Source organism: Amblyomma americanum, chromosome 3 (genome assembly GCF_052857255.1).
Source record: "Amblyomma americanum isolate KBUSLIRL-KWMA chromosome 3, ASM5285725v1, whole genome shotgun sequence".
NCBI lineage: Eukaryota > Metazoa > Arthropoda > Arachnida > Ixodida > Ixodidae > Amblyomma > Amblyomma americanum.
The window spans coordinates 102513844-102585932 of NC_135499.1; the positions used below are offsets into that span (position 1 = coordinate 102513844).

At 46.3% G+C, this 72089-nt stretch overlaps 1 protein-coding gene, 1 long non-coding RNA gene and 1 pseudogene across 3 annotated transcripts; 1 reads left to right on the plus strand and 2 right to left on the minus strand.

Annotated features, from left to right (window-relative positions):
- Window positions 1–15640: 15640 nt before the first annotated feature.
- LOC144124756 (uncharacterized) lies at window positions 15641–36092 on the minus strand. Of its 2 annotated transcripts, none has more exons than XR_013313275.1 (4): window positions 35869–36092; window positions 32831–32993; window positions 18438–18584; window positions 15641–17672 (listed from the first exon to the last, which is right to left on the minus strand). It is a non-coding gene; the product is annotated as an uncharacterized LOC144124756 (long non-coding RNA). The 2 variants fall into 2 exon arrangements; XR_013313276.1 differs by lacking the exon at window positions 35869–36092 and adding an exon at window positions 34420–34688.
- On the plus strand, window positions 35180–42169 carry LOC144124755 (uncharacterized). Its single transcript, XM_077657619.1, has 4 exons — window positions 35180–35265; window positions 36102–36172; window positions 39092–39243; window positions 41749–42169. The coding sequence occupies exons 2-4, from the start codon at window positions 36124–36126 to the stop codon at window positions 42091–42093; spliced, it is 546 nt and encodes a 181-aa protein (XP_077513745.1). The 5' UTR covers window positions 35180–35265; window positions 36102–36123; the 3' UTR covers window positions 42094–42169.
- A 19008-nt stretch (window positions 42170–61177) lies between these two features.
- On the minus strand, window positions 61178–61783 carry LOC144123942 (uncharacterized; annotated as a pseudogene).
- Between the last annotated feature and the right edge of the window lie 10306 nt (window positions 61784–72089).

Genomic DNA, 72089 nt, shown 5'->3' on the forward strand with positions numbered 1-72089 from the left:
AGGAAATTAATTATAAAGCAGCAGAAAAAAGAACAATACCAAATTTGGGATTTCAACACGCGACCTCCGAATTTTGCGTCTGGTACAGCACCGGACGTGCAATTCGGAGGTCGTGGGCACTGATCTTGAGATACACACGCGACGCGGAAAAAAGTGCACGCGCAGAGAAAAAAAAACGTGATCCGACCCTGTCGAATTTTTTTCACTTCTCCTGTACATTTTTTGCGAATGATACTCGAAATGAATTAGAGTTATGTTCACAAACATATCGTTGCAACAACTGCACTGCGCTGACCAACATAGTGCATGCCAGAACAATGTGCGATGCAAAAAAGATGCCATGTATCTATTTAAGGAGCCTTCTTTTGGCGTTCCTTTTACGGTAAAGGCTTAGGAAATTCTTCTCCCTAGAACCCTTTTGTTCCACTAAAATTATGTTTCCCGGGGCTCTCCTAAAAAATGCAACCGTTTCTTTATTGGCATTTGTTGGAGTTTCTATGACTGCTGGTGGATACACTGATACACTGTATAACTTCAGCTTGCTGAGGCTTTTGTAGGCACCGGTAAAGAGAACAGCATTCATGGGAACTTTGGCCGAACCGTGAAGGCAGGGAAAGGTTTGGTTTATGGGGGTTTCACGTCATAAAGAGACTCAGGCTATCAGGGGCATCGTAAGGGAAAGATCTCCGGAAATTTCGACCACCTGAGTTTTTGTAACGTCTACTGGCATCGCACAATACAAGAGAAGGAAGGGATTAAGAACTGGGCGAAAGGGCCAAGGAGTTAAAAAAAACAGAGAACGTTTACTGTTCTTTTCACTGGGACTTCTGAAACTACGCAGCCGCTCGTATGCGCAGGTAGGTTTTTTGCTAAGGTTCTCCGTTAGCTGTACCAGAATCCCAAATACACTATGGGCATTGTTAATTTCTTCCTGGCCAATATATGATCCACACAATGACTATGCTGTTCGATTTTCCTTAAATTTGCTAACACTTTTTATTAAATTCTATTCCTGGTGCCATACGCGTTGGCATGATTATCGTCAGAAGGTTTTTGCAGTCTGTTCCATGCACTTGAACCATTTGGAGACTAAATTTTTCGAATAACGCCTTTCATGTGTAATACTTGCAGCAATGCACACTATCGATTGCCAAATTTTGCATTTTTTGAAATCTTCAAATATTGAAATGCAATCTTCCATGATTATTATAGTCGGGAAACTAAACAGATGAGAAAAAGACGAAAGAAATCACTTGAAATTCAAGCCTGATATTTTTGCAAACCTCAAAGTTAGCATGGATAATGTCAAATAGAAAAGGATCTCAGAGTCGAAGCGCGGTATCGGAATTACATCTGCACCAGCCTATTCAATTGCAATTCAAATGATTTTACATACATTGAAATTGTAGACAAGCGGATTCTTTACAAGTGTATTTTTTGTGAACCCAAGTACTTCATATATCGTGAGATCTCGGTTTAACAATGAACATATTCGGAGATCTCTCCTTGCCAGACTTTTTTTTTTGCTGGTAAGATGTCTTCTGCCATCAAAAATGTTCCCCATCGGTTTTCTGCTGAAGTCTTCATTGCGCGATACGAGCGATGGAGAAATTTTAAAAGAAATATTTGGCTATGCATCGCACGACTGGACCAATCGCATCAATAATTCTATAAAAGTACCTTACCATAGTTCACAGTTGCCTCAAAATATAAGAAACCAATGTCAAATAATCCTACCCTCGAGAACAGGGTGTGAGAAATAAAGAAATAACACAGAAAAGCAAAACGTACTGAAATTTTTTCTTGTAAAAAAGAAAACAAATCTTTCAAGATTGTTTTGAATGCAACAAGACGCAAATGATTTCTTTCGCAATGCAGGATACCATACTTTATTCACTGGCAAAAAATTTTATTTTGCCGTAACAGGCGCGAGCATTTAGAAGTAGATATCGGCAACTTGTCACAAAGTTTTTGGCGTTATGATTCTAAAGTAGTTTATGATGAAGTAAACAAAAATAAAACGTAAGGAGAAATAAATCGTGGCTACATAATGGCTATTTTTCTGCAGAAGGAAAGTCATACGATGTAAAGGTCGGTTGTTAGGAATATGCCTTGTCTTTTGTACGTGCCGGATGGCAGATAACCAAGAATGATAAATTTTACCCAAAAGCATGAATACTCTAGGTAAAAGCGCGGTATAAACGAACGCAAAACAGAAAATAAGTTTTGCATATTGTGGAGTAAACGGCAGGGCTTTCTTAAATGTTCTTGTATAAAATGACGTAACTTCTCTAGAAGCGCCATGTGAACTGAACTTGAGCTAAAGAGCAATTTGATTTTCTAGAAAAACACTTCGCTGTTGGACAGACTTACAAACAACATCAAATGAAAGGAAGGAACGAAAGGGAAGATTTTTTTCGAAAAAAAAGCGATCTGCCTACGTTTTGAGGAGGAAGTGAAGATAATGGTAGCTCTTCACTATTTCATGAAAAAAAGGAGGACTATTCAACCTGTTGTGAAAGAAATAACTGTCAAAATATATGCGACTCATAAATGACCTGATCCGTTCCTCAGCAAGGAAAGGTTTGTGAAAAACAGAAGTGCGATTTTCCGCGTGGAAATACCCAGTAGGCGTCTCCTACGCCAGATAACGTGCAATCGCCTTACTCGCGACTTTTAAACATCTCCCAATAGATAGCAAAGCAAAGAATATCTACAGCAGGAACTATTTTCCTTAAAATAGACAATTCATTGTTCACGTGCACTGTCTTATCAGTGTCTGTTAATCATAAAAAAGAGGTAAATGCATTAAGCCAAGAAACATATTGCGCCTGCAACTACGCCTTTGTTTCAAGAAGCCCATTGTTCTGCCATGCGTATCTCCCTGTATGCATTGGCTTTGTAGCAACTCAAATAGACTGTACAAAAAAGAGGTGGCTATCACGCGCAAATACTGAATCCATCTCTCAGAACCAAGATAAAAGACCCAATTCATTGTCCACATGCACTAGCGTATCGATGTCTTATAATCATAACAAAGAACGTCCTGCACCTGGAAATACGTGTCTGTTCCAAGAAGCGCATTGTTCTGCCCATTTAACGAGTGAAATAGGTCGTATAAAAAAAGAGGTCGTGATCGCGGGCAAATACCGAATCCAACTCTCAGAACCAAGGTGCCCATTTAAAACAAAGAGAAAATATGTGGCAAAACAACAGAGAAAATAGTAAAGAAAAACAATAAAGCAATTTGGGAATAAATGTTTACAGATTTCAAGGCAGGGAAACGAAGGATAACGAAGAGAACAATTCTTACAGCTAGAAAAAAAAACTGAGCACGTACTGTACAAGCACTGTTTTTAAGCACTTTACCCTTGAAGTGCACTCCCTTTCATTTTCATCGCTGAAAACACGTAGTACATTTCTGGCACTTCATTGTTAATCGGATTCCGGGAAATCAGAGTATTGTCCTTCAGATGTTCTGCGGTTTAACACTAGGCATTTGAACATCCTCAAGTGCGTCGAACGGTCACCTTATAAATTACTGCATAGTTCGGCGACATCGAACTTCATGCAATTCAGCACGAGGTTCAGCTCAAATTTTTAACCTGATGAAATGTTTCGCACGCAAAAAAGTTCTTGGCAAAACATAAATCCAAGTCGCTCCGTCGCGGTGTATTTGTAACCGGACTCTCAGGGGTTCACGAAGGACGGGTAGATTCAATTTGTTCAAATAAGAAGGAACTTTTCAAAGTTTTCACCATTACATACACTGCGGAGTGCGTTTTCTGCAGAGACAAAAAAAGTGATAATTTAATTATTACTTTGTTAACAATACTCATTTCTCGAGCGTTTCCAATTGGTAAAATTTTAAGAACTCATCTAGCCTTACCCTGAAATAAATTTTAAACACATGCGGTACCATTGCTGATTACTTAACGGCACTATACGGCGAAATCTAACCCATCTTATCCCTTTTCTCAAGCCTGCGGAAGAGGAGCGAGACCCCCAAGACGTCGTATGCAGGAAATATCTCCCTGGGACTTCAATTTTTAAAGAAGGTTCACAAACAATCTGCGTTGACGCCTCCCACCGTCACACCAGGTGTGGACGTTGTGTCATTCCTTCCAATAGTTTGCTTTTCTTTCCATGGAGGTGTTGTAGGCAGTAGTCACATGCAGTGCCTAGGCCGTCTGCTTGGCTTGGGTTGGCTGGGCTGCGCTGCTGCGCGCTCGCGCGAGGCTCGCAACGACTGGCACGCGTCTCGCCCTCGTGCCGGTATTTGCCGGGCTGGAATAAACCTGTCTTGGTGGCGTCTCGACATGGGAGTACCCAAAAACTCCATTCCTCATTTCAGTGAACACTATGCGACAAGAGCGACATGCACGAAAATATTTCATATCTGATGCGTATAGTTCGTACGCTTACCTAATTGATATCAAAGCCTCAAATTTAGACAGGCAATCTCCAAGGGTTCTCTGAAGGAATATTACTGAATGCCCAAGAGCTAATTATATTTTCTGATTCTCAATAAAATCGATGGTTTAGCAGCAGGTAACATCCTATAAATTTGACAAGATACTACTAGCTAGATAACATCACTAGTACAAAACCGGGGAAATGTTCTCATACCAAATAAAGATATAGCAAGGTTATTTGAAAATAACGATCTCAATATTAAATGCAATTGGAGTTTCTGTTGTCTGTTTATATTGCAACGACGACGAAGAATTTGTCAGTGGCGCGGTGCGCAGTGCTCGCGCTAGGCCAGCGTATCATTTGGTGACAGAGAGAAAAACTTTATTTCTGCAAGTGAGATTTGGACCCTGCTGGGTCCCTGGGCCGCTGTGCGGTCCCGCTCTGCATCATTTTGGTGATGTTGGGGCATGACGTGGGCAGCTCGAGTCCCCGCAGCAAGCTTCGATGTCGGGTCTGCAGACGTCAGCAGGACCTCCCTGTCCTCCTAGCTTGAGATGGCATGCTGTCCCTGCGGGGGAGGGTCAGCAGGGCAGCCGAAAGGGTGTGGGAGAGTTTGGCGTGAGGGTTCCCGCATAGGGAGCATGCAGGGGACGTGTCATACTAGACGTATAACAGCTGAGGCGATGACAGAGAGCGGGTCTGGAGGCGTCTGAAGAGGATCTGTTGGGAGTGCGTAAGACAGGGGTGGGGAGGGGTTAATTCTAACGGCCAAACGGGGTATTTACGTAAGCTTTGCAAAGGTGTGTGGCCGCTCTTTTGAGAATCCTGTATCGAGAGGGTCCTGAGCCCGGGAAATCAAGCCTCGGGCCAATTTATGGTCAGCCTCGTTTCAAGGGTTCCCAGAGTGAACAGGAACCCATGGAGTTCTAACCTGCGCGGTGAATTTTTCGTAGGGGTGTTCAACAATTGCCAGGCAGGGTTGTGAATCTTGCCCCTGGAAAAGTTGGGCAGAGCCGTTTTGGAGCCGCCAAAGATGTATTGGGCGTCTGAATGTGCAAGGGCCAGGGCGATTGCAGTCTCCTCTGTCTCCTCGGGCGTAGAGCCCGAGGAAAGATGATGAGTTAGGGGGTGGGGTAGGGTTTGATTGTAGGCAACTGCTACCGCTTCATGCACTGTACATGCGGAGTCTACCCAAACGGCATCTTGGGCTTGCCCGTAATACTTATGGACGGCATTACCGAGAGCTACGCGGCGAGGGCTATGATATTGGGGATGGACGTTTCGAGGAAGGGATTTTACGAGAGGCGTATGGATGTGTCGATGGATGGCTATAAGGATTGACTGATTAGCGGGTATGTTGATGCGAAGGAAAGAAAGTATAGGCGACCAGTGGCGCTCGCGGCAAGTCTAAGGTACTGTGTCTGAAGGTGCGCGTCAGCTTTTTTTTTAATGGTGTTATGCATGCCTAGTCCAAGGAGTCTAGCTGTGCTAGTGCTATGCGATAGGTTAAGGGCTGCCTTAGTCGCGAGGGGGATCATTAGGAAGAGCATGTATTTAAAGGGGGAATACTCGAGCCCGATAGATGATGCGTGAGAGTAGATGGTGTGTGCTGCTAACTGAAGAGTTTCCCCAATTTTCCCGTCAGAGCCATGAGTGGTCCATGTGGTAATATCATCAGCGTACAGGGTATGCTTTAAGTCCGGGATTACAGCCAGTTTGTGAGATATGAGGATGAGAGCAATGTTAAAGGGTTCCGAGCTTTCCGAGTGTATTAGGGGCTGTGGTAATCTGATCTATGTGCAAGGAAGCAGTTCGGCCCGAGAGAGAGGCGCAAGCATAGGTGTAGATTTTCGGGCCTACCTGTAGAGCCTGCAGTTTCCGTAAGATAGCATCGTGTATAATTCTGTGAAATACCTTGGTGAGATCAACTGACTGGATAGCTTTACTCTGGTGGCGGATAGTATCTGAAGCACGTCATGCGTAATTTGAAGTAGGGCACCCTGCGCAGACAGATGCGCACGAAAGCCGATCATACTGCGGGAAAAAAGGTGATTGTCTTCCATGTACGTTGTTAGCCGAGGAAGAATTATGTGCTCAAAGACCTTGCCTAGACAGGATGTAAGAGAAATGCGGCGGGTCTTTTCTAGGGTGATACGCTTGTGGGGTTTTGGAATAAAGATGATTTTTTCGTGCTTCCACGAGGCAGAGAGAGGACCTGCCTCCGAACATTCGTTAAAGTGGTTGAGTAAGTCAGATATGGAAGCACGGTTAAGATTACGGATAGCGGCATTGATAATTTGATCGTCTCCGGGAGCGGTATTCCGTAATTTCAATAGGGCAACGCGAAATATTGATTCTCAAATAAGGGCGTCAAGATCGGTCTGGGGTGGGCCTGCTTAATCGGGGTACTTGCAAGGGAGACCGTGGGTGGTATAGGTGCATTTCACCTGCGCGAAGAAAGCGTCGGTGTCCTGGCGATGGTTGTAAGCGAGGCGGCGAATGCTAAGGCGCGTCTGGAATTTGAATTGCGTGACATGTAGGATGTGCCATAGCAGGTGCGAAGCTGGGATTGTGTAGAGATTGCCGCGGAAGCCTTCAAAGAGCTGAGCGCGGTTAGCTTTGCAAAAAGCGGCACTACAGTGAATGTGCTCAGTGGAGGGCAGGACGGGGCCCGCCCATCTCGGCAGTGCCTCAGTCCGCCCGACCTGAGCCAGCCTCATCGCAAACCACAGTCACGTCAACCCCCCCCCCCCCCCCAACCGCAAGACACGGCGACATGACGACGCTGCCGTGACCCGGACCCATGATTCGACGGACCCGAGACGCTGCCCAAACGAGTGGACGCCGCCACTCACGCTCCCTTGCCTACGCCGTTCGATGCGCCCAAGGGCCAAGGCCGTCGCCTCTTGCAACCTGTGGCCCGGATGCTTCATGAACCGGGAATCATTCGCAAATCTTCATCGTGGCGGCCAGCACCTCATCACTTTCTCCTCATGGTTAAACCATCTCCTGAAGCTCATAACCTTTTCATGCTTCTCTTCATGAACAATCGGGACGGTCGCTCATGACCCCGGGTAGTGTTTCGAGACGACGAAGTTGACAGTGAAACGGTACGGAGCGCTCGATTTACGCTAGCGGCTTTTGAATCATCTCTTTTCTATCGTTCATCACGCCTCAGTCTTCGTCTGGCAGGCACCTAACATTATTTATTATTGCAAAAATAAAATGACATAGAAATCTGCACCAATGTACTGCCTAATTACAACATTAAGGAAATCCTTACGGCCCAACATATATTATTTTGCGCTGCTCAAAATTCACAAAACATCCAATGCAATACAGGGCCTGTCCTGAAAGTAGGAAGACAAACCATGGCGTTGCACGAACGTGCCCGTGGTTAGCACCCCGGTTTCTGGGATGGTTGGAGGAACCTTAAGCTTTACAGTGCGGCGACCGATTTTGGTCAACGTGAAGCCAGTGGACGTGCCTGACAGTGCAGACCTGCTTCATAACTTTATTGAGGAAAAAATAAAACGAACGTATGAACAGCGCAACGTGGCTAAGTTTTGTGTCAAAGTGGCAAAGTCTCCTATCGGGACATTCAACATACTAGACAGCATAAAGAAATGATGCAAGATGCAGTTTTCCAGTTGTAAAATGACACAAAGCCTTTACAGCCCGCCGAGAATACGTTCACGACGAGGATTCGTCTCGGCTCCCGTCGACAATAGTCACGGACACTAATGTTAATTATGCGCATGCTTTAGTGAACGCTGATCGGCCTTTAAGAGTCCGTTTGATATCAGTAGAATTAGGAATTCTTGAACCGGAAGTTCACGGAACTCTCACTGAACATTTGCAAATGCCTAAGGCAGAGGCCTCAAACTAACATTGCTATGCGGGGCTCATTGAGAAAATTTCATCTCCCGCTGGCCAGATGCCGCAAATTAACAAAAAGAGGTGGAGGGCTAAATCACAATGACAATTTTTTTGGGTGTGGTAAAGAGCATCAATGTTGCAGTGCAAATTAAATAAAATAAACTACGAAGATAACATGTCTTGTCAAAAGGAGGATTTAGAATTTAATTTCACAAATTACCCGCGGTTTCAAAGGATGCTACTGGCTCGAGGTTTGAGAATGCTTAGCAGCGACAAAGGGTGCAATATCCGGGGTTAGGTTTTGTGCAGAGAGGATTGGCACAGTAGCTCTGATGTGGTCGTCTGTCTTCTTTGAACGCAGAGCAGATTTGTTCATTGTCAATGTAGAGAAGGGGTGCTCGCACAAATATGTGCTTGAGGACATGGCGATTATTCTTGTAGCTTGGTGGCGCAACGTTCGAAAAATTGGCTTAACTAAAGAAGTGTTAAATTGCGTATCACCTGCGTCTTCAAATTTCTGCCGTAATATGGTGTTTGCTTTAAGTTCAGTAGGCTCGATTTGCAACTCCGCCTCAACATCGTCCACTTGCACAGCCAAGGGTAAAGGGAAAATTTCAGGCTGTTTGGAGAGGCTGCGGATGTGTTGAAACAGAATGTTTAATTCTTTCATCAGACTGTAGAGCAAGACATCAAAAGTTACTATTTGACCTGGAATGCTTGAACGTCCTTGGTCATTTTCGTTATGCTTTTCTGTTTTTCCCAGAATGTTACGTTCAGCATGTTCAGGTGATCATTTATGCCCATAAGAAGTGCAAGAGAATAAAGCCACTGCTTGTTCGAGTGCCAAGCTATTGACTTATTTTTCTCCTTCAAGAAGCAGCAGATATCCTCTGTCAGGTCCACATATCTCTTGAGCACTTTTCCGCGGTCAACTAGCGCACTTCCGTGTGGTACGGAATCTCCTTTTGATTGCATTATTCCTCATGTAACTCACAATTCAACAGACGGCGGTTGAGCGCTCTTCAAAGAATGATATTCATTCGGACAAACACAATCACCATAACAAATTTCATATTTAGTGTCTTGCTGCATTGTGGCAGCAGGACACTAAAATACTTCACTGGGCGTTGTCTTTATAGGGTTACTGAAACACTTTTTACAAAAGTCGGGCTCGCGACGGCACCTTACATTTTTTGATGCTGCACACCCGAATATAGAACTGAAATTGGGCAAAAACAAGCGCTAATGGACGTTTTTAGCAGAAATATGCAGCCGGCACTTCGGGGCACATCGTGGGTCGCACCGCCGCCTGTCATTGGTCAAGATGGCGTGACGACATTTCGAGGACCGGCGAAGCTGCCGATAAGGCTCCAGTGCTGCGTAGGTTGCGTTGCGTGCTGATTGCAGCTCTTCGCGGTGTTGTAAAAGTGATTATGGGACACTTTTGACACTCACGTGAACATCGGGGCTTCACTTTTGGTTGCGCACACAAAAGACGAAGTATCTCCGTTGCGGGAACGAAGACCAGCCGGGAACGTCTACCGGCGTTGAAAACTTGCTCTGGTACGTAGTACGTCATTTTTCGAAGTTGGATGTCGTTATTGGCAGAAACTAGACGACTGTCCGATAACTTTCCCGCGATACGCCACTTTTCACAGTTCCTTTCATACTTCTATAGTCGGGTACAACTTTAGAAGACAGGAGAGGCCCCGCCCAGATGACCGAAGCGCAGCAGCCAATTGCCTCCGCGACTAAAGAAATAGTCCCGCTCAAAAAATTGTTAATGCTTCTAAAACGCGTATTTCTCGGTATAAATAAGATTTGCGTGTCTTGGTGAGTGGTTTGGTTAAACTATCATGATGGAGATGCTACAGCACATGCCGGATCGCGAGAGAAAAATAACTCCGTGCCTTCTACAACACTGCGTCGTCTGCTACGGAGCAAGTTCGACGGCACCGAGCGACACTAGACTGACGCCCTGCTAGGCACTAGGCTATTTTATCATACTGCTGGCAACTATCGATCGTTTGCGCGCTGAGCTGTTTCCTGGGATCGTGTTTCCAGACGAAGCGCAGCGCAACGTCAGCGATGTTCGCTGTAGTCTTTTTCGTCTGCTCACGGCTCAGAACAAACGCACGCGGCACGAATGGTGCATCGTAAGCTCGCAATAAAATTTTCGGCATGACAGATGCCCACAAACAATTCGAATTCACTCTGATGAAGGGAGACACACCCAGGCGAAGCGACTCGGTCCAGTTCGAAACGAGGGCGGCCATGTTAGGCATGTTCTCCTTCGGCGGGGCCACCAGCCATCCGGCTTATGACGTCACCTCAAGTGCGCGCCTATTGGCGGAGGCTCGTGTGCATCCGCCTTTGAGGGGCAAATGTTGCTGCCTTCTAAAGTTGTACCCGACTATAGGATGATTCGCAAGAATGTGACGGTGCGCCTAGTCCAAAGAAATGACTTAGCCCGAATGTGTTTGCTTTCGCTTGTCCTACTGTGTGTTCTCGATCGTGTCAAGGTATGGTGCGAGAAAAGACCCGCGACCCCATATTTCTCGCCTGGGAACAGCACCAAGTACAAAGCGTTCCATGAAGTATAAAGTTCAACCTTTGTCCGTAAAGTTTCGAGACTGATTTTTTTTTCTAGAATTGATTCGCCAAAAGAAATGTTGGTGCGTACGTGTAGCGCCATCTTTTCGGGCTAACCTAAGCTATATATGTTAATTTCTGTGGCAGCCGCTATATGGCACCACATGTAGAAAAATACGTTGTCACTTGTCGTCCGCGCATTCTACTGTGAATGAATGTGGAGAAATGGACGTCCACCTCGAACAGCGTGCAAACATAAATTTCTCTGTTAAGCTTGGCAAGACAGCCACACAGACGTATGAGCTCCTTTGTGACGCTTACGGCAACGAGACATCGTGGGGACGAGTTTTCGAGTGGCACGAGAGGTTTGTTTCCGCGAGAACGTCGGTGGAAGACGACACAAGGAAGGGGTGCCCTTCTACCTCACGGAATGAAAACAACGTAGCTCGGATCAGGCAATCGTACTACAATTCCGCACCATTACAGTCCGCATGCTATCAGATGCTCCTGACATTAGTAAAACGACATGCCACCAATTTTTTCTCGAGAACGTAGGGAAACGAAAGCTGAATAGCAGACTTGTGCCTTACTCTCTCGCACAGGACCAGAAGGACACGTGGGCATTAGTGATCGCTTAGTAGCTCCCCGAGGCACAGAAGGATGCTGCATTCGTCGACAACATCATTGCTGAAGAAGAAACATGGTGTTTTCAATTTGATTCTCAAACAAAGAGGCAGAGCGCTGAATTGTGGTCCACAAGCTCTCCTCTGTCGAGAAAGATGTGGCGACAGAATAAAACATAGACGATGCTGATAAATTTTTTTCGATGCCAGAGGTGTCATACACCACCAGTTCGTCCCAAAATTTAACTGAGTAATACTTGTTGGGGGACTAGTTGGTGCAAGTTTACAGAAAAGGTTTGTAGCGCCGAAAAGGAAAACACATCGCAAGCGAGACAGGACAGGCACAAAGGAGGCGGTGGTCATGCAGAAGGAACACAAAGAAAGGGGCCCACTGTAGAAGAAAGGTAACTGATTAATACTTGTTTGGGGGCTAGTTGGTGCATGTTTCCAGAGAAGGGTTGTAGCGCCGAAAAGGACAACACATAGCAAGTGAGACGGGACAGGCGCAAAAGAGGCGGTGGTCTTTCAGAAGGAACACAAATGAAAGGGCCCACTGTAGAAGAAAGGTAACTGAGTGATACTTGTTTGGGAACTAGTTGGTGCATGTTTCCTGAAAAGGGTTGTGGCGCCAAGGATAACACATAGCAAGCAAGACGGAACAGGTGCAAAGGAGGTGGTGGTCTTGCTGAAGGAACACTAAGAAAAGTTCCCACTTGAGAAGAAAGGTAACTGAGAAATATTGGTTGGTGGGCTAGTTGGTGCATGTTGCCAGAAAAGGGTTGCAGCGCTGAAAAGGACAACACATTGCAAGCGAGGCGAGACAAGAGCAAACAGGGGGTGGTCTTCCAGATGGAACATAAAGAACGGGGCCCAGTGTAGAAGATAGGTAACTGAGTAATACTTGTTGGGGGGCTAGTTGAGCATGTTTCCAGAAAAAGGTTGCGGCTCTGAAAACGACCACATACAGCACGCGAGACGGTACAATAGCGAAGGAGGCGATATTCTTGCTGGAAGAACATAAAAGAAAGGGGCCCACTGTAGAAGACAGGAAACTGAGTAATACTTGTTGGGGGGCTATTTTGGTGCATGTTTCCAGAAAAGGGTTGCAGAGCTAGAAAGGACTACACATAGCAAGCGAGATGGGACAAGAGCAAAGGCTGCCGTGGTCTTGCATAAGGAACACAAAGAGAGGGGCCCACTGTAGAAGAAAGGTAACTGAGTAATTCTTGTTGGGGGGCAAGTTGAGCATGTTTCCAGAAAAGGGTAGCGGCGCTGAAAAGGACAACACATAGCAAGCGAGACAGGACAAGAGCAAAGGAGGCGATGGCCTTGCTAAAAGAACACAAAGAATTTTGCCCAGTATAGAAGAAACGTAACTGAGTATTACTTTTTGGGGGGCTGCCTGGTGCATGTTTCCAGCAAAAAGGGTTGTGTATAGGTGTTGTCCTTTTCGGCGCTACAACTCTTCTGGAAATGCACCAACTAGCCCCCAACAAGTATTACTCAGTTACCTTTCTTCTACAGTGGGCCTCTTTCTGTTCCTTCTGCAAGACCACCGCCTCCTTTGCTCTTGTCCTGTCTCGCTTGCAATGGGTTGTCCTTTTCAGTGCCGCAACCCTTTTTTGGAAACATGCTCAACAAGCCCCCCAAACAAGTATTACTCAGTTACCTTTATTCTACAGTGGGCCCCTTTCTTTCTGTTCCTTCTGCAAGACCACCGCCTCCTTTGCGTCTGTCCCTGCTCGCTTGCTATGTGTAGTCCTTTCCAGCTCTGCAACCCTTTTCTGGAGACATCTCAAAATGGCAGACGGCGAATCAGGAGTTTTTATTCGCGTGCTCTAAGACATGCGGGAGGCACTGCGACGCCGTCGACCTGACTTATGGGCATCTGGACAATGGAACTTCTCCACGATGACGCAAGTCCACACATTGATCTCAGCGGGACAAAATTTCTCACTAAGCACAGCATTACTCTGCTTCCCCATCCGTCGTTCTCGCCTGAGCTCTCCCCATGCGATGTTTTCCTGTTTCCTCGTGTGAAGAGAGCCCTAAAATGACGGGGCGTGGAGGCCATTCAGAACGCCACGACAAAGGAGCTGACAGCTCTGCGAAATGAAGCTTTTTCCACGTGTTTCGAAGACCTCAAGAAGCGTCGGGAGCTGTTTATAGACTGCAATTGAGACTATCCCGAAGGGGTGCTGCACAAACGATTTCTATGTTCAACGCATTTTTTTAGTAGACTCAGTCTCGGAGCTTTACGGACAAAGGTTATATTATGCTGCTGCACAAAGAATTGCTTGTGCGTGATGCAAGTGCGTTCGTGTGCTGCGATGTGGTTCGCACTGTTGCGTTAGTTACGCTGGAGAGCTAATGTTATACCCGAAGCTTGATGCAACGGAAAGGCGAGTTCGCTAGCTCACATGTACTGCGCCAAGACTCGTAGCCATCGGTAGAGGCCTACCTTTCGAATGGAGCCGCCGACAGTGCTTTAGTTGTGCAGGCGCCGGCGGGCACCATTCCCGAAGGCTTCCCCGAAAAAATTTCCGGTACGTGTCCGATGCCCGTTCGCGATTTATTCGCATGGGGGGTAGCATTGAGTTGTGGATAACCGTATTCTCACTGTGGCTGTAATATTACTCTTTCATCGCAGGTGTTTCTGTGGATGCACAGCATGGAAGAAGAATACTTCTGCTGCAATTATTATTGAGCGCCAGAAATCGCTAGGAGAGACCTGCTAAGTGCGGCTTCTGGGAAATTAATAATAGCCTGTGGTTTAACACAATTCTTGAAGTTCCCATTGCACACTAGAAAAAATATTGGCGATGATTTAGCTCTGGTTAAACCTAAAGTGACACGATAGCTACAGCTCGCTGAGTGGAACTTGTCTAGTTTGAAGTTAATAGTCAGTCTTTCGCCGCTCGGTTTCGCTGGGCGTTCCTTCATCTTCATCCGACTTGACACAGCGCATGCGCATAGCTGTGGCAGCTTGATTTTGCCGGCGGCGCGCCGGCAGCAGCAGCTGCTCCGCACCAAGTGGCTGGTCACGTGACCAACCAGGGGACGAACCACGTGATCAGCCATGGCACCGCGCCGCCGGCAGCTACTCCGCACCAAATGACCAACCACGTGACAGCGTGGCGGAGTAGCCACGGGGTGGTGGCGCAGCCACAGGGTGGCGGCACCGCCACCGCCACGCTCAAGGCTCGAAATGCTACCGCAATGTAGCTATCGCTATAAAACAACGAATGCAGGACACTGATCTGCAGGATCTGCAGGGCACTGATCTAGTTTCTAAATGGTGACAGCAGGAACGGACTATATGACCTACTGTGATTGAATGTGTGCGCCGGTGGTGTGTTCTGGAGTGGACTACGTCATACTGTGAGCGAATGTTTGTATGGATTGTGGCACTACAATGGACTGCGTTCTACAGTGGCTGAATATGTGGATAGATGATGACTTCTGGAGCGGACTGTGAAGTGGACTATGTGGAGCGATGTTGTGCATAGATGGTGACTGCGGGAGAGGAATGTGTGCTTTTATGCTATTATAAGAGAGTGTGCGCATAGCGGGGTAGATGCGACAGGTTTTAGGACATCATTAACATAGAAGAAATGCTACGGTGGGGCAATTGCCGGCAGAATAAGCAAGGCTAATCCCACCTGTAACTCGACTCAACTCAGCAAATCCTCCACTAATGAATGAGAAAATTGAATCAACCTTGGGAGAAATTGTAACACTTTTCATTTATAGGCTATAGCGAAATGCAGCATACCTGCTGTTTGGCGCATCTGAAAACTAATGAGAAAGAGTTCACGCTTTCTACCAAGTTGTCTCCAGGATATAGTCTGGAAAAGCACCTTTTGTGTTTCTACAGAAAGAGTTTTCTACAGAGATGTGTATTGTCTTAAGTGCTTGATGTTTTTGCAAAATGAAGGTAAGAAAATGTGCTGCTTTAAATGAAGACTAATTTCAATTATGAGGTTGTGCTGAGTTCTAGCAGGTTACCTTGTAATCACTGTACAGGAAACTGGCACTAATGTGATTGACATGAAGAAACCACATGGCAAAAAACCAGACATTTATTCCACTTTGTAGTCAGGAATAAATATTTGTGGTCCTTTAAAAATGTTAACTAGATGCATTAATTTGTGAAGAATAGCATAACATCTCTTACAATTTAGTGAGGTCAAACAAGTTAATTGTGTCCTTAACCAACCTGCAAGATATGACAGCAGGGATTACACGGGTTGTAACTTCCGTCAATGACCATTGCCAATGAGCAGTCATGTCCAAGCTGGCCGAGGTTTGCTCTACTATAGGCAGTCGGTGACAGCCTCCTGGCATTCAGCATTTCAGTGACTGCTTGTAATGATCCACTATGCCAGCAGCAACAAAACAAGTAGGCACATATGAACTAATATCAAGTTGCATTTACTACACTGAATAGCTATATTGTAGCATTTATTGTCGCCGGTGCCAGGAAAGTGTGTCCGAGTTAGGAAAACATCATCCCTTTACAGGGAGTTGGTGACGCCACCCTAAAATCCTGGATCACACGAGGCTCTCTAGTATGACATAACAAATAAGGCAGTTAGGCTGAACTAACAGAATTTGAGAGTTGCAGCTGCAGGGACTAAACAAGTCGCAGCTTCTACAGCTGAGTGAGTTCGCAAATTCACTTCAAATTAGATTTGATATCAGTTTAATTTTTTTAAAATCTTGCGGATAAATATAAACATGAAGGCTTCATGCAATAATTATACACTAGCAGCATATGAGTCCATGCACAGTAGACACTTGTTCAGGGGACTGAAATAAGAGAGAACACCTGTTTGGCTTATCGAACGCTTAGAAAGGCAAGCTAAAGCAACAAAACTCTAATCTTGTCTGAATTGCTCCTGAGAATTATACAATAAATTATACACTGGCACAGAAAAAAATAAAAAGCATGCTGGAAGTCTGTTGGCTATGTAAAACCTACTTGTCTCAAGGACAAAAACACCTTCTGAAGATTTGTAATTTCGAACCCGACCGCGACGGCTGCGTTTTTATGGAGGAAAAACGCTAAGGCGCCCGTGTGCTGTGCGATGTCAGTGCACGTTAAAGACCCCCAGGTGGTCGAAATTATTCCGGAGCCCTCCACTACGGCACCTCTTCTTCCTTTCTTCTTTCACTCCCTCCTTTATCTTTTCCCTTACGGCGCGGTTCAGGTGTCCAACGATATATGAGACAGATACTGCGCCATTTCATTTCCCAAAAAACCAATTATTATTATTAATATTATTATTATTATTATTATTAAGATTTGTAATTAGGGTGAAACTTTCCGTTGTAGTCTACCATGGCATCTAGCTGCCTGCCTAGTATGGCCTTGGATTGAGGTAGATGACCTGTTCGCAGTTCATGGGTGGTTAAATGTTTGAAGATAGACATCCAACACTGGATACAATGATGGATACAGTATTGTTCAAGTAAATTTTGTAAGAAATTGAGCTACGTTCACAGTCTGCTGGAAAGTGGCGTAGTCGAAGATAAATACACTGAACTTCATGCTATGAATGTGCCAGTGTCACTTTCTTCACCATCATTGCCCTTCCAATAAATAAGTCCCAAAAATTGAAACTACGTATTTACCGCAGAAATGCAGAGCAGTGAGGTGGCAAGAAATTTTTTGTGCTTACCAAAAAACTATTCCATGAAGCACACTAGGCAAAGTGATTGAAGTCTGCTTTTGTGCTAACCTGCAAACTGTCAAGAAATGCAGAAGCATAAAACTTTTAAGATAATGCAGGTATTCTCGTATAGTTCATGGTGCGTTCACCACAGTTCGTCGCTGGTAATATTTTCTGGAAGACAGTAATGGCTGCTAAATATGTGGCGGTAATGCATTGGTTCTTCTTTCGTAATGGCAGGTTAGAAGTACAGCAGATGCAAACCTTCAAAAAATAAAATCAAGGGAGAGCTTCAGTCCAGCGATCAACGTTCCAACAACAGGACTTGTCTTTGTCAGGACAAGTGCAGTCATCATAGGCAGGGGTTTATAGGCCCTTCACTCTAAGGTGGATGGATTGGGGTTATGGTGGGGTGCGGAGTGAGGAGGGTGGGAAGATGGCGCGCTTGGTCTTCAAATGACTCCTGTCTGGCCATGGAGGCTGTCACCTACAGGTAGGAGAGAAGCAGGTTAATAGCCACACTGACATGAAAAGAATGCAAAAACAGACCCCCCTTTTTAAAAAAAAAATCAACAGAATCAATATGAACAATGACAAAAACAGTAAAGCGGAAAAAAGGTAAAGAAACAAAAAATGACATGCAGAAAAGAATGCAGGCGTTAAAGTGGTTATCAAGCTTGCATTCTTTAACCTTATAATCTACGAAACCCACAGCATATAGTGTACAGTGGTCCACATTCCTTCTAGTGGTTGCATTATTTTGACAATTCTGCCTTCTTATGTTTAGTGATATCTGTTTTTCATATTTTACTGAACCAGACATTTTAGTAACTAGGTCTCCCTAATTAAAATATACGGTGCATGTCATCACATCCATTGCTGTAATTTTTACCTGTCACAACGGCTATCAACGGCTTTGGCTGCTCAACCCACATTCAAATTTGGGACATGCGGTAAACCCCAAAACATCTTGCCAGTAGTTTCTCTGTAGTTCGTGTGAAACTAATCATTTTCTATTGAACCTTTACTTTCTTTTCTCGGCCAGCTTCTCCTATAGGACCTTTGAAAAACTGCTGCTGAGTGGTGGACAAGATTCTGGAGCTGTTTTCCTCTCCTGAGGCTGCATGCTCTCAACCACGGCCACAACTTTGTCGAGGAGCCGTTTGACGTAGCCTGTGTGAGCATTTTATCTTATAGCTTGTGCAATATTCCCTTTCTTTGTGATGAAATAAACTAGGTGATGCAAGCTTACCATAAATGGGTGGTTCCTTTACTGGACAAGCTTTCTTCACCATCTGCTGCCTTTGGGTAACGCACACACCATCGAAGTGTGCCATCCGTTGTGCGTGCCTGACCACGTCAACTGTTCTAGTTGTAGTGAAGTACAGCGAGTTGGGTCCTGAAAACGTTGCACAGAACCGTGTGAATATGTGCAAACGTTCGCCCCCAGGACATGTAACATATGTAAACAGTCCAACTGTAATGATCATGCGACAAAAATCACAGATGAACGTTAAGCACAACGCCATATTAGCAATTAGTGCTTGAAAGTACCATAAGCACGCGTGATGAAAACACTGAAAAAGAAAAGTACTACTTTTGAAGATCTATGAGAACAAAGCATTGAGGCAGTTGCCAGGCGGATTGACAATGAAAATGAAATGCTTGCATGGTGAACACAGCAGAAAATCTAAATGCTCACAAAGTGTCGCCGTGTAAAAAACCCTTCGGATTCAGTCGATTGTGCTTTTAACTTCTGTTGAGAAGACGTGAGAAATGATGCATCTATTGAAAATTTCAGTAAGTGTAACTTAAGATGCGCATCTTTTCACGTAGTTTTGGCAGGTGCCTACATGCCTTTCAGTTTTCTGCAGATGCATGTTTAACATTCGTTTTGTTAAACGTAATTGTTTTGTGATATCGGTCGCTTCTCACTGTAAAAGTAGATAATAGAAGACAACAGCTTACCTGGCCCTCATTCCTGACTATGAATAATATTACGTATTCTCTGCAAAATGCATTAGAAGGCTACGAAAAACCTCTGATTCATAGGTTTGGTGTCTGTTAGGTAGCCATGGCATGCCTTGCAGAATGGCCTTAAACTTTGCAATATCTTGAAGCTTCTGGAAATCTTTGATTCTAATAGGAAGCGGTCATTATCAGCTCTTTAAAAAACTCTAATCGTGCGGCTTTATGTATGCTCCTGCATCAACTTGTTAAAAAAGCATTTCAATGCACCTCCAAATAAACTTGTATTCAGTAATGAGCATGCTATAAGTTTTGATAGTTTTAATAAACATTGGCATTTGGGGTGCACTGTAATAAATGGTATAGAAGATTTAATAGCTGTTATTTACTTAGGCCATGAAGCTTTTCCTGTACATTCTGCTGCACTGCAAAGGTTGCTGAAACTTTTTAATCCAGTCTATTGCCCTCAACAACCATACGTTGTCCAGCATCTCCTTTTTATGGCCTGCCATTTCTTCTTGATTTCTGCTAGGATGTCATTAACTTCTTTTTTCACCGGTCTACTCTGCTCTCTTCATTCATAATGTTACACTTTCTACTTTAGACAGCTTGCAGCATTGTGCTCTATCTAAGTTCTACCTTATTGTTAATTTTCTTTCTGCACCATAAATGAGTACTGCTAATATACAGCTGTTGTGCAATTTTCTCTTGAGGAATACAGGTAAATTACATTCATGATTTGAGCATACCTGAAAAATTCAATTCTCTTTATTCTTTTTCTCCTAATTTATTCACGCTTGTGATCTGGATCTGTCATTTTTTACACTAATTAGATCTCTTCCCTTCCCACTTTTAATGCTTCGCTGTCTATATTAAACCACTGCTCGCTTCAGAGACTGTTGAACGTTGTTTTAGTTCCGTGCATAAAGTTTTTAGACCCACTGTTCTGCTTTGCCTGTCGAGGCCATCGGTCATGCTTTGCAGTTTGTTCAGAGTTCTTCAGTATTTGAAAGTGCTAAAACAACACGAACAAAGAAGGAACAGACATGGACAAGCACTAGTCGATGTCTGTTCCTTCTTTATCCGTGTTGTTTTAGCGCTTTCGAAAAATGACAAACGTGCACCAACAACCCAAGCCGCCACTCTTCTCCAGTTCCGAAATCTTTAGCAAGGCAACGTCATCACCAAACTGCATTAACTCTTATCACCAGTTCTCATTTGAGGTTCGTGAATTCATTCTGTAAACACGAAATGAATAGTACTCTAGAGATTGTGTCTCCCAACCGAACACCCTCTCTTATTGAAGTTTTATTACTTTATATACCGTAGTTAGATGGCCTAATTATTCTTCGGTAGGGCCTTTCACGTATTTGCATTACGGGATGTAATATACCTTCTCTGAGCCACTGCTTGGGTTTGATGTCACCGTGCAAGCACGTGGGGAACGATGCATGGTCATTATGTGGATGTCCCTTTTGTAATTAAGAAATGACAACCATTTCGGCACAATGAGTTGTGCTTTGCCTTCGCTGGATGCTGCCGCCCAGTACAAATGGGAGCTTTTCAGATCATTCCTTTCAACTTTTGAACCACCCGAATACTTCTACCCGCCCACAAGGTGGCCCGTATTCACCTGATTTGACTTGGTGGTTAGGCCCCGGTAACCCTCGTTGGGCTGTTGATTCTGATACTTGGGGTAGCGATCACAGCCCTATTTTTATCTCCCTCACGCCTACGCGTCTACGGAAAATACGCCGCACTGTACGAATAACATCATAGGATTCTGTACGCGCAGACAATCATTTATCTACATTCAACCCCTCTTTAGCATTGTCTACTCTATCTGCTGTTCTCGCTACTCACACTATTACCACTACTGTAAATGAAGACGACCCAAACCCGGACATACATCTCTTGAATCTGTGGGCTCTTCGTCGCCAGGCGGATCTTTACGCTACTCGTCACCCCGATGACCCTTCGGCTCTTCCTACTCTTCACCGCGCTACCGCACGGGCGCGGCGCTATGCAAAGCGGCTAGGCAGGCAACGCTGGGCTGCATGGTGTGCCCGCCTGTCCTCTACGCAGGGCAATCGACATCATTGGAGAGTGTTTCACGCCATGGAGCGCCCTTCTCAGGTTGCAGATTACACAGAGAGCATTCGCCTCGCGCTAAATGTGGATGAGGACACATTTTCACAACAAGCGGCCCGTCAATTTTTTCCAAACCTTGACTGCACCGCTACGTCTCCACCTGACTTATCGGTAACAGAGCCCCCCGATGGGATTACTTCTGACCTCACCATGGCAGAGCTGCTGGCCTCCATTGATCGTTTAAAAACTACTACTACTCCCGGGCACTACGGCATACCTAACTCCTTATTCCGTAACTTGGAAGGGAGGGCTTTGGAAACCCTACTTGATACTTTTAACGAAGTGTGGCTTTCTGGCGTCATGCCGGGAGACTGGAAGCATTCTATTCTGGTTCCAATCCCCAAGTCAGGTCAGCCTCCAGTATCTCTCTCGGCCCTTCGTCCAATTTCTCTTACCCCTACCATCTGCAAGCTTTATGAAAACATTCTAGCCGCACGCTTATCATGGTGGCTGGAATCCCATGATTGTTACCCAGATTCCCAAATTGGTTTCCGCCCACAAATTGGAACGGAGGACGGCCTTGCTACTTTGGCTGCTGACGTGCTTGACCACTCTCCACAGAGTCACCTTGTACGAACCGTAATCGCTACAGACATAACAAAGGCATATGATAACATCCTTCACTCTGCCATTCTTGCCTCCCTTCAAACTCTTGGTCTCCCTCACCGGTTCCTCCTCTCCATTCACGCCTTTTTAGCAAATCGAACCTGCAGCGTGCGTGTCCACGGAAAGCCCATTGGTAATTTCACTTCCAATAGAGGAGTGCCGCAGGGCTCCGTTCTCGCCCCCACATTATTTAATGTGGCTTTAATTCCTCTTGTTCGAGCCCTAGAGACCATCCCTTCTATCCGCGTGCTTGCATATGCCGATGATATCACCTTGTGGGGCTGTCATCCAGATGCGTCTATTCATCAGTCGGTCCTTCAACACGCGCTGGATGTATTGACATCTCGCCTCCCACCTTTGGGTCTAACACTCTCTCCTACTAAATCATGTTTCATTCGAATTGGAAATAAAGCCGCCTTACGGAAAGCTCCCCCTTTAAATTTTACGGTACATAATTCTCTGATTCCTCAGGTAGAAACTGTTCGTATTCTTGGTCTTCTCCTCCATACATCTGGGACTGGCACCCCGTGGCTGACAGCCACCCGTAAATCAGCTCACGCTACTCTAGGTCTGATTCGTCGCATAGCTATGCGCTCTGGTGGCGCACGTGCTCATACGGCCCGCCAGCTTGTGCGCTCTATCCTTCAGCCACGGATAGTATATCAGGCTCTATTTAAACGTCTCACCCGCAGATAGTGGGACTCCCTTGAAGCTATCAATCGTGAGGCTATGCGCGTCATAACATATCTGCCTCGTTTAACACCCATACCTGTGCTACAGGAGTTCGCCCAACTTAATACACTCAGTGAAATCATCGACCAACAGGTGGCAAATAGAGCTCGAAAACAGTCTCTCAAACTTCATCGTTTAAAGACACTTCCACCGTGGTCCTATTGCCAGCTCACTGACAATCGCCCCACTGTTTCCCCGTCGGTATCAGCAGCGTATCTGCCTGAAGGGTGCATATTATACACTGATGCATCTCATTCTGCAGAGAGGGGAGTTACTGCTGTGTATAGTCCATCTCATCCGCATCTCAACTCTCGCGCAACGTATATGATACGTGCACTCCCCTGGCATTGGAACTTCAAGCCATTTACAATGACATTGCTTCCCTTCCGCTCGTTCCAACATTCAATACAGTTCACATTTACACCGACTCCCGCGCCGCCCTTAAACAGCTGAAGGCTGTTCGACGAACGTTCCAGATTTCACAATCTATTCATGTGCTTTGCGCAAAGTATCCATGTCCTGTGCGCATACACTGAATTCGCGGCCATGCCCAGGATCCACATAACATTCAAGCGGATGCTATGACTCATCTTCATTCATGATACGATCCGCCACCTTCCCCTCTTCCCCCAGATCCGTTCCTGTCCCACGTTTCCGATTCCGAAGTTCTGCGCCAGCGAACACGCGCTCTAATTCCTCCGTGTTCGCACCCTCTCCCCCGTAGTCTTACTCGGCAGGAGGAGGTATCCGTGCGCCGGATTCGGGCAGGGGCGGCTCTGACACCATCTGTCCGTCATCGGTGGCGTGCCAAAGATCTGCCACTACCTGACAGGTGCCCTCACTGTGGCGCTGCACCGGACATATGTGATGTGCGGCACTTGTTGTGGACGTGCCCAGCGACGGCTGCTATCAGAAAATGGCTCCTCAGGGAGGTGGGCCCGCGGTGGAACCGCGAAATTGACTTCGTGAAGTGGACAATGGACAACCGTTTAATTAACAACCTCTGCGACTACCTCAGCGCAACGGTTCTTCACTCCTTCTTTAACTTTCAATCCCGTGCATTCCTTCCCCCCTTTCCTTTTCAACTTATGCCTCATGGCACACTTCTCGAATTAAAAAAAAATGGTTGCACTCAGCCTTTGTCCAAGGTGCAAGTTCCTTGCAGTTAATTTGTTTTGCAGCTGTGTGCATCTTCTTGCTGATACCTCAAATACATTATAGAAATAAATAGAACAGCTGTAATATATTCAATAAATAGGCTGAATATAACATTTTATCAGCCACCGTAAAGCAGCAGCTGATGGATACATTTTGTCATGTGCCACAGGTCGAGCTCGTGGGTGATTGCAGCTTTCTTGTTACGGAGAAAGCACTTGATGTGTGTATGACGGTCGGTCACGAGCACTGCTATCTTGATGTTCTCACTCTTCAGTAAAGCAAGGGCTTACTTCAGGCCCTCTAACTGCATGCGACAGCTGCCACTAGCATCATTGGACTTAGGAATGATAATGACAAAGGATGTCGAGCTTGATGCGCTGCATGTCTACCAATTAAAAAAAACTACAAGTATTGAGGTCTCTCCTTCCAAGCTGTAACTATTTTTACAAAAATAAAGCAGCAGCTGATGTATACATTTTGTCATGCATGCACAGGACCATCACCGGAGGGGCGTTATTGTCCTGCGCCTGCGCTGTGGCTCCACGCTGTTTCCCTGTGAACCTAACCAGCTTCACCCTATTCTAAATGTCTCTAATAGCTCCAGTCCGTTTTGTGTCCCGCCGCTGCCAGAATAACATTCCGACGCCGCGCACCTATGTTTCAAAGCCAAGCTGCAGCTCGCCTAGGTTCGGTCGAGTATTTTGTTTCAGATCGCGTAGCTAATGATTCACGGCGAATCAGAAACGGGTGGGAAATCACGACGCCGCATATAAACAACTTCGACATTTTTTTGCTTCGCCGCGTCGAACCGAACTTCGCTCAGCGCGCCCCAACACCTGGCCAACCTGGCCGCGCACTGCTCCGCGGGGGCTCCGCGAGCATGTCAGGCACAGCAGTGGACTTTTTTCAAATGTCCGTCCCGTCCGCACGGGAAGAGTTATTAGCAGGGTTTCGTTGATGAGTTACGTGATGTTTAGCACATGTGTCTCTATAGCATAATCTCTTTTCTCGAAAAGAAGAAACCCGCTAATACCGCCGTGAGGAGCAGCACTGCCCATCCCATCGCGGGAACGCCTTCGGTGTAGGCTAATCACGGTCAACGCTTCATCCAAACTCCACCCACAAATGAGACCTGAATTGCCACAAAGTAATGAATTTAAAACAGGAAGAAGGAGTCACCTCATGTTTTTTTTTTCTTTTAGAAAATGCGCTTCTTGGTGATGTGCTTCTTTTGTGCAAAAATATCGAAGGTACTGCGTCATGGTTCCGCTGTGCGCCTTTGACAGAAACCCCTAGTGATCGCATTAGGGACAAGCTCTGCACGTAGTCGCTGTCACGAAAGTGCTTCGAGCAGAGTACGCTTGTTTTAGTTGCCTTGAAATTCTCCTTCTTCAGAGCAACTATCCACTGCGCTGCGAGCTTTTGATATTTCGGGAAAGTGTGAAAGATGGCATCACCGCGGCTGTAGGTGCCCTTACAAATGAACGCACAGCAGTACCTCATGTTGGAGCTGCTGCACGTAATCGGACGCTTAAAACTTGGCTTACACACTTCGTGCGTACGTCCACAAGGCAGGCAACACGAGGAACAACGCGCTCTCAAAGCACTCTCGGGTGACTGGGAGAGTCTCCGGCTAGTCATAATGACGTCACACGGGCCGACCTGGACGAAATTTTCCTCTCCGCTGTTCTCCTCTACTGCACTTTTTCGGGACGCGGGAAATTTGAACGGCGCACGTTCTATCTGTGATTGCACCGGTGCTTCTGAAACAATAAAAAAAAATAACTGCACAAATATGGTCAACAATGGGTATGGTTAAAAAGCCTAGTAGGTTAGCAGATGTGAAAACAACCTCAGTCTCAATTTAATATAAGCGCATTCGTCAATAACTAGAGAAAACGTTATGAAGTTCCGGCATCTATTCATTAAGGAGGTTTCTTTCTGTCACATATATTAAGGAGTCTAAATTAAATTTGAAAGGAAGAAGGTGTGGAGAAGACGACGCGAATCAACCAAAGAATAAAGAAAAGGAAGAAGCATTCGTTGAGGTGGAGAGAGATGATTGGTGGAGAAGAGAAGAAGACGACGACAAGGCTTACATGGACTCAGTGTGGGTATGTGCCATCTTTTGATAGCCTAACAACAACAACAACTAACACCGAGGCTATAAAAGGGCGAGTGAGAGCGAGGCACAGGGAGGAACAGCAGAGAAGCGGAGGCTCCGGCGGGTCAGGGACACTTTGGCTGGAAGAGAGCGACGCCGGCTACTGCTCCGGTGAGCTCGCGTTCTGCGGCAACGCATCGTGGACTTCCTGCCGTGCCTGAGCCTGTTCCGGGGAGTCAACGGAGGACGCGACCACCTGCTAGAGCCAAGGGTGTCTCCAGCGCTGTTGCCACCCATCCGGGTGGTGCCCCCAACGCCAACAACACCGGCATCACCTCCACGGGCGCTTAGACCGGGAGCTTGTACGATGCAGCCAGCGACGCCGCCTGCAACGCCAGCCCAAGCACGCCGAACGTCGCCTCGACGCCGTTCACGGGATCCATACAACGCCGCAGCCGCATCGAACCAACCGTGAGCACGACCACGAATAGTAAAACGCTAGTAGTAGACGCTGGTAGCAATGTGCCCGGGTCATGTTTATTTTTAGCCTTTGCTTGTGTTAGTTTCGTTAGTTTTGTGTTCTAGTGTGTGTCACGTAGGGTGTATTAAATGCGCGTTTGTGCGGGTACACTCGTCGCCTAGTCTATTCTTTCGGTCTGAGTGTTCTCCGGAGAGATCTGTGACAAAGTGGCGAGCCTGTGCCGGGATTCATTTCCTTTTTATTCTTTTTGCTTTGTCTCGGATCTTTCCGATCTCTCGACGGCATAAAGGATGGATTTGGCAAGAACGTTAGAACTGGCGCTCAAGCTAGGGTTAAGCAAGGAAGAGGCGACGCATCTCTATGAGGAGGAAGGAAAGAGGCAGAGAGAGGAAAGGGCACAAGCACGCGCTGACTTTCGCGAAGCAGAAGAGCGCGAGGCGAAACGAGCTCGCGAGGCAGAAGAGCGAGAAGCTAGAAGTGCCCGCGAGGCAGAAGAACAGGAGAAAAAAAGGATAGAACGGGAAAAGGAGTTTATTTTGTGGAAACAGGCACATATCGCGGGAGGTTATGACGATATCACGGACAATGATCAGCGTTCCTTAGCGGGTAGAGAATCTCCCATACCGGCCAGAGTTTGCCCAAGAAAGCTGATGGCTCCTTTCGATGACAAGAGAGATGATTTGGATGCATATCTGCAACGATTCGAGCGGATAGCTTTGGGGCAATGCTGGGAGCGCAGTGAATGGGCCACGGCATTGAGCATGTGTTTAGTCGGAGAGGCACTGAATGTGTTTGGAAGGATGCCTGCTGCTGATTTCATGGACTACGAGAAAGTCAAAAAGGCGCTCGCGAAGATTCAGGCTTAAGGCAGAGAGTTTTCGTGAGATTTCGCACCGCGAAACCTGAGGATTCAGAAACCGCTAAGCAGTTTTCCTGCAAGCTATCCAACTATTTTGATACGTGGCTGGATATGTCAAACACAGAAAAGAGTTTTGAAAGTCTGCTTGACAAGATGATCAAAGAGCAATTTTAGCGTGTTTCAGCTCAAAGCTGGCGCTATTCCTGAAAGAAAGTTGTGTTCGTTGGAAGAGTTCGCCGACACTGCAGACCAATTCCTCGAGGCTCAAGGGTTAAGGAATTTGAGTAAGGCAAAGGAGGAAACCCAAAAGACCCTGGAGACAGATGCGGCGAAACCAAGAGCATATGGCGGTGCATCTAAGGCGCCAGTAAGGTGTTTTCTCTGCGGCAAGGTGGGACGTTGTGCAACTTACTCTCGGACTAGTAGTGCTGCCCAAAAACACAGGTTGTGTGTCAAGGTTGTAAGAGGAGAGGTCATACTCTGGATGAGTGCCGATACAGAACGCAGGACCGAGCTGCATGCGTTGTCGACTCTAGGGTAGAACTTGTCACGCCACCCGAAGTTCCACAGCTGAAAGGAGAGCAAACGCCGCTGGAAAATGAGGCAGTGAATGGAACACCCAAGTCTAAAGCAGCAATGCCAGTCGTGGTTGGGCAAATAGGGGACCGTCCTATATTGGTGCTTAGAGACAGCGGAGCTAACACAGTCTTGGTTCGTCGAAGCCTGGCAAGGACGAGGATCTTACAGGGGAAGCGTCGGCCGTCACTCTGGTAGACAGCACAGTAAGGTACCTTCCTGGATCTAGGATTCTAGTGTCCACGCCATATTATACTGGGCAGGTAGTGGCAATATGCGTAGACCAACCCATCTACGATCTCATCTTGGGAAACATTACGGGTGCAAGAAGTGTCGAAGACCCCGATCCCGAGTGGAGGATTCTCGACGTTGAAGAACATCCAAAGGAGGAAACGCCCGCGACAGCTCAGACGGGTGCAGTCAGTTTCTCGTCGGCAGTTGAGACAAGAGCTCAGGCGACAGCCCGAGCAACACAGCGTCCGCTCTCTACTCCTGTTGCGATGTGCCTGAGCGTAACACCGGGCGAAATTGCAATTAGGCAAAAAGAAGACCCGAGCATGAAGACCTGCTTCGAAAGAGTCTGAAAAGAAAGAAGACTCGGACGTCATTAGAGTATTAATTGGTAAATGGTTTTTTGCGCAGGGAATGCATATTTAGTTCAGAAAGGCGGGTCCAACAGCTGGTGTTACCAAGAGATATGCGAGAGACCGTGCTGTGCTTAGGACATGATGCCATTATGGCCGGACACCAGGGTGTTCAAAAAACGATGTCTAGGATCACCTAGGAGTTCTTTTGGCCAGGTGCTCAGAGTGACGTTAATTAAGCGCTTTGTTCGCTCATGTCAGCGAGTGGCGATTGACATTGTGGTGCCAATCTCTCCAGTATCCGCCAAAGGCAATCGATATGTGCTTACTCTAGTTGACGTGGCCACTCGTTATCCTGACGCTATTCCACTGAGAACTTTTGACAATATCTAAGTGGCGGGGGGTCTTGTGGAAATGTTTTCGCGTTATGGGTTCCAGAGGGAAATTTTTTTTGACCGGGGCTCGAACTTCACATCAGAACTAATGAAGGAGGTTAACCACCTTTTGTCATTAAGGCAGTTACTGACGACGCCTTACCATCCCATATGTAATGGGCTTGTAGAGCGGTTCAACGGCACCCTCACAAACATGATCAAAAATTGTGCCCGGAGAGACCTACTGTTTGGGATACATATCTCCCAGCTCTTTTGTTCTCTTACCGCGAAGTACCACAAACGAGTCTTGGTTTCTCGCCTTTCGAGATGCTATATGGGAGAACCGTTAGAAGTCCACTTGCAATACTCAAGGAGCTGTGGACTAATAAAGAGATTGCATCAGATTTCAAGACAACATATACGTATGTTCTTGAGATGCGGGACAGGTTGAAGGAAACATGCAGGCTTGCACATCAAGGCCTGGAAAAGGCGCGTGAACGCCTTAAGGGATATTATGAAAAGAAAGCCATTCACAGGAACCTGGATCCGGACGACAGGGTTCTCGTCCTCCTACCCACGGATCATAATAAGTTACTGATGCATTGGAAGGGCCCGTACCTTGTGCCGCGAAGAAAAAGGACATAGATTATGAGGTATTGATAGATGGCACTAAGAGGGTTTTCCATGTAAATATGTTGAAGAAATATGAAGAAAGAGGTCCCGTACGGCGGTACGCCCCCAGAGCAGCGTGTTCGGTACTGGCCGAGGAGACAGGTGACGCTGCCGAGGTGCCCACGTTCAGTGGGAAGGAAAAAACAGGAGGGGATGAGGTACTGGAGAAGACCAATTTGAATGAAGACAGACGATCACAGCTCTACTACAAATCAGGAGGGAGATGTTTTTGGATGGACCAGACAGTCCGGAGGTCATATGTTACAAATTAGAGCTCTGTACAGATAGAACCAACTGAGCAGCTCTAGGTTCCTCGGGGATGTATCTTGTTGTTGTTGCTGTGTTAATGTATATCTGGGATTTATCTTGTTGTTATTGTTGCTGGTGCTGTGTTAATGTATCCCTGGAATTTATCTTGTTGTTGCTGTTGTTGGTGTTATGTGATCATACAAGGGAGCGTGTTGTGGAGACGAACATGTTTATTAAGGACTCTGTACGGACAACGGCAGTGGTGTGTTAGTGTTCTGAAAACGCCGTTTGGTGTGCTATGTTAGTGGTGTGCTTTTGGTGTGTGATGGACCTCTGCGGTGTGGTGTGTGCTGGGTCCAGAATCGCCGCAGAAGATAGTCGGTTGGCTGGATGGCTTGAAGAGGAGTATGACGTGAGCAGTTGTTCATGGAAAAACTCTTGAGAGGGGTGGTCCTTGTCACGTATATTAAGGAGCCTAAATTAAATTTGAAAGCAAGAAGGTGTGTAGAAGACGACGCGAATTAATCGACGAATAAAGAAGAGGAAGAAGAAGCATTCGTTGAGGTGGAGAAGAGAAGACGACGACAAGGGTTACGTGGACTAACACCGAGGCTATAAAAGGGCGAGCGAGAGCGAGGCACAGGGGGGAACAGCAGAGAAGCGGAGGCTCCGGCAGGCCAAGGACGCATCGGCTGGAAGAGAACGGTGCCGGCTACTGCTCCGGTGAGCTCGCGTTCTGCGGCAACGCATCGTGTACCTCCAGCCGTGCCTGAGCCCGTTCCGGGGAGTCAACGGAGGCCGCGACCACCTGCTACCGCCAGGGGTGTCTCCAGCGCTGTTGCCACCCATCCGGGTGGTGCTCCCAACGCTGACACCGGCAACACCTCCACGGGTGCTTGGACCGGGAGCTTATACGACGCAGCCAGCGACGCCGCCAGCGACGCCAGCCCAAGCACCTCGAACGCCGCCTCGACCCCGGATACTGGATCCATACAACGCCGCAGCCGCATCGAACCAAGCGTGAGCACGACCACGAATAGGAGAACGCTAGTAGTAGACGCTGTAGCAGTGTGCCCGGGTCGTGTGTATTTTTAGCCTTTGTTTGTTGTGTTAGTTTTGTGTTATAGTGTGTGTGTCACGTAGGGTGTATTAAATGTGCGTTTGTGTGGGTACACCTGTCGCCTAGCCCATTCTTTCGGTCTGAGTGTTCTCCGGAGAGATCCGTGACACTTTCTTTATCGAAGTTTAACGTCCAGAAGCGACTCACGCTAAGAGGGACGCCGTAGTGAAGGGGTCCGAAAATATCGGCCACCTGGGTTTCTTTAACGTGCACTGCCATCACACAGTACACACACCTGAAGAATTTCGCCTGCAACGAAATTCGACCGCCTCAGCAGGGGTCGAACCCGAGTCTCTCGAGCCAGCAGCCGAGTGCCATAGCCACTGAGGCAACACGGCGGCCCAAGGAAAAAAAAGAAACCAGGCAGCTCTTCCAGCCTACTCACAAAGACGTGCTTTGTGTGCAATCCGAGCTGTGCCTTCACCGTCTTCTCATCATTCGTTTGTTGCCGGTAGGTGACCGCCTCCTCTTCAAAATGCAGTTTCACAGAATAAACGAACGCCTGTTATTGCTGAAGCGCCCTGTAATAAGTGTAATGGTTTATTTTGGCTACTATGAAGAGCATCGTACGTGCTACTATGAAGAGCATCGTACGTGCATTTTACTACAACCTCAATACTTCTGCCTTGTACGAGACCAATGTTAGTGACTCACAATCAGGAAAAAAAGCAAAGGTAGAAGTTACTACCTTTCGGTTTCAACGAGAGACATTTCCTCTGTAGTGTGGAAATTGTCCATGCCCGGAAATCTTTCAGTAGCTGTGCAGTGAAGGCAACACAGTTAATGAAAGAAGGCATACCTTTGTTGCCGTGATGTGCGCAGTGAGTTCGTTGTTCGGTTTAGGGTTACACAGGGGTCGAAAGAGAGGCAGAAAGTTTTACGGACGGAATACGTTCGTTTGAAAGTAACGTAGATTAAGGAGCTCCTGCCTCTTTTCATTTCCGCAAAGCTTGAGTGTCGTCTGCGGACGTAGCATTTTCGCCGATTTCAGTTGAAAAAAATGTCCGGCGGTGAAACTGATTGTGAGGCTGCCAGTATCTTTTGGAACATAAGATGAAACATGGATGGTAGCGCGTTTGAGACCACTGGAGTAAAGTATGCGCAAAACTCGTTCTAAAAATTTTGCAAAATACAATCTATATTTATTATTTTGCATGACCGTAAGCGAATCGTTCATAGGGATATTTTTTGAGCGCAGCTCTAATGCACCCGTTCGTGGGTTGAGCTGCGTCGCCATTGGTGCAGTCCAGCCCGAGGTGAGCAAGAGGAGAGGAGGAGAGCGAGAGCGACCCCTCGAGACCGGTTGCGCTTAGCGAACGAAAGTGCCAGCGCTGGCTCAAAGATGGCGCCAGAATGGTCCGCGCTGTGTGCGTTGTCGTCCATGACCACTGTATGTTCGGAGGTAGAGTGGCTAGGGGAGGGCCATCTTCTGAGCGGTGGCACGCGCACCCTCGCAGTCACAGCACGCTCCGCTTCTTTGACGGGTGGCGCTATGAAATGCGCTCCTTGTGACAGACTGTTCGCGTCGGCCACGGTAGTCGCAACGTTGTCCTAAAGATAAACCACCTGCTTGTGAATCAGGCGTTGGTGCAGCAGCTTCAACACATCTCCATCCATCATTCTGACCACAAAGCCACCGTCATGACTTTCAAAAACTGGGAAATGAGCGTTACTTGAAGACTGCCCGTGGAAAATAAAAAAGCACTTTGTAGCTGTATGTACGTACATATATCTCTCAAATTATTAATCTGAATATATCGCAAAAAGAAAACATCTACAAAGCTGGGCTAAACTTGCGGTTTACGTAGTATCGTAATCGACATTAGAAATTTTTCCTCCTTGATTGCACTAAATCATCTTTTTTTGTTGGAAGCCCTCCAGAGACAGAGAAACGACTACTGCGCATATGTCGAGAGATAACTAGATCATGCGGCGGCACCGCGACAACACTCCGTCGCAAACCTCGCTCACTCTCATGCATTTTGAAACGGACAAGACATGTGATGCTTACCCAACCGCCATGCATCCCCGGCCTCTCTCCCTGGGACTTCTTCCTGTTTCTTAGGATGAAATTCGCGTAGAAGGGCCACCCATACGACGCGAAGGTGAAAGGCGTGTAGGAGTTCATGGCGAATGTGCTCAGCGAGATTCCAAGAAAAGGATTTCCGTGACACCTGCAACAAGCGGGAAACTCGCTAGGCTCGGTGTGTAAGGCCCATTGTCTTTAATTTGAAGACCACTTGGGGTATATAAATACTGTGAAATAAAGAGCGTTTTCTAAGTTCAAACTCCGTACTTTAAAGACAGACCCCGTGTGTAATGTTAATAGTCCTCATGTTCGATGTGTTGAGGAAGTAAAGACTACAGAGTAATGCCAGATGAAAAGTGGCATTTGCACAACTTTCTCAGGTAAACACATTTGCTTGTTCACTCAGCGAAGCCTCGGTTTAATGTGTTCGTACGTCTTCCAGTTATGAAGCAGTTCCTCATGTGGACTCTCACACGTATTTACTCCGAATTGAAATAAACCCCAATTTTGGGATTTCTCATAAAAGTGTTGATGAAGATATGCTTGATAGGAATAACTTGAAGCGCTCGGACACTTTCAGTTAAGCGCACATTCATAAAGTGCTGGGAGTTAAAATATTTCATTTCGATGCACATAAAGCTACATCTGTCCGCGAAACAGCGGCCACTAGGATTATGAAGCTCGGCACCGGGCATCATTCCGCTGCTTCATAGTCTAACTTGAAAACATCTGAATGTTTACTCGAGCTTGGCATAAGCACGCATTTGGGATACAGCTTGACTAGGGGCAGAACGCATCGGCTAAAGAGCTGGCTTCATATTGCGTCTCAGGAATAAGCCAAGGAAGAAATTGTGTTCGAAGAACATGAGACCGGTACTTTGAGCGGGTGCAATTGGAAACGATGAGACAAACGTTACAACAAATATACGCTGCAGCTTACCAAATGTGCCATGTCCAATATGCTTGTGTGAACCTTTCAGTGTTTTAAAATACAGGCCTTCAGAAATCATTTCAGTGCTGAAAATTTGCTCCAAAACATCTCCACGCTACCATACATGCTGTTGTTCGGCACTCGTGGGCTACGCGGGGCTGAATATGTTTATCTACTTCTGGCCCAAAGGCATGAATTGCAACACCAATGTCGAGGTGCACTGAAGCCAGGCGGACTTATATGACAAGCTTCTAGCAAAGATCCCTTTAGACAACCCTACTTTTGAGACGGGTGGTAATCGCTCAAAACGGGTAGTGCTTACTTATGAATATTCTAGATCGAAAACAGCTATATCCAACCATAAAAAGTTTTGTCGTCACCGTCAACCGTGACGCATAATTTAGCACGAATACATGTTTGCTGATTTCTGAGAGCAAGTGAAAGCCTTTCCATCTTCAAGATGCTTGTTGCAGCTCTTCGACACTCGAGGGGACAGCGTATGCAGTGGCGAACGCGTACCATTACACGCCAATTGATTTCTTTCGGCACAAGTTTTCACACAGCGACAATCTATTCTAGAATCAGTGCTGCCAACACACCTGTGCTCTATTTCTAGTCTTTGGGCGCAGTTACTACTTACCTTTATTCTTAAAATTATCTTACAATGATGCTGTGGGGGAGTGCCAAGTAGTGAAATTCTACTCCAAGTGTTGGATATTCTCAGGCTGGCTCAACCATTTCATCTCCGTAGACAACCTTACGGCCACAAACGCACTCTTTCCACGACTTCCAGTAAGTGTGGAAAGTAGAAACCATGGAGAAGGAGCTGATACAATGCGAGGATTTTCACGTGAATACTAGACGCTGAACACTGCCTTCCTCAGAAACTTTGTAGTAGCCCTTCCACCATGTCGCAAGAACTTGTGCAGGGCTCAAAAAAAGAAAGTGTCCCCACGTGGTCGATAGTTTCCTTGAAATGCTATCGCAGTGCACTTGGTTGCACTGCAACGGCATTCATTGCTGTCAATGTTGCAACGGATTCAATATCCTTTCACAGCAGCATTCACTGTCGATACGTGGCGTTCAGGAGCGAGCCCAGATAAACGAGCAGACTGCAGTGCAATGATAGGGCCGAAATAGGACAAGGCACCTGACGCGTATGTACCTACCTTTATGGCGCCACGAGTTCATGCCGTAATCTCTGGACTTAACACGCAAGAGAAGAGCATTGTAATTACTTCCTTGTAGATTAGAAAGCGTAAATGCTTTTCGTTTTAACCTTTGTTTCAGCTGCAGGCTGAACTTCCTTTTTCTTCGGTCACGTGGCGAGAATGAGCGCAATGAGAAGACCAGTGCGCAATATCGTTATCATCGCTGGGCTGAAAAAAATTAAAACCTCTCGGCCAAGTAGGGTATAAAAAGAGAGCACATTGACAGTGATGCACCTTAAATAGGAAGGAGCCGTGTTACACTGAAAGTTGTTCTGGTGAGTATATCATCCTTACGCTTGGCTTAGCTGCACAGATGTTCGCTCTTAACTAGACTTCAGAGTGCGAATAAAATTACACGCCGTAGCTAGTGGTAGGGCCTTGTTGGAAAACACTAATTTGTAGAGACAAATGTGGCACCTTCTGGCTCGCATGAATACAGGTGGGCAGCGGGAACAGTTCATGAAATAATGACTGTGCGCCAGGGGAAATTGACGTTCTTTGTTTCAACTTAATTTTTTCACCGAAGTATTCGATGCAGGAATCAACCAAAGCCCTAATGGTTGTATTATTGTTTTCCGGCTGTGCTAATTTTGAGACTTAAATACATAAGTTGAAAATAGTCTGAATGGTTTAAAAATTCTCTATACTTGTCATTAATGAAAGAAATGTCCACCAGAGGTTCCAAGATTCACTTAAGCTTTACGCTTTGGTGGAAAACGCAGAAAATTGGATGTAAAATGACGTGACAAAAACATTCTGTATCACAAGCTCCCAGCAAGTTCGGCACGCTTCAATTTTTTTAAACAAAAACCTATTTCATGAATTCGCTAAGTAACAAATCAAACGCGGTTGCAATAAGTATTTAGTATTAAACTTACGTGATGCAAAGAAATCGCTGCCAGCCGCACGAAACTTTGAGAACCTTCTGCGAGTTCTCTATGTACCGCAGAAATTTGGAGGGTCAGAGATTCTTTTCATGAGGTTCCTAGGACCACCATGTAAATTGACCTACAAAGAAAATATATTTAAAAAATTTAGTTGATGCTTCGTTTTTCCCACAGAAAAAAAGTGACTTTATCAATAATTTAGGCAATTTGTTTGCATTCTTAAGGGCGCGCCTCATTGCCGAAGCCATGATGAAGAAAACATTGATTGCTCTTTGCGTAATCTGCTTCATCTCAAGTGAGTACCAAAGCTGCTTATTATACTGTGCTTGTTGACATTACGTAGTGCATTTATTGTTCTGTGTATCTGGCGAACAAAAACATCATTATCACTTCGGCACGACTGAGCCCACTGCATGGCAACAACATCTTTTATATCTCTTCAGTTTACGCTGTCTTGTGTCACCTGCCACCATCTTACCCCCCAAGCTTCTTAATGTCATCTGCCCATCTAACTTTCTGCTGCCATACGCTTGCCTTCTATAAGTGTCCAGTCGATTACCATTAACGACCATCGGTTACATTGCCTTCGAATTACGTACCGTGCCCGAGCTCATTTCTCCCTCTTCATTTCGACTAGAACGTCGTTAACTCTCATTTTTTGAATGACCAACTCTGCCCTTTTCCTGTCTTCTAATGTTAAACCTATCATTTTCCTTTCTTTAGCTCGCTGCGTTCTCCTATATTTCAGTTTGACCCTTTTTGTTAGCCTGCACGTTTCTGCTCGTAAGTGAGTAGCAGTGAAATACAGCTGTTGTATGCATATTTTTCTCTTCGAGGACTTTCGTAAACTGCCAATCATGATCTGAAAGAACCTGCCAATTGCGCTGCGCTCCATTCTCACTGTTCCAGTTATTTCTCGCTCATTGACGGGATCTGCGGTCACTACTTGGCATAAGTAAACATTCGCTGCCTGTTGTAAACTTCTGTTCTCTTCCGAGATTGTTCAACATTGCTTTGATTTCCTGCATATTATTCTTAGACTCTCTGTTCTGCTCTGCCTAAGACATTGAACACACTTTGCTGTTCATTGTGTGAGCGACTTAACAATTCATTGTCACAAACGAATCGTCGACTACGGAGGTATTCTTTATTAAATCTTTCTACATTGCTTTTTTGTTAGAAGAATCCTAGTGTAAAAATAGTGTTGGTTTTTTCCAACTTCACGTCTCATCGTGTTGCGACCACCTGAATGTGAAAGACGTCCCTCACGATGATGCCAAGAAAAGAAAAAAAGAAACAGGTAGCAACTAATACATGTGGCTCCAGTGCGACTATAGATTTGTCATCTTAGCACTTTCTCCCAACTCCTCTTGAGCTGAGAAGTTTTGCTTCTATATGGGTGCATCCGTAGTATAATCTCGTAATGAACGTTTGTGTAGAAGTTGTCTGCGCGTGTGCGCTTTAGATTAGAGAAGAGAGGCGAGACCAGGCGCTGAAGAGTTCGTGAAAAGTTGCATGTTGCGGAGGTACCACTGGTAAATAGCTGGGAAAGGGACAAAATCATGGAACAAAATAATTCAAACAAACTTACGGGTACCAACGAACCAAACTGGCTTTGGATTGGCAAATGAATTTTAAATACATTTTTGCTCTGAATATTATATACCTTGGGCTACTGCTTGCTCTCATTATGCACTAAAATGTAGTTCTCCTTCGTCCTGGCAAAGAAGTTTTGAACATGAAGCCTCCATTGTGATGAAAGTTTTAATGCATCATATATAATTTTTTCGGCAAAACACATCAATAATCGAAAAATAGAGTTTTGAGTATAGATGAATTTGGCTGCGAGTTAATAGTGATGGTGTTCGGGAAGAGACAACTGGCGAAATAAATTATCAAGTATGGTAGCAGAGAAAAGGAACCAGCGAAAATAGACGCAAGACAAGAACAAAGGAGGCACACACCACAACACACCACCAGCGTTGTGGTGTGTGCCTCCTTTGTTCTTGTCTTGCGTCTATTTTCGCTGGTTCCTTTTCTATGCAATATGAACCAACTAGCCCAGCAGTTTGCACTCCTGATCAAGTATGGTAGTTATGTGTCGGTCTTTAAAAGTACACTTCTAGCACTCCACTGCTGTCAGCCGTGGCATGGCTCACAGCCACGATACGGGACTAAACTAGCCGCTATGCAAGGCACGCAATTCTGGTCGTTCTAGGGCGAAAATTAACAACCACAGCTAAGCTCTACTAGAAATCCCAATAACCCCAAAACGCTATTTTTAAACATTCCTCGCGGACCTAACTCAAACAACCTGTCAGCCCTTCCGGCGTACTCGTGTCCTATACTGGTCGGCACTTCTATGCTCTAATATATCTGAATAGTACCATAAAACTGCAATTTAATTGTGCACCTGCTTGTCCCGCGCGACGCCATGCACATTTTGCTTCAGTACGTTTTTCTCCAGATACGAAAAATCGTTTATTTTTCCTACACATCTTAAGGACAATCGTAAGACGTTTTGGCCTGTCATTGTGAAGTTACATTGTCGGATATAAACAGTTCGCTGTCGAAAAAGTAGTATGTTTATAATTTAGGACATGATAAACTATTTTTTTTTCTTTCAAAATGTTTGTGCTAGGCGAGAACGAAAATACGCTGTCATTTCATGCTATCAAAGTGCGCATTTTAAAACTAATAAATATCACTTGATTTTAAAAACCACCATAACGATGTGAGCACAAACTTCGCGCTCGACTTCAGCAAATGTTTATTTGTTTCACACGACTTTTGCGGTGGTATGAAAACTTCAACAAACAGCAATAAGTGCTCACGATAGGAAACAGCAAGAGTAGGTAAATTTTCTCCGCCGAAAGGTATGCAATAATTCTGTTTTGGCCGAAAACACAAAGAAGTTTTAGTAAGTGCTCGCTGAAGAGTGCATGTGTTAGCGATTATCCTTCTCATGCTGTCCCTAATTCTCATTACAGGAAAAAAAAAACGCTTGAGCAGATTTCTTCAGCGCTTAATGTGTTGTCTACTTGTTAGTGCTTCCTCAAAAGCGTTACTAACCGAATAAATAAAGAAAAAAGTTATAGCTTCACTTAGATGTGCTCAAATACTGATGGGTATTGTAAACGTGCAATAAATTTCGAGTATGCGGCCTGTTCTAGCATTCTTTCGTTACTTCCTGCACCTTTCCCTGTACTTACAGCATCAGCACACAAGATTCCTTCTGGAGAAACCATTGTGGAAGCGGATATTGACGCTGACTATAAAGCGGTTGCTGAAGAGGAGATTCTAGTGGGCCGGATCCTGTGCGAAGTTGCACGCGAACTTGCAAACGATGAAACCATCGACAGTGAGGTGAGGAATGCGGAGGCGAAACAACGGACTTCTACCGTCCTCACCCGGGGAGCAGCTGGGCATTTACTCGCAAAAAGCGCGCGGTTTTAACACACATTTCCCTGAAAACTCAGCTCAGCTCAGCTTACCTGGACATCACCACTGGCACCGTCTGTCGGCCGTGAATAGCAAGCACCGCGTAAAAAAATAGGAATTGTTTGATTTGTAACTAAGAGCAAAACTAAAGTCTCCGATGGAATGTTGGGCGAAGACGTTGATGCTGATGGCTTTCTTCGCCTGCTCGCTGCACGCCTTAGTTATAAAATGCTGCCTGTGATTGCCGCAGAGTGTTTCGATGGCCTTGTGACTTCAGTGTGGCTTACCATACAATAACAAAATTATAGCAATTTTTGGTTCTCAGCACAGGCAGCGCGCTGTTGCAGCCGCAGAAACTGCAAGCGCTTGTACAGATTTCTGGGGCTTGCTTCATGTTAAAAATGTTCTGCGTAAATGAAAGCGGCTGAGACAAGCGAAAAGAGCAGTCTTGTGGCGTGGTTAATGCTTGGGGCTAGAAAAAGCTTCCCGCTGATTTCTAGCCAAAAGCTACTCATATAGTGAGGAAAAGGAGCGTGTGGGTCTTGGGACGGGTAGCTTAAACGCACAATAATGCGCAGTAAAACCACGCAAATTCAGAAAGTCCTATCTATAAGCTGATCGAATTTTCGCATGAGTCATCAATACCGTTAAAAAACTTTATATGGAGGAAAATGTTTTTGTGGAAATCCTATGCCATGATCTTTTGTTTCTACGACGAACACTTCTCGGTTGAGGCAGCTTTTCGCTGTTCCATTCAATATCTTAATTTACTTATAACACACTGTCGGCAGGATGGTAAGGACCTGTACAGCCTCCTCAACGTAGGGACGCGGTAGCAGTGGACCCTGTAATTATGTGGCGTCGTCGGATGTCAGGAGGCTCCTCCGCTGTGACTGAGACCAGTGCGCCGCCACGTACGCGTTGTTTAGACGCAGTGGACGAACAACGTGGACGAAAACAACAGAAGCGAACGGCGATCGAACGGCGAGCTGCCTTTTAAAGGGACTTCATCAGGGACGTGCCAGTCAGCGTCCGAACAAGCTTTAATTTTTCTTAACCACATTACTTTTAAAAAATAGGATAGCATATCGAACTTGGTCTATCTCCCGAAATTCCAAATTACCCCCGACATTTCTGAAGTGGGCCCACCCCACGCATTTTGAAATTGGCCCGTCCCCCAAAATTCCAGATTACCTCCGATATTTTCGAAGTGGGCTCACCCCAGGCATTTAGAACTTGGTCTGTCTCCCAAAATTCCAGATCACCTCCGAAATTGTCTAAGTGTGCTCACCCGAGGCATTTCGAACTTGGCCCAACCCCAAAAATTCCAAATGACCCCCGAGATTTTCGATGTCCGCCCACCCCAGGAATTGAATAACGTGGATTAATAAGGATTAGGGCAAGAAATAAGCTGGATTAGTGGCGGTTAGTTCTTTGTTATTGTGGAATAGTAAACACTTCGTGATTTATGTGGTTTAGTGGGTGGATTAAAATGGGAGAGAGTCGGGTTATTAAAATTTGATATGATACAAATTTAAGGCTATCGGACATCACAGTTCTAAAATGTCTAAATTTGGCAGTGCTCAAGAGGTCACGATTCTCTCGACCTATCAGGGATTGTTATTACGGATAATTTCGGTAGTCTTTGCGAGCCGATGATTTAAAGGCTGTCACCTTAAAAGCTCGCAGCTGTGCTAGAGTGGCTGCCCAGTTTTGCACCTACTAGCCATCGTCGCCACGGGTTGACGCGCAGCTGCGGAAAGGTGAAAAGAATCTTTGCGGCCCTACTTAATTTGGAAGACGGGCCGTCGAATGTCCCCATGTTTGCCGCAGCGCGGGCGTCACATCTGCGCTGAGTTTTCGCTTTATGTTTAAGGCGGGCCATTTGCGCTATCATTTGCTTCACCGATGATTCACCTACACGGCCACCCACATGCAGCCCGTTCGAATGAACTGGTGTGTGCCCAACTTCATCCAGTTAACAAGCGCCCGATACGATTGAATCGGAGGAGTATAGGTCAGGACCACGCCGCCGGTGCAAATTATTCGGATTTTCGAAATAACGAACTTTGATCTAGCGATGTATGTTGTTAATACAAATATTTCCTTGGAAGTACGTGTTGTGTGATCTGTATTTATGAAATGTGTTTCGCAGTAAGATTTAGCACATCTTTCATATTGTGATCTAGATAACTATCTTGAAGACCTCCGCGTTTCTCAATTTTGCGACCGCCTCTAAACAGAATATGTGGTTTCAGCCTGTGTTCATCTTTTTGTTGGATACAGGATACGCAGTGTTTTGTTAAGATTGGCGGTATGCATTTCCATTCTAGCTTGACTGGTGCAGCAAAATATATTATTACGAGAAAAATTGCTATTTAAAAACACATACATTTATATAAGCTTACTATTCATTGTTTGATTTTTCAGATCAACGAGTACTTTTTCAAAAAGTTGTGGAAAAACATCAAGAAAGTTGGAGGACAAGTGGCCAACGTTGCGAAGCAAGCTGGCGGCGCGGCTGTCAAAACTCTTGTTGACGTAGGCAAAGCAGCCGCCGGCAGCGCCATTCAGGTCGCTAAAAAGAAACTTCAGGAAAAGGCGACAAATGTTACAAACAAGATAGTGCACAAGGCTCTGGGGAAATACGATTTCCAGGACTCCGTGAGTGGGGCCGACTTCGTGAAATATTTGAGCGCACAGATGAATACAGTTGGCCAGCGGCTGATAGAACGAGGCGAAAAGCTCAGCAGCTTATATGATATAACTTTCTAGAAAACATGTAGAAGCCTTTCCAGCAATCCTATACAGCAAATAAACTAAATAAAAACTTTGAAATGACTTTGTTCAAGCTCGTCAAAGCACTTTTTTGCTCTATTTCTCCATTTATATTGTAGGTCAATGGCAGATGCTATTGTACGTCACTACCAGTAGATTTTCCTCTACATTAAAAGTTGTTACGATGATGACGATAATAGTAAATGACTTCTCTTGCCTTCTCCCTCTAACACTGGTTCAATGCTTCCATCTCCTATCCGGAGAAATTTTGTAATGGGGGACAGAACTCAGTTATAAGAAGGGCTATACTTGAATCTTTGATATACATCTGTCCTATAAATTATTCCTCCTAAGTCCAACAGCCTCAGATTGGCTGCACGCGACCTGTGACGAGTGTCGATGCAATTCTGCCATGACAAGGAGGAACACTACACTTATTAGCTGATCGCCATGCTAATACCAAATTTCTTTGCACATAATTCAATGTTTTACACAAAAAACGAATAGTGATTTTCTGGTGTTGTATTTATTTAATTGGCCTTAGGGTAGACACAGTACCAAAAATGTATCTTCAGCATAAATATCTCCGTATCTTATACACGTTAGGCGGGGCCAGAATTAAGACCTCACACGCTCGTGGAACGACTCGTGTTAATTAGCAGCCACTATGGATTGGAACTTCGTTCTTGTTTTCCACGGGGTTAGAACACAAACGTGAATGTGTGCTGTTCTTTTCTAAACGTACATCGAGCGACGCCCGCAGATTTTTTTATACATGAAGAATAACGAATGCACTATACGCACAGCACTATCATTGTCAGCGTCCTCGGCAAGCTAATCCAGAAAACCGTTGAGGCCACGCGTCCCACTTGAGCTCTCACAGCGCACTCAGCTTTCTACAATCGACTCTCTCCTCTGTCACACTAGTGGCTGACGCATTATCAAATCGAATAGACAGTGGCGTTGTATTAGGTTCTAACCGCCCTTTTCAGCCAACTCACGGCCGAGAAGACGGTGCGGGGTCTACCTATGTGGATGTAGACCGGACAGGACCGGAGGCCTTTCGGGAAAAAAGTAATGATCCTGAACGCATGTGAAGATTATCAAATATTGTCGAGTAATTCTGCGCTTCTGGGAGTACGATTTAAGTTTGCGAATCAAACCTAGTCTTCGCACTAAATGTGAATAATAATATCTGCACCCAGGAAATGCCTCCGATTCTCGCGTCAGCGGACTGCTCTGGGCGGAGCCTTAAAGAAGCGTCCTCTTCATAGTATACAACGCATGCACTTATACATGCGACACACGGTAGAAGATCCCGTTTTACCATCGGGTCAAGGCAAAACTGAAAAATTCCAATCAGAGAAAGTGCTTGGATGAGCACTACACGAAGCAGGACACGCCATTGTTCGTTAGCGGTATATCATATGCTAAACAATTGCAAGCTTCCGCAGTGCCCGAAAAATCACGTAGTCCTACCTTCTGCAGGGCGCCATCAAAGCAAAATTATGTGCATTTGCTGTTAGCTGTCTGGGCAACCAGTCTCAGGCGTGGTTTTTTGTGCCGATGTAGTAGAAAGCAAGATCACGATGTGAGAGCGGCTTGGCTGTAGTCGACGCAGCGGAAAGACATGCTCGCTCCTGTCAGCCGGGCGCAGGATATAGTGAATTAAAGGGTTCTGCCTTCCTTTATTCAGGGGAAAGCTTCAACTAGTTTGGGTTCTCAAGCACGCACTAGCCCGCAGCTGAGGCCACGTAACCACCACCTCGCATTTACTGCTTCTGTAGCAGGCCCACAGTAGCTTGACCATGAGTTCAGCACAACAGTACAGAGCCCATCTCCTGCCCCGAGGGTCATCGGAGAACTTGGTTCGGTTCTATGCTCCCACACGGGGCATCTTCTTTCTTCCTTTCGCGCCATCACGGCGTTATATAAGGCCTAGTTTTGAGAGACAAACAACGCAGCATTGCGCTGCTGCGCTGTTAGAGTTGTGAAACGAGGAATAAAAAACAAAATATGGTAAAATATAAGGTCAATGATCAACGCTCTGTTCGTGCTTGCAACTTCATCACAATGTAGATAAATAAAGTTAGATTATTAGCACACACACTTGCGTAATATTAGTGCAATTTAAGGTGTATGGGGTTCCTTCTCGTCCCAAAAGCGACTCAAGCAATGACGGATGCCTACTGAAGGGCTCCGGAGATTTCGACCACCTGGGGTTCTTTAACGTGCACTGACATCGCGTAGTACACGGGCCTCTAGAATTTCCCCTCCATTGAAACTGAACCTCCGTGGTAGCTAGGGACCGAACCCGCGTCTTTCGCGTCTTTAGCCGAGCGCCATAAGCACTCAGCCACAGCGGCGGCATTAGTGGAATTTTGTTTGATGTTAAATGTCCTATGTCGGGTTGATCCTCGATAGAGGAGATGCAAGGTAAGCGTTTTGTATTTATTTTAATACTTAGCACTTACTGCCGGCCTATACTTAAATCCTTAATCACACCTGGGGCACAGCTGACATGAACGTAGAAAGAGCTATATTTAACTTGTAGATACAATATATTCACTCGAATTCCGTAAGCTGTGTTATCTCAAGCTTAAGCTCCGAAACGCTACCGCTAATGTAAAGCTCTTAAGTTAGAACCCTCTAATTAGACCCAAGCTTGATTACCTTTGCAAAACTTGGAACCGTTTACAAATTCTGACATAAGGAAGCTCGAGACAATACAACCGAAAGCAGTCAGGTTCATGTATTCAAAATTTCTACCGTCTGACTCTCCTTCGGAATTGATGCATGCTTAATGTATTGAACGATTAGAGTTAGGAAGGCGAAATTCTTGTTGGGAGTTTCATTCATTAGTTCTTTTCTTCTGTCATTGCTTTATTCTGCCAATTTTGTGCTGCTAAATTATTGTATTGTTACATTATTGTTGCTGTATTGTCATATTTTTGTTCCGGCGATTTTTATGTATGTGCCCTTCCTTCCTGCATCTGACAATTGTGTACAGCATGTACATAAATAATTAAATATGCACCCTATCCTTTGTTCAGGGCTTGTAGAAACACACCCACTGGCTCAAAACTGACCACATTAGCAACCAGGTCATTGTGGTCAGGGATAGATTAAGTGAAAAGTTAGTATTTAAAACACATTGGTTTATACGAAAATTGCACCAGCTGTTTTAATGATACGAACGCGCAGGGAGGGGAGTAAAGGTCTCAATAAAAATACCTGTCTTTATTCAAATTTTATTACGATAGCATATGTAGGTAACTTCATTCGGTTGCAATAATGCTGCATGCACAGCTGCCCAAACCCTACTTGCACTAAAACTGTTGGGTATATATTCATGGGGTAAGAATTAAAAACAAGAATTATTATTTTACGCTGGACATTTTCTATATTGAGTGTTTTTAATTTAGGACCACGGATTTAATGCCGCCTCAGCATATTCGGATATAGGCCGCACAAATTATTTCAAAGCAAAACTATTTTTTTTGTGAGTGCACTGCGCCCCCTTTATTTTTAAGTAACGCAGTTCTCTTGGTGGTTGTTATCTTCCCTATGTATGTGGTGCTCTCGTTTCAGCGAAGATCAGTGGTTAGAACACTTCATAGCTATTTATAAGTACTATAGCTTGAAAAGGTTCGCTGTATATGCGATTGGCAATAAAGTAACTTATTTGGCGTGTTATACTTATTGCCACGGTTTTTACAGAAGTCGCAATATTTTGCCACCCCGGGCACTCTATTTCTAATCTAAATAGGGAATTGCTTAAAAAGAAGATGGGACTAGAAATTTCCGATGATATATGCAGTAAATATTAGGAGTATAATCCTCCTGCGGCAAAAACAGTTTGTGTGTCTATTTTGGCTGAAGCAGACATCTTACCGCAAGCTTCGAGGCCATGAAAGTGCAACTCCGTGTGCACGCCGCAGACAGTAGAGGGGCGATCAACCGGATTCATTCCAAAGAAATTTGAGCGCATTCTTTTCTGCCTTCTCTTAGTTTTTGCCATCGTTCTGCTTCCTGGAAGAAAAGCTCTGTAACTACGACCACTACGGCTACTTGTAACTTCACTAAGCCACTATTGTCTCTACAATCTAATCATTATCACCTGCCACTGCGGTGCCCTCACCAACTGTTATCGGTGGTGTGTCATTAGAACAGGTGTTTCATTATACCCAGAATTTAGTTATATATAATGCCGTTATATACGACAGTTATATATAAGCCGGTGTTATATGAGGTTGCGAGTAGATGGCGGAACTCCCCCAAAACGCAGCGTGCCACCTGTCATGGTTGGCAGGTGGAGGATTCACACAGACTCCGAAGGCGGACGCTACACATCTGCTAGTTTTTGCCCTCCTGCTGCTTTTTCATTAAAAATGCATTTCAAACCGGAGTGACTCAAAAAGCTTTGAAAATAGCGCTATTCTCTTCCACGCCACCGGACTTCAGTCTCCATGGCTGGCCCTTTCAGGCGCTTCCAGAACTGCAATCGCATATGTGTTCCCTGCGTAGCCAGCTCTTAAACGACGTTATTATAAGTGATAAATTAAACTTCTCCGTAGTTTGCCCAGCTAATTTGAGAGATAATTTGAGAGATAGTTGTTCGGGTCTCTGAAAAAATGGTTTTGATTAGGTGTAATGCCTTTCAACAGCCGGCGGAAATGTCTGAGCAAGAACATATAACATATTGTATTCTCAAGAAAACCCATTGTTCATGTTTGGAAATATTCCAAGTATTTTGTTCCCATTCAGTCAAATTCTTAGAAAAAGAACTGACGCTGGTAGCTTTACCACGGTGCACGGCTTCTCTTCATAGCTTTATCTAACCGTTCCTCGTGGCGATATATATTTCCCGCGGCATAAAAGTGATGGCCGTGCCACCACTAGTGCAGTGGACGCCGTCTAAAGCTGCGGAACCTGTATCAGTTGCCTTTAGCAGTCACGCGACTGCAGCAGCTGAAGTGTCGTAAGTGCCTGATATCAATGTCACGCGGGAGTAAAGACATTGTTCGTGCAGTAAAAAAATTCGCACGCTGCTCTATATTCCCTTGCACTGGCCTCACGGCCATATGTCAAGCACTTTTGTTTTCTGCAGTGTACTACCACTGCGATGAACGACAGTAGAGGCTCCATACCATGACTTTTCTAGGCCTCCGTAGCCTACTTTAGTGCTTAGACTTCTCAGCTTTTCAATCTTAAGAACATATTTCTCCGCAATCTTCTTTTTTTGCCTTTTAGTCAAAGAGATATTATCCAGGTTTATTTATGTCCACTGGTATTTTAACGCAAATATGTCCTTTCTTTGCTGTTTGGCACCAGGAAAATATTGAAATAATAGCAAGCACAGAGCGTGCTCATAATCAATGAAAGCTCACCACAAATATCACAGTGATTACTTTGATTGTATGACAAAGACATTCACGAGTTCTCCCATCTACCTCGAATTAGACGTTAGCTGCTCCATTGCGGCCGCCCTGTCCACTCATTTGATTTTGCATTTTGCTGTTTTCGTCCGTCTGATTGCAAAATGGTGCACAGTATCCAATTGTGCTTTGCAACTGTTATTTGTGATTCATATTATTTGTATTTTCACAGTACTTTTTTTGGTTAAATTGGCTCATGCAACTGCTTATGCTACTTTTCTTGGGACCACTGTTTTGTTATTTCCAAAGTGGACGCTTGAACCTGCAGCAGTCTATCATAAATGAACTTTTATTCTAAGCTCCTCTCATAACGTAAGTGTTGATAGCAAATAAAAGTCATAATTATAAGCGAAGCAATATCACTTGCACTTACCCTTTTATTGTTAACTGTCGCCCGTTAAATGTTGTTTCGCAAAATGCGTAACTTCTGATTCCTTATAATTAATCACAAAAGTTTTCAAGACAATTTTCTGCCCTGCAAAACAGCACTGTGAGCTAAACTAAATATAAGCTTGCCAAGAAGTAAAACAGCTAAACTTCGTTAGAGGCGTGCATGAGCGTTCTTTTATTCATATGTATTTGACTGCGCGATGGCCTGCAAAAACGAGTACACTAACTCGGTGCACGAAGCGAAATGCACATAATTTCAGCTACAAATAATAATAAAACAAAGTAGTAATTCTGTTCGGAAAAAAGAGGTCACGTTTTTTTCACGCAATTTTTGTCCCTCCTCTGGAAATACGCTCTCAGAAAAAAAATCAATCGAAGGCTAAGGCAAGGTTTACTCGTGCAGGGCGAGTTGTATGGTTGAGCCACAGCAGTTTCCCCTGTTTTTTATCGAGCTCTAATCCAGTAATAAGTCACGGTGTGCTAATCTGTGATTGTGTCCGCAAATGTTTTTCTCGTACACTCACTGTAACTTACAAGTAAAAATAAATAACCTTTGAATGGCCTTCTGTGGCGCGTAAATCCACATTTAATCTTGAGGACCGTTTTTTCAATCTACGCTGCTGTTCGTTCCGTGTCCTGTTGGCTAAAGAGAAGAGCATTTAATAGGCGATAATGCACCATTATAGTTGCTGAAATGTCCACACAAATCAGCGCACCAAATATTGTAATGTATCCAGAAGTGCAGGGTTGCAACAATGGCGACGACCGGCCTTTAACATCCAGCATCGGTATACAAGGCACCCCTGAAAAGTCTAGTTTTGAAGGGTTGAATCATGCTGACTACAAAGCTGTTGCTGATGAAGCTATTCTGGCTGGTCGGATACTGTGTGACGCTGCGCGAGAACTTGCCCAAGATGGGACACTTGGCACTAAGGTGAGAAGACATTAATTGCCGGGTGCAGTTTCGGTGCATTTACAGAGTACTGAGTGTTCAGGGTTCTCAAAACAGATTTTTCTGCATTATCAATTCAATTAATTATAATTAGCGATTCATCACTTTTATTTTCGTGTTTGCAGCAGTTTCCAGGCGTTTATTTCTTGACTTAAATTTCGTTTTTCTAGAGGGCTGATAACATCCACATGCGCGTTTTCTTCAGTTTCTTTTCATGCAGTGAGCTATATTGTGACCTGTGCGGTCAAAAGTAATCTGCAGTTTATCTTGCCCCGTATTTTCTTTTAGAATGAGAGGGCCATGCATCAGTAATGACCACATAAACAGTCGTGCTAAGAGTTCCCCTTCGAGTTGGAGGTCGTGCAGTGGAAACAAAACCAAAAATGCTGAAGTTAAATGACAGGACTGCGGTGAAAAACTCACGAAAGAAAGATTTGTTCTAGGAACTCAGATGTCAGATTCTAGTTGCAGTCTGCGCTGAACGTGAAGACCTCGCATCATTATGGCTGTGAGCTCACGAACACCAAGAACCCGTTAATGAGACTAAGCAAATTCCGGTATGCGCTAAGCGATAGTGTTAACTATGAAACAGAGCTTCCTTATCAGCAACGGCTAGAATCATGGCTCGAATCAGTAACTTGATATTCAATATCGTGGTACTAATCTCCAAAGATGCTCTTGCGCCACCGCGTTCCCGGTTCCACCAACTTCTTAATTTTCCCTGATGACTTACCACAGCTGCTGCTGAAGAGCGAGTTAGTTGGGACACGAATGCCACAAATACTGCTCTTTTCGGTTAGAAATATCTTTCAAAAAATAGAATTGAGCGTACTTTTATCGGCCTTTGAATATACACTGGAAAGTCAGATCCTTATCTATAGCCTTGCTTGATCAGCAGCCACGATAACCATTTAGTGAATGGATAGGAGAAATTTAAACCGAAATCTACGTGGACTGTTTCCACACGACAATTTTGAGTTGTTATTGAAAAAGGAGTATGCGAGTTGTGATGCGAGGTTCAGTCCCAGGGCTTCTTTGCCGAAACGAGTCGGAACCTCCGTGTGATATTCGGGGGCGTTGGTTAGCGTCTCCTGTCTGGTTTCGCCTTCTATGGCGCCGGTCAAGTCCACCACAATACCCCATTCCAAAAAAAATATCTACCTTGGCGACTAGCGAGGTGGAAAGAACAAGCGGGTCATAGTACGGTTGCAGGCCCTCAACGCGGACAGTTTTGCGGCCACGGCGACGAGACGCGACCGGGCTCTACAAAGCAGTTCACTGGTTAGTCTTGTTGAACAACACGGTAAGCGCCGTGGTACCGTAAAAGCAGTTTTGTTGATTTACCAGGAGTGGTGGAGAGGATCCTGAGCCAGACGAGAGTGTCAGGTTGTTATAATGAGTTAGGGTCGGAGGCTTACAGCCGTGTTCTTGGTGCCACTGGTGCTGAGTGGCACCACTGGTGCTGAGTGGCACCAAATACCGGTTGCGGAAAGGGGACTGCTTTCAGAGGAATCAGGACTATAGCGTAAAATGATATCCATAGTAGACGTGGGTTCGCTGCCATAAAGGAGGAAAAAGTAGAGAAGCTCATCGTAGTCTGTGTAGCAATATTACAGGCATGCGCTACAAAGGAAAGCAGCTGGTACAAGTCGAATTGAGCAGAGTGAATGTACATGGCGAGCATTTCACTGTGAGTGCAATTGAAGCGCTCGGTAATGCCTTTAGTTTGAGGGCGGTACGCTGTAGTTGATTGAAGAACAATTTGCATTTATTAAGCAGGACTGCAATGGCATTAAAAAAGAAAACACGTCCGCGGTCACTTAGGTGTTCTTGAGGGGCGCTGCGGCGATGAGCCAGACAGTGAACTAGGGAGTACGCAACATCGTCGGCTAAGTCAGAGGGCAGCTGCGATGTTTCCATGTAACGAGTCAAATGATCTACTGCGACGATCAACCAGCGGTTGTTAGCTGCAGTGGTCGGAAGTAGATCATAGAGATCAATTCCGACACGGTCAAAGTGTCGGCCGAGACAAGGCAATGACTGCAGTGGGGCGGCTGTGTGGTGAGGAGGGCTCTTATGGCATTGGATGGCGGGACATGAGAGGATGAAGTGACGAACAAAGCGGTACATACTGCGCTAATAGCACCGTAGCCGAAGGCGAGCATACGTCTTCAGCGTGCCGGCGTAGGTGCAGTGACAGTCAATGTGAAATAAGGCACATATGTCAGCACGGAGGTGTCGAGGGACAATCAGCAGCCATTTTCGCCCGTCGATGAGGTATTACGGCGACATAGAAGTCCATAGCGGACAACAAAGTGGTGAGTTTGACGGCGAAGCGTCCGAGAGGGAGGTACCATCAGGTAGTAAATAAGGCGAGGATATATGCATTCCAAGGATGGTCCCGCTGCTAGGCAGGCATATCAGAGATGACAAGTGACGACAAATCACAGGCACAGACCACATACGAGCGGGAATCACACTGAAGCGGTGAACAGGAGAGGGCATCTGCGTCGGAATGCTTTTGTGTCCAGAGTGATGATTGACGTCGATATCGTACCCTGAACACGTAAAGCCCAACGGACGAGGCGGCCAGAGGGATCATTGAGAGACAACCAGCATAGGGTGTGATGATTACAACCTAAAATGGCCGCCCGGACACAATGGGCGGAATTTGCCAATCACCTAACTGATGGCTTTACATTAAATTACACTAACAGAAGAGTTAGATACTGCTTTAGTTAGCGTGCGGCTTGCGTAAGCAACAACACATTCCACAAATCCAAATTTTCGTTGGGCGAGAACAACACCCAGGCCCACGCCACTGCCGTAAGTATAGATTTCTGTCGATCCGTCGAAGTCAGAACGGCGATGGATTGATGGAGAGGAGACCAGGAGGCGACGGAGGGAAGAGGAAGACGAAGACGTTGTTCGATCGCTTGTCGCCTCAGCTCTGTTTATTTAGCTATTTTTTTCTAATTTACCTAGTTTTATTTGAATATTCGAGGACGGCATCATCTTCAAAGCGGTACTGTCCCAACGGGAAGAGTACGGCTGCACCGGCGTCGGCAAGCCTAAAGGGACCACGCCATTCAAAGGAGGCTGGCTCGGAAGAGGCGGCCATGGCTTTCCAGGCTGTGGAGCGACCAGAACATGGACTCGACAATCCGTCCAGCGAGACCTCATCGCTTAGTGGGGCTGAGTCAACGATCGTGGACGGTGACGAGTCAGTGGCCGATATGGCTGACGTGGACAACGAGGGCTTCAAGTTGGTGAGTCATCGCAAGCAACGAGCGGTAGGGATCCCGGTAATGGTTGAGCCCGCAGAAAAGGGGGTTGATTTAAGAGAGAAGAATCCCATCTTACTTTTCGCGGCCATTCAATCACTGCTGGGATCAGCTCCGATTCGGAGTCTCGACGGAAGAGCAGGTTGACAAGCTCCTGCAGAGCTCTCAGATTTTTGGCATCAAAGTTAACGTGCGGTTGCCTCATTCCTACATGAAGAACACCTGTGTTATTAAGGGTGTACCAAAGTGGTATTCAGAACGCGACCTACTTGATTATCTGAAACCACAAGGTGTGCTGCACGTGAAACGACTTGTACGTCGTGTGGAGTCTCCATGAAAAGAATGGGCTGCGAAACCTACCAACTCTATCGTGCTGACATTCGCTCCCAACTCAGAGCGCCCCGAAAAATTGATCTGGGATTCACAAAACACGCAGTTGCAGATTTCACTGACGCTCCTCCACGGTGTTTTAGATGCCAACGGTTTGGGCACGTGGCCAAAGTTTGCACAAAGGATCGACGCTCTAAGCGGTGCGGAGGCGACCACGGCTTTAAAACCTGCAGGGCAGATTTTGCTTGCGCCAATTGCGGTGGCGATCATCCAGCGAGTTTCGGAGGCTTCGCCTTCCGTGTGAGCGCTCTGCACCATCGGATGTCCTTTATTGCTGGTCCAAAACACCCACCGACTGAGACGCCTGTCCCAGGATTAGACGAGTTCCCAGTATTGGAGTTTGATGTTGTTACGTTGCCCAACAATGTCCCTAAGAGACGCCAAGGCCCAGTGCGCGCGAGTCGACTGTTCGACCTCCAGCAAAAGTGTCCATGTTCCTGAGTGGCCGGATCACAGCAAACAGCGCGCAAGGAGGACCCTCATATGCACAAGTGACAAAAAAATCAGCTACTGCGGCCAAGAGTGTGTCCCCGTCGGCGTCTTTTGTCGATGTTATTAGTGCGTTGCGCAAAATAAGGAGCTCAAAAATCAAGGTATGTCTGACCTTTTTCATGGTTTGTTTGGGGCCCTGCGTTCACATGTTCCAGGGATGGCGTCTGGTAACCTGAAGAACTTCACACTGCTGGTGCTTTCTTTTGAGTCCCTAATTTCCACCTTCGCAGCAAACTTCCTTGCGAACAAAAATGGATGGGGCTAAACCTCGTGGATCTCATATGTACCGAAAAGTGCCGTTTATATTGCAGTGGAACTGCGCTGGGATTTTAAGTCGGTTAGCTGAACTAAAACTATTCTTGAAAGAGACTTGTGTTCCAGTATTGGCCCTGTCAGAAGCTGGCCTGCCAAGCGGGAGATGTTTGACTGGATATGTCGGCCATAAAAACTGCAGCATAAAGTCATTTCCTGCAGGAAGTGCTGCGCTTTACATAAGAAGAGAAATTCCACATGTTTCTCTAAGCGTTACCGATCTTTGCATGGATGTCATTGAGGTAGCGGCTGTGAGAATACAGCTCGGCTCTCGAACCCTTTCTATTGCATCCGTGTACGTGTTCCCGCGAAAGAAGGTAGCATTAGATTTGTTTCTACAGCAGCTCTGCGACAGCTGCCCAGCACCTAGAATCATCTGCGGTGATTTCAATGCCCATCATGCCGTTTGGAGTGAGAGGAACACAGATTCCCGTCGACGCAAACTTGTAGAGGTTATTGACAGTTTGGACCTGTGCGTTGCCAATGACGGAAGCCCCACTTTTTTCCGGCCTCCAGCTTCAGCGACAGCTATAGACCTGACACTGCATTAACCTGACGTCCGCGTGAGTTGGTCAACAGCGCCTGACCGCATGGGAAGTGATCACTATCCGATTTTTGTGTTTGCTGCCGACTTTCGCATTGTTACGTGTGGGCTTCTGTCCCGATAGCAGGCCACCGGTGTCGGGGGATTGCGCTTCGATCCCACCGCTGCCACCAGTTAGGAGTGGGGCTCCAACCCCGATAGCAGGCCACTGGTGTTGGGGGATTGTGCTTTGATCCCACCGCTGCCACCAGTTGTTAGGTGTGGGGCTTCTGTCCCGTAGCAGGCCACCGGTGTTGGGGGATTGCGCTTTGATCCCACCGCTGCCACCAGTTGTTAGGTGTGGGGTTTTTGTCCCGTAGCAGGCCACCGGTGTTGGGGGATTGCGCTTCGATCCCACCGCTGCCACCAGTTGTTGCGTGTGGGGCTTCTGTCCCGATAGCAGGCCACCGGTGTTGGGGGATTGCGCTTCGATCCCACCGCTGCCACCCGTTGTTAGGTGTGGGCCCCTGGTTCGTCTGTGCCGTCTCTCGCCAAGGTCGGCGTCCCCGGGTTCCGGATCAGGAGACTGCTGTTGTGGGGTGACGAAGAGATGAGAGGGTCTTCGAGGTTGAGAAGAGACTGAAAGGGTTTCTTTACATTTTTACGTAGTTCGAAAGAGTGAATCGGGAGCTGGCGATCACACGCCAGATCGCTGCTTAAATAGGGTCCGCTGTCCCCAGGTCCTTAGTTGGGGAATTTAGTTCATTAAAAATGCGTCCAATCACTGTGACGTAGATCACGTGTCCAGTCTTTAGGGTCCGCCTTCCCGACGCCCCCAACAACACACTCTTGCCACTTCTGGCAGATTATGGTCCGCGCTGTCCAGGCAACAGTGATGAATAGCCCGAAGGGGGTCCCATGGCAGCGTCGAAGGTCAGTCACCTGCACTTCATAGCGGTAGCTTGGGAACTAAAGGTTGCCACTGCAGTTTGCAGAAGCTTCCACGTGTAGCGTGGGAACTAAAGGTTGCCACTGCAGTTTGCAGAAGGTTCCACGTATAAGGAAAAGCACTTAGTCTAAGACGAGGTTGTTTTCGAAGCACGAGGATTCCGGCGTCGTTGGCTTAGTCAAACACGGCCGCATTTGCCACGGCTCATTTGCAGCCGTGCGCCGCTCGCTGGTTCCCCCGCCGTCCCCTCCGGGAGAAAGACTGTTATGTCCCGGGTGGGTCCGGCGTTGACAACAAACGACAGGTTCACCAAAGCCGTTCTCAGGCAGCAGAGGGCCGTTTCACTCCGTAAACAGCAGGGGGAGGGGGGGGGGAAGGTCCCTTGTAGACGCCACCACCTGCACTCGTGGCGCTGCGACCACGTCGACGGCCCTTTGAAGCCTCTGTCGATTGATGCTTCTCAGTGGCTTGAATATTCTTGGCATGTTGGCGTCTCCAAACGTAGCAGTATGCATGGTCCTAAAATTAGCAACGTGGTCAACTGGGACAAGTACAGAAAGCACCTAGAACGTGTTTCTGGTGATGTTGTTGACAAAATGCTTTCTAGTAAGCTAGCAGCAACTACAGCGGTCAAGTTACCTGATCATTTTTCGGCCCCGGATTTAAAACTCAGGAACCTTTGCGCAGCGAGAAGGGCGGAGCGCCAACTCGTGCGGAAAAAGGACGACAGGCAACTGAACACGACCTTCAATAGGCTAAATTATGCTATTAGACGGCACACGAACAAGCTGTACATGTTGCAATGCACCTCATTCTGTGCTAGTTTGACTGTGTTCTCACCGATAACGAGAATATGGGGAGTTATTGGCAGCCTTGCTGGAGAATCTCGCCCTTCGAAGCCTTTTGAAGCTCTTGCAATACGCAAGGAAAAACCTATTGTGTTCTTGGCAGAGGCATTTGCAGACGCACTCGTACGCGCTGATTCTGGAATAGATATATATACACCACCTGCTTCCTCCAGGTCTATCATGGACGTCCCGTACACGCTTCGTGAGCTTCAGACTGCGCTCAGTGACCTGCGGCGCCGGTGTTCACCAGGTCCCGAAAGCATCAACAATCAAATGCTGAATAATCTGCCCTTGCAAATCAGAAAGGAGCTCCTCAACTTCATCAATCGAGTTTGGGAGACTGGCGATGTTCCTTCGTCATGGAAGGTGGCACATGTAGTTCCAGTACTGAAGCCTGGCAAAGACATGACATACCTTGCCTCGAATCGCCCTGTGTCATTGACCTCCTGTGTAGCTAAGTTGATGGAGAAGCTGGTAAATGAACGCTTATCATGGTGGCTTGAGGACAGCAAGGCACTACCATCATGTATGACAGGATTCCGCGAGGTCTTAGTGCCCAAGATAGCGTCTTAGACCTGATCAGTCACATTGAACACCAGAGAGCTTTTGGCCTTTCCACCTTAGCCATTTTTCTTGATGTTGCGAAAGCTTACGACAGCGTGCTTCAGAGCTCAATTCTAAACAGTTTGCAAGGCATGGGCATAAAGGGCCATATGTTAAGATTCATTTACAAGTTTATAAGTGATCGCGCGGTTCGTGTACGGTTGGGAGTACGTTAAGCACCGAAAGGGTTCTATCACGAGGTGTGCCTCAAGGAAGTGTTCTTTATCCCACGCTCTTTAGTGTCGTGATGGCTGGCCTTACCTATTCGTTGCAAAAAAACTGCAGGCAAGTGCGTATGTCAGTATATGGTGCCGACGTCTGTATTTGGATTACTGGCTACCAACACAAGCGGTTAGCCCTGATAACTCGACAGGCTATACTTTCGGCACAAGCTTACCTTCAAGGTGTGGGATTGTCTCTGTCAGTGGACAAATCCGGCTTTATTCTGTTTCCAGGTGTAGGAAGGCGTCAAGCGCGGTTGAAGATAGACCTCGGTCCCTCTTGCATCCGTCAATTCAACCACGCGCGTTTCCTGGGCGTCATTATTAACTCCCGTCTACAGTGGCGAAAAGCTGTAGACGCGATCGTTTCATCTGTATCTTCTCGTCTCAATATGATCCGTAGAATTGCACGTGATCAATGAGGAAACCATCCATCTTCAATGGTCAAACTTCATGAAGCGCTGGTGGTCAGCCAGATAATGTATCAATTACCTTTAATTTCCCCTTCGGCATCGCAACTTGAGCGTCTCGAAGTTGTCCACAGAAAGGACCTAAGAAGAGCCATTGGAGTTCCCCAGGTGGCTGCGAATAAGGCAGTACTTCATGAGTCCCTATTGAAACCTCTTAGCCTTATCGCTTCTCAGAGACTATTAATGCATCTTGACCGCTTAGGAGAGACGGTAGCTGGGCGATCCCTTCTCCAGCGGCTCTGCAAGAGATATGAGTCGAAGGCTTACTTGGCACTCAATACTCTTAGTTCTTTAGGCATTAATGTCCGAAGGCAAAGGAAACGGTTGAAGCCCCCCTGGTCTTTTCCGACCCTCGAGTGTAAGGTCACAATTCCCAATGTGAACGCAAAGTGCAGCTCTTTTTTGGCAGCAACGCGTTCGCTTGTACTTGAATACTTGGAAACAGAGTATGCCTGCCATCTTCAAATTTTCACGGATGGTTCTGTGGACAAGGTCAAACAAGCTAGCGCAGCGGCTTTTTACATTCCTTCTTTGGACTGTAAGTGGTCCGTACACTGTTCTGCTGTCGTATCCTCCACAACGGCTGAAAGTGTTGCTATTGAGGCGGCTTTACGGAAGTTAGGGTCCTGTCAGGCTCAACCTGTTGTCATCTTAACTGATTCAAAATCTGCCCTTCAGAGGTTAGAGTGCGGATTCCCTACTGACACCTTGTCTCTAATCTCTCTGCGCTTGGTGCAGAATATGCAAAGCAGAGGCTTTACTCTACATTTCTAGTGGGTGCCCTCTCACATAGGAGTCAACGGTAATGAGGTGGCAGACAGTCTCGCCCTTAAAGCTCTCTCAAGGATTCCATAAAAAAGTACCTCAAGATGGGAAAAGTCTCTGCAGGAAAACGGTGCTCGATCACTTCAGTACACTGTGGAGTGCGTCCCACAAGCCATGTGTGACCAAGGGACTGAGAAGATCTCAGGCGACCCTTCTACATCGAATTCGCACGGCCTCTGCTCGCACTCCTGCATGGATGCATAAGACCGGCATAGCATCGTCTCCGCTCTGCTCTTTATGTGGTGTGTGTGGGGATATCGAACATTATATTATGTACTGCCCAGAGTACAACGCGGAAAGGCATATGATGTTCGCTTCCTTCAAGAAGACAGGAATCCGTCACAGCACAGTGCAGGACATTGTCTACCCGAGTGGAAACCAGACATGCAGAAGGGAGGCTGCACGCCTTCATTTAACATTTCTGCAGAACACGGATCTTGTTTTTAAATGGTGACAGCAGGAACGGACTATGGCCTACTGTGATTGAATGTGTCCGTAGATGGTGTCTTCCGGAGTGGACTACTTTATACTGTGAGTGAATGTGTGTATGGAGTGTGGCACTACAATGGCCTATGTTCTACGGTGACTGAATATGTGCATAGATGGTGACTTCTTGCGTGGACTGTGATGTGAACTGTGTGGATTGATTGTGTGCATAGATGGTGACTGCGGGAGAGAATGTATGCTATTATAAGAGACTGTGCGCTTAGCGGGGTAGATGCGGCATTGTTAATATCGAAGGGACGCTGCGGTGGAGCAATTCCCGGCAGATAAAGCAAGGCTAACCCCACCTGAAGCATTCAACACCTCAACCTCAACCTCAACCAGGAGGCGACGTCATGTATTGAATGCGGCGTCGCAAACTCGTGACCAGGATGTGAGCGTCGTGTTGACAGTGAAAGGTTGATTAAAAGGTGCAGTAACACAGGCGAAGTGGCGGAAGAACCGGCGGAAATATAAACAGAAGCCAACTAGGATTCGAAGTTCTTTAAGATGTTCAGCTTGGGGAGTTAGCCACAGCGTAAAGTTTTGCTCGATCAGAGAGAATGCCATGCTTGGAGACGACATGGGCTAATATATCGTCAGCTTCTTTGCAGCAAGGTAACAATTTTTTAAAGTTAAGTTGGAGTCCTGCGAATGCAAGGCACGTTAGAAAGTGCTAAAGACAGTTTAGATGGGAAAGACTATCTTTTCAAAAAAAGAAAATATTATTCAAATATCAACATATATACTGCTTACGAAGAAGTACTTTTACTGCTAAAATTTGCGACTAAAATAACAGTTCACAGAAAATAAATATATTCAGTCACAAAAGAGCAGACTAAAAAGTATGTGTTTGCAGGATTGTTTTGCCAGAAAACAGTATTAAAATTAAAAACTTTTCATGGAACATTTTGGGATCACTGAAACAAACGCTCGCGCAAAGCACTTTGGGCAACTTCGTACTGGAATTCCAAGGACAAAGCCGAGCTGTTTCGGAGAAAATTTGGCTGCTACATTGGTGGTGGCTAAGGATTGTCGATATTTTCGATACCATTACAGAAAAGCAAATCTCTTCGGAAACAGCGAAAACAATAGTTACGTAGGGCCATCTATAGATAATCAAGGCAGCTTGGTGGAGCCGTCTCTCTGGGGCCCTAAATTAGACGAACGGAAGTGGTATTTTTTCACAGCGCTGTCGCTTCCATCAACTAACTACATTGACGGTGCTGCGGAATCGCGAGAACACGTTCGTTGCTGAACAAAGTCGCTCTGAAACAAAGATTCCACCTTGTACGTAGATGCCCGCCTTCGTCGCTTGGTGTTGACGTGTTTGGAGGGACGTTTGAAAGTACCTCTCATACAGCTTACGAAAAAAACGTACCCGAAACTGAAGCACTGTTCTTAAGTACAGTTCTATTGCAACATAATAGTGGTATCTTGCCAAGAAGTGAAGTGGATCTCGCAAAATCGGCCATTTCGCGACGTCATTGAAATTGATCTATATGAATGCGTGCGTTAAAGGAAGAGTGAAAGTTGTTTAGAAAGAGGTGTTGAAATCCGCTGACTGCGATGGAATATCAACTGACTGCGATGGCGAGGCGAAGATGGGCGACACCGCGCAACTCGTTTCACGAGTATATATATAGCGCTAAGTGAGATGCCGCAAGATAGTGACGACGGTATTCCTCTGTTCGTGGTCGCTATCATTACAGACATTGTGAGGTACTTCTCGCTTTTAGTTGGAAAGAAGTGTGCTATCCTACGTAAATGCGGAAAACCTAGGAACACAACTCAAAAGATGGGGTTGGTTTCTTTAAATCGGACAGCCCGCTTGCTCCGTAATTTCAGTAGTGATCAAAAGTATCATGATTTAGAAACAGCATTGACAAAGGACGAAGCAAGCGCACCACACAGGCGCTGCTTTGTGTTATAAATAAAAATAGTTTTGCGCACCAGTTATTGTGGTCATAAATTTCCCGATTAAATCACAACTACCGTATTTACTTCTATTCAGTTTATGTATTTTCGTTTTTCAACTCTTAACAGTGAGAAGATTTTCTCAAAAGCTCTAGAGATTCGAAGGTTGATTACGAATATTCACTGAGTTGATACCAATTGTGCTCAACGTTATTAAAAATCACCGTGCGGCATCCGCCTATCTCCACTATGTTCGGTGACCATGGGCGTAATGAGAATTAAAATTGCCTGTGTGAGAAAGTTATTAGATAAATTGCTATAACCTTTAAAACTGCGATGATGAATGAAGCTACCATCTGGACGTACCCATATCGTATTTTTGCAGCGGAGAGAACAAGTCGGGCGCCTCCTAACGATAGAGCGCAAATGGCGATGAAGACGCTCGGAAGCTTCGCTGGCAGCCCATGAAAGTTTATATGAGAGAGAAATTTGCCGCCTGCGTTACGCTCAGATGAAACTCATAGACGGTTAAAAACAGCAGCAAAACTTTGTTAACGGGTTCGAAACATGGTACCTTGGAGCAGCCCTAATGCAGAAGACTCGTAACTGTCGAACAAAAGCTGGAGACGTCAGACAATCTACAAGGAGGTGTGCCAAACACTAATAACGACTTTCGCATGTAAAAGCTTCCTCAGCAGGCTCGCAGCGACGAATTGAAGACCGGAGCCAAAGATATGGAGTGCAAGCACACACACTACAAAAATTTGTAACTGACATTCACATGTACAGATAGCTAGCTATTCTCTAGTGATATCGAGCATGGACATAGGTGAGGACAATTTACGGATTATAAATGGCGGTCATGAATGCTCAAGATTTAGAGCTTAAAATCACGCAAAAACTATTCATTTCATTTTTTTGAGGTGGCCAATGGTGATTTTATATTAAAAAAAGCATTTAAAAACATCTGATGGACATCACAATTTAAGAGAGCTTCTTGAACAGCCAATCAAAAGGAGAATGAGCACACGACGAATACAGTGACTCGCACCCCAGACCGGAGAGTCCCCCCCAGCAGGCCCTTGAGGACGCTCCCGTCGTTACCTTGAACCTAGACTGCACCGGTCAGGGATCGCAGCATAGCAGCCATAGTCGTGTACTCGTGCACGGCTTCCTCCGTGATCTCGCAGATGGCTCGCGTACGGCACACATCGGAGTCCAGGCCGGCCTCCCGGAGTAGGTCGCTTCCGAAGACAGGCGAAACACTGTCCCTGACAGATGACCAGAGTGAACGGAAACTCGCCTCTAGGATTTCGCCAAAGACAGGGAAGTACGTAAGACCGAACAATGCTAGGTAGAGCAGCCCCAGTGCCAGGAGCGTGGGCTTCAGAGTTCCGACCGCAAGGGCGAGAGCTGGGCCCAATAGGAGCAGTGCCAGAGGCAGCATGGAAGCGTTCGAGAGCGGCTGGCTTCGACTTCGGTTTCTTCGAACGGCACCCCTGAACTCAGGTTGAAGTGTACGTCGTAACCGCTGACGCCCGCCATGCGAGGCAGCGCGATGGCCAGGAGAAACATTCCTGCGGTATTCATCGTCGCAGGGCATCGGGGAGCGCAAGGGAGCTGGGAAGTTACAATAATGCACCATATGGACCATTTAGTGAGGTTGGGCCAAAATTGAATTAGGTGCACTCGCACTTGGTTTTTTCACTTCAGTTTCAGTTTTAGGTTAGATTTAAAAGGGCAATGTTTTAGGGGTTGCTTTCTGGATTAACTGCACACGAATGAATGTTGACAAAGACGGTGATACCCAAAGCAGATTGCGAGAGTGTGGCAGTTGACACACGCGGGATGTTCGGCAGCACCGAAGTTGTAGTGGTCTGGTGCAGTTCCCAGGGAGGCTGAACTCTTCGCGCTGCCGTGAGTTCGACACCCACTATTCGTGGCTATAGAGTGGTTTGCTTTAATAGCTTTTGCATAGTGGGCCATATCAAAGGGCATTGCCTTTAACTCATAAACACGTAAGGACTAACCAACGCTGTTTTTAGCGGTCCCTCACATCTGCGACATTTGCCGGGATCCTAATTTCAGATCCATCGATGAGTAATATTTCACGAAGTGGAGGCCAATTAGAGCATCGTCGATTCGTTAGAGTGGGTAAGCGTCTTTTTTAGTAATTTTGCATACCCAGTAGTAATCCACACGAAATCTCATTATGCCGTCTTTTGTTCATTACGAGAACAACAGGTACGGCCCACGGACTACGGCAGGACTCAATAACGTCGTTGCGAAGCATGTCTTTGACTTGGAGGTTGATAGGAGGGCGTTCAGTGGAAAACACACGATATACAGCCTGTAGAAGAGCCGGGCACGGTGTCATCTGTATTAATGCGATGCTTGGTTCAGTGTGTTCGGCCAGCACGCGACGAAGGTGAAAAAGCTTCATAGCGCTGGATGAGATCTCGCACTTGTTTATGCTGCAGTTGGGAAGAGACGGGACTGATGTACAACTGTAAATCGGTTGAAGGCCTCTTTTCGACACTTTGCGACACTTTGACAGAGCCAGTAGCGTTGCGAATGCCAGCTACAGCGGTATGTGAAGCACACGAGTCCCAAGTGTCAGATGATGGTGCTCATCGCCGAAATTCGTCAGCAGTACTTTTGCTTGGCCGCCTTCCAGGTGAACAACCCCTCTATAGAGAGCAAGGCTCCCTTTGAAAAGAACGATCTGTTTGCTTTCCACGATGCCTTCTGAGTCTTGCAGTGTCTTCGCGACGACGGACGTCATCAAATTTTGACGTGGCGGGATAGTGGCGTGAACATCAAGGCTGTTGAGTGCCGCCCGCCCGCTCAGAAGTGCTTTTTATTGCGTGCTCAATACAAAAAACACTGATCTGGACAGAAAATCGTTAACTGGGCTATTTTCTGTAATTTTTTTTCCCAAGGATGATGTCACGAAAGAACTGGTCGAGTACGACGAAGGTTGCCAGGTAGGTTTCTTCTTGGAGATTTACATTGAATGTTCATGTGCCAGGCGGCGTTTTCATGTGACCTCTAACTGTACACAGCTGTGGGCCCGTCCAAGGCGCAGTCACATTTCACAGAGTTGCGGCAGTCAGCAAAGATTTTCACGAGCGCTGCTACGTCGGTTCCATCGATTGAATTGTTCCGATCAGCGGTGGAAACTGTAGGATGGCAGGAACGGCGCGTTCTCCGAACATGGCTGTTGGCGCTGCACTAATTGGTTTCGTCGCTACGAAGAACTGGTGCTTCGAGGCTTAGTGTCAGAATCTTGAGTGTCAGGGCGTCATTTAATCACCCGGCCGATTGGTTACAGCGGTGAGGGATCTTTGACATTTCGTGGACCCTCAACCTACCCTCGAAAGCTTGCCGCTTCTAGTTGTTCCGATGGAGCTAGGCGACCCTCCTCGAGCCAGGCTGGCGTATGGACTTCGTGGAGGGGAGAAATTACGAGTGGAAAGGAGACCAGGAATACCGATTTGGCTCAACGGATGCGGCAGCCAGGTAATCGTCCATTTCAGGGGCACGCTGCGGTCGTGGGGCATCGGCATCAGATCGTGGCACAACCATTCGTAGGTAAAGGCAGTTATTGTACGCGTTCCCAGCCTCACTGCAGTAGTAGCACCGAGGGTAATGATCTGTAGTCCGCCAGACGTCGCTTTTACGTGGGCGTATCGAATAACGAGCAAAGAATGACAGGAGGATGCAGACAAGGGACTCCTGGAGTGACTTGAAGGCGGGCCGGAACGACGAACGGCTGCGGCGTATTTCATGGCCTGTGGCAGTCTTGGTTGTAAAGGATCTGGTAGCGTGAGCGCCTGATAGACTTCTTCAATAATTAAGTACGAAAGGGGTCAGATCTGCGGCCGCTGTCACGTCAGAAACAGCTTCGGTAGCTGCTCGCGTACCACGGCCCGTATGATCTCACGGAGCACGCCGAGGCTATCAGTGCCGGGGATGGCGGCAGCCAAAATGTAAGGCGGATGCTCGTACTTGTTGGATTCTATCTTGGGCATTTGTTTATCGTAGTTTTTTTTTTGGAGGGGGCGAGGAGGAGTTTTTACTATAAGCGAACGAAGGTTTGCTTTTTGATGCCCCTCATAAGAAAGCGATTTTTGTTTCTAGGGCATGAACTGATCAACCCGACCGAATAACTTCGTCATACCCTCGAAGAAAATGACAACTCTCTTGTTTTTGGTCTCAAGTTGTGCCTGCAGGAGCAACTCGCCTCGCTCGTTTCGGAGCACGGTGGTGAAAGCTGACAAAAACTGTGCTTTGAAGGAATTACACGTTGTTACTCTCGTCTCGCTGTTTTCAAACTGGGTTCGAGGTGCACCGTCCAGCGAAGAAAATATATATTGTAGCAGCCATTCATCAGCCCACCTTTTGTAATAAGCGACGTGCTCAAAGTTCTCGAGCCAGTCCTACCGCTCTTCGCCTGGGAGGCCTTGGAAGGTCAGTTGCATCCGCGGCTGTGGCAATACGAATGCCAGCGAAGTGATAGCAGCCTGCATTACTGATGGGGAGTTGCGCTTTGGCTGAAGGTGGTGCTAAGCAGTTAGCTGTGTCTTCGCAGGAATGTGAAACTGTAGAGGCCCGAGCTCCAGCTGAAAACATTGGAGCCGTCGGCTATTCCCGGTGGGTAGTCGTAATGTCGATGGCAGTAGGGACCGGTGGGCTCCAGTCTCGGATTGTTGGTTGTCGGAGCATGGGGTGCGTTACCCGGCATCTGTACTAGATATAACGAGTAAAAATTGCTTCTACACAAAGACACGGACGGGCGAAAGGATATAACGCGGCGGCATGCTGAGGCGAACTCCTCAACGCCAGCTGCCCAGCAGTTTCATAATGTCTTTCTTCAATACAGGCACTAAGGTAAGACTCATAAGAAGTCCGCACATTGTATTGAGAGTGCTAGCTAGGATTTCATACGTCCGCATTCCATGCACACTATCACAGCACTGGCGCACTGAGCCGTGGTTTTGCCCATGGTTGCCAACATAACACTATTCTCTCTATAAACGGTATAGTAATTTTATTACTCCGGCATTTGTCGCTCTGGCTGAGGTCTCAACGAAGGCTGTGAAGCAGGACTAGGCACTCTGAATGACTGAATGTGCTGAAGAGAGTGTTGATGCTGCTGGCTGGTCATTTTAACATCCCCATTGAAGCTCTGGTGAAAGTGCGCATTTCTCATCGTGTCTCTGCTGCTGTGTTGCCAGCGGGTATTCAAGAATTGAAATAGGTGCTAGGGGCTCGCCACGGGAATATTCTATGTACGCAACTCGCTACGGCGAATGTGATCTACGTGGCGCTTCCATAAGAAACCATCTATCTTACGAGTCTTGTACAACAAAGGACCAGTAATGTCGCATATAACACCGGGTAGCGACTTGGGTCTATCAGGTAATTTCTTTTAAAAATAGACTTTCTGTTCAAATGTTACGATACCTTGATTTTCCCGCTCTATAGGCTACTGTTCTTTGAGCCTAATTCCATACTGTAAGTTTGGGTGAAGGCTGCCCAGCGACGTTCAAGATCTTCGACCCATCAGGATTCGGCGGGGCTCTTTCTCGTGGTGGAATGCGGAAGAACATGTTGACTTAGAAGAAACCGCGATAGGTGCGTACCTATCTCCCCACTCCTGAAGCGCTGCAGAATTTGTTTTGACTCCTGAACCATCCGCTCCACCTGGTCATTGGAAGACGGGTGATGAGGTGCACCATTGAAATGTCAAAATTTGTTTTTCTGTATGAACTCCTAGAATTCTTGAGAGACAAACGTTGTTTAATTGTCTGAAAAAATGGGAGCACACAGCGTCTATCAAACTGTTGCTAAAACTATTGATGCAAATTAGACAACTGCCAACCCCTTGGAATAAGGATTCACAACGAAAAGAAAAATTCTTTCCATGCAAGCGTGCTGAAAAATCGATACGAATCTGAGACCAAGCTTTTTTTGTGAATTCCCAATATTGAAGGCTCCCTCGTGCAGGTGCTGGTCTTGTCTCCTGGCAACGCACGCAAAATCTGACGTTCTTTTCTAAGGCTTCATCGATTCCTGGCCACTATACCGGGCTTCTGGCTATAACCTTGATACGAACAGTACTAGGATGAATGTTATGAAGAAGTCTCGAAACCTGTTTCATTGCTTCCCCTAGAATGACAACTGTGCTTCTCCAAAGCAGACGGCGTCTGTAAAGAGACAGCTTTGTGTTCTCGAACAAAAGACTTTTACTCTTCTGAAAATTTTTCCTCAGGCCGTCCCTTGACAGTCCAATGCAAAACTCAGGCTAGAATAGGCTATTTTTTGAGGAGAGCGTGCGAGTGAGTCCCAAGAAATTTCTGGTGCTGCTTCCAGTATCGCGATCTCAGTCTATTCTCCAAAGAACTGTCATCTTCTTACATTAATGGCAGGCGCCCGATTGCATATGCGTTCTGCAGCTGTTGTGCAGGTCTGTATTCAGTTGATAGTAGTATGCAGACATCCTCAACGATCATCGCAGCATTCCTGGACACAACACTTGAGGCTTATGTTTTCAGTGGGGCAAGAGTCCCAACGAGGGCTTGTAATCAGTTACTATCCTAAAGTGCCGTTCATAAATAAACATACGGAACTTCTGAACTCTTAAAATTATGGCTAACGCTTCACGGTCAGTATGCGTATAATTTCGTTGGGCTGCTGTCACTATTCGATAGCTGTTAGCTATCGGCATTTCCTTACCTCTTTCAATGTGATTTGAATCTACTCCAAGACCATATGGAGAAGCATTACAGGCACCACAGGTCATTACTGGTAATGTGTGCTGTGCGATGTCAGTGCACGTTAAAGATCCCCAGGAGGTCGAAATTATTCGCGAGACGTCCACTACGACACCTCTTTCATACTTTCTTCTTTCAATCCCTCCTTTATTCTTTCCCTTACGACGTGGTTAAGGTGTTCAACGATATATGAGACAGATACTGCGTCATTTCCTTTCCTGCAAAAACCTATTAAAAGTATTACTGGTGGCTTTTCGACACTGTAGGAAGTGAGAATTTGACTTGATTGCAACAGCTCTTTGGCCTGCCGGAAAACATTACTTTCCTTAGTTTTTGCATTTCCAACTACAGCGACTGTCTAGCAGCCTGTTCCTGGCAAGAGCCTATTGTAGAAGTTGAGTGCACCAAACAATGCCTGAAGCGCGTATTTGCACTTTGGCTGTGGTGCTCTTGACCTTCTCGTCTTTTGGATGTTTTCCCGCCTTGCTGATGCCGTATCCCAAAAATAAAACTTCATCCACACTGAACTGACATTTCTCTTGGTTCAGCCGAACAACATCCTGCTGAATTCCCCGGACCACCGCTTCCAGATACGCTTTCCTCTCTTGTTCATTTTTCCCCCCTACCGGGATGCCATCGAGGAACACTTGAACGCCCAAGGCGTTGCAGTATCTCTTCAAAGTAGCACTGGAAAATCAACGCTGCCACTGCAACTCCAAATGAAAGATTTATGTGATGAAACAAACCACGGTGTGTGGTGATGACCAGCAGGTCAGCTGTTTCACCGTATATTGCATGATCAAGGTCAATCTTGCAGAAAATCGCGCAAGCGCACAGTTCTGCAACGCTTCGGCTTTCGGTAAATGTTAAATGTGCACTGAATAACAGGATTTACCATGGCTTGTAGTCACCTCTGATTCGCACTGAGACGTTCTTTTTTGCAACCAGAACAATTGGTGTCGCCCTTATAGAACGCCGCACCGGCTGCAAGAATTCATGACTACAAGCTTCTCCTGGGCTTCTTCAACTTTCGAATATAGAGCAAATGGAACTGGAAGAGGCTTGATAAACTTTTGCTTCGCAGTTGGTTCCACTACCACCCGCACATGAGGTCCGTTGCTCTTGTCCGTTGTCCGCTGCACACGTGTGCAATAGCCTTGATATTTATGCGTTCGAAACATTGGCTCTCACTTTCACCTGAAGAATTTTGAATTCAATCTCAAGAACTTTGAACCAGTCCCACCCAAACTGGCTACAGGTCCCTTGAGAATGACTAGACGCCGAGGATCTTGTCTACCCTTGTTGTTGTTTATCTGGAAAGTCATGGAGCCAAGTATCCGCCGCTCTACGCACCAACTCTCCGCAGCATCCGCGTTTCGGAAGCGTTTCAATGGAGGCGAAACGAAAAGGCGCCCGTGTGCTGTGCGATGTCAGTGCCCGTTAAAGATCCCCAGGTGGTCGAAATTATTCCGGAGACCTCCACTACTGCACCGCTTTCTTCCTTTTTTCTTACAGTCCCTCCTTTATCCCTTCCCTTATCGTGGTTCAGGTGTCCGCCGAGATGCGAGCCAGATACTGCGCAATTTCCTTTCGCAAAAAACCAATTTCCAATTTTCACCGTGTTTTCATGGAGGTGAAAGTAGTAGTAGTAGTGTGATAGTGAAGGATCCGACAAACGTGCTGCACAAGCTCGTTGTCATGAAATCAAGAAAGTCAGCATTCTCTATAGAGACTGCATAATATTAACGCAGTTATCTGAAGGCTTAATGGCAGGAAACGTGGGACCATGAAGTAAATAACAAACTGCATTTGTTAAAGCCCATACTGGGAGAATGTAAAACCTGCGATCACCAGGGAGGTGAAACGCAAAAAGGCTCCCGTGTGCTGTTAGATGTCAATGCAAAAGATCCCCAGGGCATCGAAATTAACCCGAAGCCCCGCACTACGGCACTTATTTCTTCCTAATTCTGTACTACTTCCTTTATCTCTTTCCTTACGGCGCGTTTAGGCTGCCCACCGAGATATGCGAGGCAATTACTCCGCCATTACCTTTACTAAAAGCCAATTTTCATTTTTATTTTATCGGAACAAACTCTCAAATCTTATGAAAAAAGCAAATCTGGTCATTGAGGAAAGGAAATGGTCCAGTAACTCTCACATATCTCGGTGGACACACCGAACCGCGTCGTAATGGAAGTGGTAAAAGATGGAGTGAAAGGAAAAACGGAGAAAGAGGTGCATAGTGGATGTCTCCTTAAAATTTCGACCACCTGGGAATCTATACGTGCACTCGCATCATACTGAACACGGGCGCCTTTTGCGTTTCGCCTCTATCGAAACGCGGCCGCCGAGGTCGGGTTCGAAGCGGGTACTCCGGCACAGTAGACGAGCGCCTTAACTAATGAGCTACCGCAGCGGATGCATCACATTGTCCTCTCGTTAATCACAGGCCACACAGCTCCCGAGTCCCCTTCCACCCCAATGGGCGGTCCGTTGATTTCAACCGACATTCGAACTGCCGGCTCTTCAAAAACGACTTAACTTCGTAAACTTGTCTTTTGGGGAAAGGAAATTGCGCAGCATCTCTCTCACATCTCGGCGGAAACCTGAACCACGCCATAATGGCAGGGATAACGGACGGGCTAAGAGAAGAAAGGAAGAGAAATGATTTCGACCACCTGGAGATCTTTAACATGTACTGACATCGCACAGCACACGAGCGCCTTTCCGTTTCGTCTCCATTAAAAAAAAATAGCAGTGGCATAGCTCGGCTATGCCAGGATATACGTAGCGAGAGGTAAGTTTCCCTGGCTGAGCTTGTTGTGGTCACTGTATGTTTAGCAATAAGCGACATTGGGTATACACACCGTTTATTCATTCTGCTTCACAGAGACTAAGACTGCCCGATGATCTGTGAAGTAGCATGCAGCGGTCTCAATTTTGTCGATGCAGTTTTTCGATTTGGTAGAGCCTCTTTAGTATACAACGCTGTATATTAGTTCCCCATTGTGTAGTCTGGGCGTAAGGGTCCAAAGCTAAATTAAAGTCAAACTTTTCTTTCATACACTGGCTAAGAGAGGCCTGTTTACTGTTGAAATCACCCGAAGTCACACACAACTGGGAAACCGTGCCGTAGGTTGGTATACACGCGTCAACCACATCAATCATCTGCTTGGAAAATGTTCTCCGTGCCACGTAAACTCCCTGGATGATACTGTCGCTTTCCAGAAGCCCAACACAGCAGGCTTCACCATTACTCACCGCGATCGAAGAGAGATGTCTGACAGCGGTGATACCTTGTTTCACGTACTCACAGACTCCAGAGTTCTTATTTGGTTCAAGCTGTTTCACGTACTCACAGACTCCAGAGTTCTTATTTGGTTCAAGCCAACTGCCAGGCGACAACCTCAGCATCGGAAGAGTCAATCTTTTCTTGTCAATACCGCCGTTTAGCAGCGGCTGGACTCTCCTTTTCTGCATGCATGTCAAACGTTGGGACACAGACGCCCACTACATCTCCGCCTTTTATACGCAATACTGCGCAAGCGACGCGGGGTTTGTGGGATAGAGCGGCGTGCGGCGAGGCTGCGACGAAGAATGCGGTGGAGCTGTGTGGTCTCTCTGGTTACCATGGTAACGGCGCATGCGCACAACTGCTCATCCGCGTGACGTCACGCTCGGCTTTGACGGTGGAGCGGGCTCGCGGCCGCGGCCACGGCGAAGCGCACGGCGCAGTTTGCTCCTCTTCGGTTGCCATGGCAACGGCGCATGCGCACAACTGGTCTCTCCTATGTACCGCGAAACAGGGACAGTTCAGCGAGTTGGTACATCATTTTAAAACTTTCGAAACCGCTGCTACGGGGGACACCAAGAGAAAGAAAACGAAGGACAAGCGCTACTATCAACTGAAGTTCATTGGAAAAGACACATAAGGTTAAATAGCTCACACAAGGCAGCCAGCAGAGCATGCGCCTACCCCCAGAATGACAAAACGAATCACTGTGTTGAAATAAGATACCGAATTTCACAGTCGTGGATGACAACAGAAGGTCTGCTGACGCACATGTCGGAGTTTTTGTTAATATGAACTGCCTCAGATAATTCCCTTGCTAGCTGATTGGAATGCCTATACAGAATTTTTGTACTATTGAACAGAGAGTACACATTAATTTTTTTCCAATGAGTTAGAATGGTTAAGTTCGCAGTCTCTGTAATGCAGGGCCAAATTAGAGGAAGGAGCCACCTTTAAAGACGAATTATGTTGGCGTAGCCGTGTGTTTATACATTTACCAGTTTGGCCTATATAACTTTTTCCGCGTGTGAAGGGTACTTCATATACCACTCCCTCGGCACAAGGTGCAAACACCAACTCATGTTTTATATTGCACTGTTTTTTGCTTTCTTTTGACTTTTGTTTTTCTAATCTGGCTCTCCTATCGACCAAAGCGCAAATTTTTCCAAGTTTTTGGGGAGCTGACAACAGTACCCTTACCCCATATCTAGTGCCTACGAGTTATAATCGGCGGGATAATCTATGAATATACGGAATTACTGCACACTTTCTTTTCTCGTTAGTGGGAGGCTCTGGTGAATCGGGTTTACTGAATGACTTAAGCTTTTTCAGGAGTTTATTGCAGGCTAGTGTGATCACGTCATTAGGGAAACCTGCTGACTTCAGCCTCTGGACCTGTTGCTTGAAACTGTTATCCATAGCGTGAACACGCGACTTTGCAATTGATGATCCTAAACACGACACTGCTATGCCGCACTTTACCAGCTTGGAATGTCCTGAGTGGAAACTAAGCAAAGGCTCCTCCGAACGCTGCAGAAAGGACCAACAAACGTGATCCAGTTTTAGCTCCAGTCTGATATCCAAGAACTGTAGTTTATTGTTGCCCGGGGTTTCAAAGGTAAATGGTGCGAGCAGGCAAAGAAGCACACAGAGTTCTCGTGGTATTCCGCTCGCCCATGGCTACATGGAAAAAAGACGTCGACGAACTCCGAAGGCAAGCTTTTGGTCTTGGGGAAGCAGGAAGTACCTGAAAAGTTTCAGAAGATCCTCAAACTAGGTCCGAAATTTTGTTTCCAACCAACCCTCCAAAAAGAAGAGAAGTTGA

Bases quoted from the DNA above. Each gene is read 5' to 3' on its own strand.
- LOC144124755 (XM_077657619.1), top strand. From the start codon at position 36,124: ATGATGAAGAAAACATTGATTGCTCTTTGCGTAATCTGCTTCATCTCA. The intron at 36,173-39,091 runs GTGAGTACCAAA...CTGTACTTACAG, and splicing joins CGTAATCTGCTTCATCTCAA to CATCAGCACACAAGATTCCT. The intron at 39,244-41,748 runs GTGAGGAATGCG...TTGATTTTTCAG, and splicing joins ATGAAACCATCGACAGTGAG to ATCAACGAGTACTTTTTCAA.